At 42.8% G+C, this 70,501-nt stretch overlaps 3 protein-coding genes, 1 long non-coding RNA gene and 1 other non-coding gene across 8 annotated transcripts; 2 read left to right on the top strand and 3 right to left on the bottom strand.

Annotated features, from left to right (window-relative positions):
• The first annotated feature begins 9,861 nt into the window (after window positions 1–9,861).
• Window positions 9,862–20,644, top strand: MAK16 (MAK16 homolog). Of its 2 annotated transcripts, XM_090258903.1 has the most exons (10): window positions 9,862–9,923; window positions 12,144–12,193; window positions 12,284–12,393; window positions 12,496–12,560; window positions 12,749–12,900; window positions 13,581–13,635; window positions 16,450–16,524; window positions 17,220–17,333; window positions 18,008–18,073; window positions 18,217–20,644. In XM_090258903.1, exons 1-10 carry the CDS (start codon window positions 9,909–9,911, stop codon window positions 18,409–18,411), a joined length of 897 nt encoding a protein of 298 aa, XP_090115029.1. In that variant the 5' UTR covers window positions 9,862–9,908; the 3' UTR covers window positions 18,412–20,644. The 2 variants fall into 2 exon arrangements, with proteins under 2 accessions (XP_090115029.1, XP_090115031.1); XM_090258905.1 differs by lacking the exon at window positions 12,144–12,193 and having other exon boundaries at window positions 9,866–9,923.
• On the bottom strand, window positions 18,064–26,769 carry TTI2 (TELO2 interacting protein 2). Its single transcript, XM_090258906.1, has 7 exons — window positions 25,766–26,769; window positions 23,987–24,173; window positions 23,146–23,238; window positions 21,623–21,810; window positions 21,408–21,551; window positions 19,843–20,005; window positions 18,064–18,979 (listed from the first exon to the last, which is right to left on the bottom strand). Exons 1-7 carry the CDS (start codon window positions 26,410–26,412, stop codon window positions 18,878–18,880), a joined length of 1,524 nt encoding a protein of 507 aa, XP_090115032.1. The 5' UTR covers window positions 26,413–26,769; the 3' UTR covers window positions 18,064–18,877.
• Window positions 26,770–27,117: 348 nt separating this feature from the next.
• On the top strand, window positions 27,118–27,221 carry LOC149996487 (small nucleolar RNA U13). The gene has a single exon (XR_016507554.1). It is a non-coding gene; the product is annotated as a small nucleolar RNA U13 (small nucleolar RNA).
• Window positions 27,222–49,328: 22,107 nt separating this feature from the next.
• Window positions 49,329–62,444, bottom strand: RNF122 (ring finger protein 122). 3 transcript variants are annotated; one of them, XM_090258088.1, is made up of 7 exons: window positions 62,026–62,444; window positions 56,660–56,816; window positions 52,559–52,604; window positions 52,233–52,274; window positions 51,419–51,503; window positions 50,877–50,961; window positions 49,329–50,392 (listed from the first exon to the last, which is right to left on the bottom strand). In XM_090258088.1, the coding sequence occupies exons 1-7, from the start codon at window positions 62,048–62,050 to the stop codon at window positions 50,278–50,280; spliced, it is 555 nt and encodes a 184-aa protein (XP_090114214.1). In that variant the 5' UTR covers window positions 62,051–62,444; the 3' UTR covers window positions 49,329–50,277. The 3 variants fall into 3 exon arrangements, with proteins under 3 accessions (XP_090114214.1, XP_090114212.1, XP_090114213.1); XM_090258086.1 differs by lacking the exon at window positions 51,419–51,503 and having other exon boundaries at window positions 50,877–50,959; XM_090258087.1 differs by lacking the exon at window positions 51,419–51,503 and having other exon boundaries at window positions 50,877–50,956.
• Window positions 62,445–63,835: 1,391 nt separating this feature from the next.
• LOC149996485 (uncharacterized) lies at window positions 63,836–66,801 on the bottom strand. Its single transcript, XR_016507515.1, has 3 exons — window positions 66,759–66,801; window positions 64,385–64,522; window positions 63,836–64,154 (listed from the first exon to the last, which is right to left on the bottom strand). It is a non-coding gene; the product is annotated as an uncharacterized LOC149996485 (long non-coding RNA).
• Window positions 66,802–70,501: the final 3,700 nt, after the last annotated feature.

Raw genomic sequence — 70,501 nt, 5'->3', positions numbered from 1 at the left:
GGTTACCCTGTAACAATTTTCCTACCTGGTAGATCTAAATTAAAATCTCTTATCTGGGACTTCCGGCCTAGATGGAGGCCTAGACAGACACGCTGCATCTCCCTCCACAACCAAGAAGGAATACAACTACCTCAAAACTAGAGACAACCAGAAGTTTCAGAAAACTGAGCTGCATGGAAGTCCAACAAACAAAGATATAAAGAAGAAATACTCATCCAGACAGGCAGGAGGGGCAGAGCCAGGGTGGAGAGGATGTGGTGCAGTAGCGGCAGCAGCATCATCGACAGCGGCAACTGGTCGGAAAGTACAGTCACACATTTTAAAAAGTGGGGAGGGACACCTGGGGAGCGCTCCCAGCACCAGACCAGACCCCGCAGCTCATGGTCCCAGCACCAGAGAAAATAAAGCCTCATTGCTTCTAACTGTGAAAACAAGTGGGGGTCGGGGAAGAGGAAGAAACTGCTGGTCTCTCAGCAGAGTCTGCTTGTTTAAAGGGCCCCCACAGTCCTAGAACATCCACAGACCCACCCACTCTGGGAACAACAGCCAGGGCAACAGCTAGAGAGGCACCAGTCCCATACAAAGTGGGAGAAGTGCCTGGAACAGGGGTGAGTGCTGAGCAAGTGGCATTGTACCCTCTCAGACCCCTCCCCCATGTACAGAGCCACAACTTGGTGAATCAGGTCACCCTGTACTGACGAATACCTAAGGCTCCGCCCCTTACAACATAACAGATGTGACAGCTCTACCTAAGACACAGAGGCAAACAAACACAGGATCCTGACAAAATGAGGAGACAGAGAAGTATGGCCCAAAAGGGGGAATGGATCAAGGTTCCAGTGGGAGAACTAAGTTACGAGGAGATAGCCAACCTAACAAATGAGGAGATAGCCAACCTAAGAGACACAGACTTCAAAACACTGGTGATAAAGATGCTCACAGGCTTGACAGATATGCTTAAGTATGGCAGACGCATAAGTGAAGAAGTGAAGGCTATGCTAAATGAAATGAAGGAAAATCCACACAAAACCAATGGTGAAGGGAAGAAAACCGGGATTCAAATCAATGATTTGGAACATAAGGAAGAAAAAAACAGTCAACCAGTACAGAACAAGGAAATGAGTTGAAAAACATGAGGAGAGGTTTAGGAATGTCTGGGACAACTTTAAACATGCCAACATCTGAACTAGAGGGGTGCCAGAAGGAGAAGAGAAAGAGCAAGAAATTGAAAACTTATGTGGGAAAATAATAAAGGAAAACTCCCCAAATTTGGCAAAGGAAATAGACATATAGTCCAGGAAGCACAGCGAGTCCCAAACAAGTTAGACCCGAAGAGGACCACAACAAGACATATAATAATTGAAATGCCAAAGGTTAACGATAAAGAGAGAATCTTAAAAGCAGCAAGAGAAAAGCAGAGAATTACCAACAAAGGGGTGCCTATAAGACTCTCAGCTGATTTCTCAGAGGAAATTTTGCAGGCAAGAAGGGACTGGCAAGAAGTATTCAAGGTGATGAAAAACAAGGACTTACAACCAAGATTACTCTATCCAGCAAAGCTATCATTTAGAATGGAAGGGCAGATGAAGTGCTTTCCAGAAAAGGCAAAGCTAAAGGAGCTCATCATCACCAAACTATTATTATATGAAATGTCAAAGGGACTACTTAAGAAAAAGAAGATCAAAATTATGAACATTAAAATGACAACAAACTCACAACTATCAACAACTGAATCTAAAAAATAAAAACAAAATCCAACTAAGCAAACCGGAATAGGAACAGAAACATAGGTATGGGGATCATTTGAAGGGTTATCAGCTGGGAGGGGAGAGGGAGAGAAATAGGGAAATGGTTCAGGGATTACGAAGCATTATTGGTTGCTACAAAATAGACAGGGGGAGGTTAAGAATAATATAGGAAAGGGTAAAGCCAAAGAACTTATATGCACGACCCATGGACAAGAACTAAGGGGGGTGGGATTGCTGGAAGGAAGGGGGATACTGGGAAAAGGGGGGCAAAGAGGAGAAAATTGGGACTACTGTAACAACATAATCAATAAAATATACTTAAAAAAAATCTCTCATCTGCTTTGATCATTTATATAGCCATGGATGAGGAACTGGTTAAATCGGCAGCCGTCAGTCTTGAGAGACGATGGTGTAGCTTCTTAAGAGTCTATCTGCACCGCCGAGAATGGCTGTGCAGTCCGACTCGGGAGTGACACGGTATCTGTCTCCTCCCGTGTTGAATCGACATCTTGCGATGACGCTGGAGTGTCCTCTCCAGTGAAGCTGAAGCTACAGAGCCTGGGCAGGGTGATATGGAGGGTCTGCTGTTGCCCATGCAGCAGACCCCCCCTCTCTTCGCAGCTGAAGGGCCCAAGGGAAAGACGGAGTCAATACAGCTTGGCTTCAGGTGCGCCGCAGGAGTTGCCGGTGTTGACTACAACGTCAAACCGCCTTAGGGACTCCGGCTCCGGATTTTCTGGTTAAATAACACTGACAAAATATGGCAAAGAGTTTACATGCCTAAAGACAAAGTGCTAAACCAGATGACTGTCTGAGGTTTCACCCTGAATGTAAGCTCCCTGACCCCATAAATAGTGTCCAGAAGCAAAACTCTCCACAGAAGAAAGACTGATCAAGTAAAGAGACACAAATCAAAACAACCTGTGTCAACATATGCTAAGATTTCTGGAAATATAAAACAAGAAATATTTCTATATAACAAGTATAGGATTACTTGATCTTTATTCTCCTTTTTTTAATAATTCAACATTATCCCTTGAGAACTCAAACTTTATTCTCAAAGAAATAAATGTCTGAAAAACATTGTAAATAATAAGTTAGTTGTTGTTGTTGTTTTTAATTTTTGAAAACCCATGTTCAGGAACTATACCAAATGTTTATTGTAGAATGCTGGTAAATGAATTAGGTATTACATTTCTTACTGAAATCAACTCTTTACATTTCAAATTTAGAAAGTGTTTAAATATGTGTTGAAAATGTCTGCATAATGAACAATATTTATACATACATCAATAACATTATATTGTTTGTCCAAATGGTTTTTTTTATTTCTTAAATTTAACCGTAATTTGAATTTTCAAAAATGTTGGTTGTAACACAAAACTCGAAAATGTACTTCTTGTTTTAAGTTGATGAATAAAAGACAAGCCGTAATAACAGTAGCTGAGATTGTGTGTTTAATTAGAGATTGTGCGTTTAATTCACTATTAGACACCACTGTCTAGCAGGAAGCAGCCAATGAAGAGTGACTACAGCAATTTCTAGCATGAACTGGAACTACTGACCCTTGGATGCTATGGCCTCTGGCTTGCAAACAGAAGGGGAAAGTTCTGAAACTGAGGCCAGAGTGTTGTCCAGATGAGTGTGCAATGCCTGGGTTGCTTAATCAATGCAGCTGGCCAGGCCCAGACCGAAAGCCCTCCATCTGAGAGACCACAATGGACCACTGAGGAACACTGCCCTAGTTGTAGTGTGACATCACCAGCAAGCCCAGGATTGGCCATGAGCTACAGGGGTGTCTCATCTTGAGAGAAGGAAGACTCAGGGCAGGTGAAGCATCCAGGGCTCAGAGTTTGAGGGGGCATTGACTCCAAGTCACCTAAGTGCTGGGCACACCTGCAGAACTGAGAGTAGCTGCTGCTGCGCTAGGCCCGCCTCACTCTAGGCTCGTCCTGCAGAGCTCCGCTGCCAAGTACCTCCATTTATCCTCTCTGTAAAAAGGGGTGGATGATAATGGTAACAGCTTCTAGAAAACCCCGAATGCAAAGGAAGACATTGAGAAGTTGGATATGATTAAAAGTAGAGTCTGTTCCTCAAAAGCACTATGAGGAGAATGAAAAGCAATCCACCAAGTAGCAGAAGATATGTGCAACAGATTTATCTAACAAAGAATTCATACCCAGAATATATCAAGAAGTTCTACAATGCAATGAAGAAAGAACCCAAGAAAAAGCGGGAAGGAAGGGGCCAAAGACTTACATAGCATTTTACCAAGAAGGGATCTGAAGACCCAATAAGTATCTGAAAAGATGATTAATTTCTTTAGTCACCAGGGAAATGCAAATTAACAAGACAAGGATATACTACTAAGCACTCACCAAAATGGCGACAATTTTTAAAACTTACAATACAAAGCAAAGGCAAAGCCATGGAGCAGAAGGAACTCTTTCTGTTGGAGGAAGTATAATTGTTGCAGCTACTTTGGAAAGCTGTTGATCAGTATCTAATAGAGCTGAATAGATACATACTTTATGACCCACCAACCCCACTCCTAGGCATATGTCTAATAAGCATACATGCATATATATATCAAAATACAGGTATACCAGACCAAAATACAAATTTAAGAGAATAGACATCATAGAAAATATGATCTCAGACCACAAAGGAATTAAATTAAATCAATAACAGAAATATCCCAAAATATTTGAGAATTTTTTAGACTATTTGGAGATTAAGCAATGTACCTCTAAATGACAAATGGGTCAGAGAATTCTCAAAAGATATTTTAAAATATTTTGAATGAAATAAAAATGAAACTACAACCTATCAAGATTTGTGGGATGCAGTAAAACAGTGATTAGAGAGAAAATTATAGCACTGAATATTAGAAAAGGAGACAGATCTAACATCAATAATCCAAGCTTCCACTATAGGAAACTAGAGAAAGAGGACCAAATTAAATCTAAAGTAATCAGAATAGAAGAAATAATAAAAATTGGAGCAGAAATCAATAAAAATGAACACAGGGAATTAAAGAATATTAATGAAACCAAAAGCTGGTTCTTTGAAAAAAAAAAAAGTCAATGAAATTTATAAACCCTGAGCTAGGCTAACTTAAAAGTGAGAAGACACAAATTACTAATATCAGAAATAAAAGAGGGGCCATCACTACTGATCCCAGAAGAATAAAAGAATAATAAAAGTCAAGAGAATGAGTCTACAAGCCCCAGACTGGGACAAAATACTTGCAAAAAAGAAAAAAAAATCTGATAAAGGCCTATTATCCAACTCTTAAAACACAACAATAAGAAAGCAAACAACCCGAGACTTCCGGCCAAGATGGAGGCTTAGACGGACACGCTAGGTCTCCCTCTACAACTATAGAGGAATACAACTACTTCAAAACAAAGGATAACTAGAAATTCCAGAAAATAAAACTACACGGAAGTCCAACATATGAAGATATAAACCAGCGGTGCCATTTGGGCAGGTAAGAGTTAAAGAGGGCAGCGCTGTTTGCGGTCGCACCCGGAGCGGCGGGCGGCGAGGAATCTCGGCTGCGCAAGCCCCTGGAGGTGCGCGACCCCGGCGAGGAGTCCCGGCGGCCAAGCCCCTGGCGGTGCGCGACTCCGGCGCTGGGGAGAGCGGCCGCCGCATCGCCTTGAACAGTGAGGCCCAGGGGGGCGGGAGGACAGATCCCGGTCTCCTAGCTGAATAACTGTGTGAATCCATCTTGGACCCCCGCCCCCAAAGAAAGCACCACAGGGCTGCGAAATAGGTCGCGGACAGGCAGGCGCCGGCCGGTCGCTGATTTGTGACGCCAAACGGCGCCCGCCGGTCGCTGGGTCATTACGAGTACACAGACACTGCCCCGCCTACAGCCGGCCCAAGAAAACAAAACGCATCTGTCAAAATGAGGCAGGCAACTGTAGAAATACCGGTAACACAACTCACCAGGCAGCAGATAGAGAACCTGACAGATGAACAGATAAGAAACCTGTCAGAGGCTCAGTTCTGGGCCATTGTTATCAGGTGGCTTACAGAATTCACAAAAGAGCAGGAAAAAGATATGAAAGAAGCGAAAAACTTTCATAACGAAAGGAACAAAACCGCACACGAGACAGAAGGAAAGGAAATAAAATCCAGAGTTCATTTCAACAAACTGGAATATGGAGAAGGAACAAGCAGTCAACCAATGCAGCGAGAAGAAATGGGAAGCAACAATGAAAGGATCAGAAACCTCTGGGACAGCTATAAAAGGCCCAACATAAGAATCATTGGTTTGCCAGAGAATGAGGAAGATGAACTAGAACTTGAAAAATTGAGTGAAAATATAATAAAGGAGAACTTCCCAGACTTGGGGAAGGGAATAGACCTGCAGGTCCAGGAAGCAAGGAGAGTTCCCAAGAGACTGGACCCAGGGAGAACCACTCCAAGACACATTATAATCAAAATGTCAAAAATTAAAGATAAGGAGAGAATCTTAAAAGCAGCAAGAGAGAAGAAAAGAATTATGTACAAAGGGGTCCCAATTAGACTATCAGCTGACTTCTCAAGGGAAACCCTACAGGCAAGAAGAGACTGGCAAGAAATATTCAAAGTAATGAAAATCCAAAACCTACAACCATGAATACTCTATCCAGCGAAATTGTCATTCAGAATAGAAGGACAGAGAAAGTGTTTCCAGGACAAAATAAAACTGAAAGAGTTCATTAGATCCAAACCACTGTTATATGAGATGTTAAAGGGACTGGTTTAAAAAAAAACAGAAGCTAGGGAGATGAAACAAAGGCAAACTAAATAGGCAATGAGAGTGGAAGAGGAACTGTGGGTACGGGAAGCATATTGGGGGGAGGTCAACAGGGAGGGGGAATGGGGAAAGGGAGGGAGATGATATAGGAATTGGGGATCAAGGTAGGAGGGAATGGAATAGACGGAGAGAGGTTGGGAGGAACTGTATGCACAACTAATGGACATAATCTAAAAGGGGGGGACAACTGGAGGGAGGGGGGCCACCGGGTGGAGGGGAGCAGAGGGAAGGGAAATTGGCACAAATGTAATAATTTAATCAATAAAACACATTAAATCTGAAAAAAAAAAAAAAAAAAAAAAGAAAGCAAACAACCCAATTAAAAAAAAAAAAAAAAACAAGCAAAATACCTGAACAGACACTTCACCAAAGATATACAAATGGCAAATAAGTACATGAAAAGATGCAAATTAAAACAACCCTGAGAGGCCACTACACACCTATTAGGCCAAAATACATAACAAGACATAACAAGAGAACCCCAAAGGCTAATGAGGATGTGGAATAACTGAGGCTCTTGTTCATTGCTGGTGAGGATGCAAAATGTTCAGTTTGGGAAGACATTTTGACAGTTTCTGGGTTTCCTTCAGAAGGAATGCTCCATGTAGAGATGTATATCTGGCTGATTGCATGTATGAAGACAGAAGGAAAAAATAATACTTTCTCAGACACTAGAATTTTTTTATCAGAAACTGGATGGCTACTTATTGTGGATATTGTAAAATCATTAAGCACAAGGTCAGACAGGACCTGATAACTCCTAAGTGTCCCCCAACTGATAATCTATGATTCAACAAAGGGGCTTAGTTAGAAACAGAAACCTAAACTGTATAATTAGTGGTTCCGCAAATTATATGCATACACTGATTACAGAAATAGTGCTAATTTTCCTTCTGCCTCTGTACCTAGTCCCTTTGCAATGTGACTTTGAAGCTCCCCATTAGGAAGTGGAGTTTAGTTCCCTTCCCCTGAATCCAGGCTGGCTTTGTGACCTGCTTTGGCTACTTATAAACATATAAAACGTAACTCATGAATTTGTGTATCTGGGTAAAACAATTTCTAGGCAGAATGCTAAAAGTGTCAGTTTGCATCTTTTAGCTCATATTAGAAGGGACCATCAGAAAGAAATCAGTTAAAGAGGGAAAGAAAGACCACTTTATATGCAGAAATTAGGGGGAATAAAAATTTAGCAGATTGGAAAATAAAACTGGTTCTCATCTCCAGTCTCCCCAACCAGTCAAAGATCCTCAAGGTGAGGTTGGAAGATCTTTAGGTAAGACCACTAAAAGTGTTAACATATTGCCTAGTAAATCTTTTTAGCCAGACAAAAATGCCAGTAATAATCATAAAGATGTCTTTCTATAGCAAGCAACATGATACACTGAAAGTAGCCATGATTAAGGCTGAAGAGAGATTTTTCTGAAAACAATTATGTTTTTGTCCAATGGAGTGAACTTAGATTCCGCATAGAAAGATCACAAAAGTTTTAAAATTGTACACGGTGAAAGTCCTCCCAACTTAAACTAGAAAGGACTAAAATTTTTCTAATTGCAAAAATGCTTCTGGGTCCCCAAGCTTCTTTGAAGGAATGAAGCAAATGGAATATTACTCAGCCATAAAAGATAATGAAGTCCTGCCATCTGTGACATGGATGGAGCTTGGGGGCATGATGCTAAGTAAAATAAGTCATACAGAGAGAGACAGATACCATATGATCTCACTTATATGTGGAATCTAAAAAACAAACAACAACAAGAAAAATAAACAATGAACTCAAGATACAGAGAAGAGACTGGGGGGGGGGGAGGCAAGCACAAAATGGATAAAGGGTCAAAAGGTCCAAATTTCTAGTTATAGAATAAATAAATCGTGGAAATGTAATGTGCAGCATGGTGACTGTTAATATTGTATTGCATATTTCAAAGTTGCTAAGAGTAAATCTTAAAAGTTCTCATCACAAGAAAAGTAATAAATAACTATATATGGCAGCGGATGTTAGCTAGACTTATTGTGGTGAACCTTCTCTACTAATGCAAATATCAACTCATGCTGTATGCCTGAAGCTAATATAAAGTTGTATGTTAAGTATACCTCGGTTTAAAAAAAGATTAGTGACAGGACTCGCCTGTTGATGGTGAGCAGGGAAAGTTATTATCCCAAATCAGACTGAAAAAAAATGCACCACTTGCCCTCCTTGAAACAGTTCAGGGTGTGTGGTGTGGTGCAGCTGGTGCGCATTGTCCGGCTTTCTATTTCTTCCTCGTTGTTTTAAATTGATTTCACTAACATAGAAAGGCTTGTGTATGCACGACTGTAGGTCTCAAAACCAGCCTTGTCTAGGGCCTTCGGCTAGTGAGAACAATCACAATTTTTCATGAATCGATGTAAACTATGTATGTAACCTACCTCTAGTCCTCACATACCCCCATTATTCAAACGAAAGTTTGATGATGAAGTGACTTGCCCAAAAATCTTTAGTAAACGGCAGTTTTTCGTTTTGTTTTTTAAATAAGCTGGCTCCAAAAGCCAGTGCTAAAACAATGCTTTGAAATAGGGTGGTTCTAATTCAGTTTACTCCTGCATGCAGCCAAATTACACTATTTATGATATATTGAATTGTTTTATGTGGTATGCAAAGTAAGGACTCATTCTTATTCTGAGATTGTGCCTTTTGGAAAACAGTATGAGCTTGAAAAAGGTTCCCCCCCCCCCCCCGTCAATATAAAAAGCTAGGGGGAAAAGTTATTCCTTCAAAAATGTTTGAAATATTATCTAATCCATCAATTTCAAAAATCAGGATCCAACGCCGCTCCAAACAAGTGTCCGCGGAGGGAGGGAGGGAGGGGTAAGCGCGGGAGCGAGGGTCTCTGGTTAAAAAGGACCATAGTTTGAGATCCACTTGGACGAAAGATCAAAAACAACGCAGCCGTGACCGTGGGCACTAGGGCGGCCCGCGCCGTTGCCCAGCGCAGTGTCGGCTGACAGAGGGCCTGGTGGGCTGGGCGGTCATAAGCCGGGCGCTGGACAAGGGAGAGGCGGACGCTGCCGGCCTCCGCGATCTGGAGGCTGCCGGCCGCTGCGCGGGGTTGCGCGGCGCCCTCAGCCGCGTTTACAGTTTCTGGGGGAGCCCACGGTAAGAATCACGCTCCGCGAGCGGGCATTATGGGTCCTGACCAACCGGGGACGCAAAGGCGCGCGCGCAAGTTCGGCCGCTAGGCGACACTGTGGGCAAGGCTGCGGAATCGGAGCTGTCGCGGGACCGAAGACCAAGCCTCCGGAAGTGACTCGTCGGAAGCAGCCGCTGCTTCCGGGACCTGGCCGGGTTCGGGCGCTGAGCTGCCGGCACCATGCAGTCCGATGATGTGAGTCTCCCGTTGCTCTGCTGCCCGGGGTTGACGCGGGTTGTCTCGCCCTTTAGGCGACTCAGAGCCGCAAACAGCCGTTTGCCTCTTGTGGCTCCGGAAGCAAGGCTTCCGGAACCCCGATTTTCGTGCGCGGGGCTCTCACGTGTCTGCCCTGGGCCTCCAGCCCGCCGCCCCAGCGGGATTGAGGAGCTAGAACACAGCCACCTCAGTCCACAGGGTCTGTCATCCAGTCCTTGGTGTCAGGCTACGACGGCCTGACTTGGAGCTGGGCGACGGGCTGAGCGGCGATACGGCCAAGTTTACACGTGAAATCGGAAGGGTTCTTTTCATCCACCTGCACGTTACTTTCGATCTGCGTTCCCTGTGCTTAGGTTTTTCTCTACATTTGCCCCACTGTGTGCCCAAGTCAAGATTTGGGAAGCGTCCTGGATTCACTCGTGTAGTAATCTGTAGGAGAAATATCTAAGTGCTTACCGTGTACTGGGCATTGTGATAATTACTAGAGATTTGGTTGTTACTAAGCCAGCCAAAGGACCTCTGCTTTCCAAAGCACTCTGGTGGGAGTGACAGATGGTGAGCCAGTGGACAAATAAAAATGGTTGCACTGTAAAACAGTACTACGAAAGAAAGACCAGGGGTGATGGAGTAGCGAGCATTTGGGAGAGACCACTTCGGATAGATCAGGGACGGTTCTCTGAATAGAAGATAACCAAGCTGAGACATGAAGGATGAGAATGCACGCGCTGAGGAGCTGAGGGAAAAGCAATCCCCGCAGGAGGAACAGTCAAGTACAGAGATCTGGAGGCCAGAGAGAAGGAATACATTCAAGGACACTGATCACATAGAGTCCTGTTAAGTGTTTTAGGGGTTTTCATGGGAAATGACATATGGTTTACCTTTGTGGGAAGTTCTCTAGTTGTGCGAAAGGTGTTTGAAGGAAAGAAAGAACGAAAGCAAGGAGACTAGGAGATCATGAAAATAGCTTCAGCCAAGGTGGTCATGGATAGGAAAGGAAATGGATAAATCTAAGATGGTTTATCATTTTAATTTACGACTTGGTGTCGGGTTAAATGGAAAAGATAAGGGACAAGTCAAGGACTTGGATTTGAACAAATAGTTCAATGGCAGTTTCGTTCTGGAGCTGGGGAAGACGGGAGGAGAGCAGTGTTCTGTTGAGAGGTGTGGGACTGAGAACTCTGTTTGGACATGCTCGTGTGTCTTAGCCTTTTAGACAACCAAGTGGAGGCGCCAAGTGGGCAGCTGGGTGTATGTACAAGTCTGGTGCTCAGGGGAGAAGTTTGACTGGAAAGGAAATTTAGAGATCATCAGTTTAGAAGTGATATTAGAGCCACCAGCCATATTGAGCTCCCCTTCCAGTGTCACTTCCTCTGACCTGTGTCCTAACGCCCCCTGCCAGACACACCCTATGAAATTGCAGAATTGTTGTTCCATTCTTCTGCAGTAATGCTTTTCCCTTTAACTGCTGTAAAGCCTTGCCCAGTTCCCCCAGGCAGCTCAGCAGGAGGCTCCAGTGCTCTTCCACACCTCTGTGTGCACAGACTGCTGCTCTGGGATGCTTTGTGTGTTTTTCTCCCTGCTGAGACAGTGGACACGCTTAAGGACTGTGCCTCCTTCATTCATCAAGTACTCGAGGGCCTCCTGTGTGTCGGGACTCAGGAAAAGCGTCAGTGCCTTACATAAATGAAGTACGCAATAAATGATGAATGAATAAAGAATGCGTTAGTGGAGGAAGCATCGATGACTTCCCTTGCCCTCAATGAGATAAAATTATGGTGCGTGTGTCCAAAAGTCTAGTACTGTGCATCCTTCTACAATGGACAGTGAACATTTCAAGTAGGAAGGGAAAGTTACAAAATACATAATATCTCATTTTGTTGAAGACATAGATATAGGTGTACTAGTTCTTGGAATGTACACGTGTATAGAAAAACTTGAAAATATTTACAAAATACTAATGAAAATATTTCTGGGTAATAGGGTTATGGTTATTCCTAACTTGTATTAACATTTTCTGTAAGAATCTGCCATTTGTGTAAAGAAAAGAAGCCAGACTATTTTGCAAAGTACTTTTTCTTCCTTGTCTGTAAGACTCCTTTCCTCAGTGAAGCAGGGCCCTGCCCTGGGGCATGGTGCCTTGGAGGCATAGGCCATCTGGTGGGTCTGAGCAATGAACCGGGTTTGTACTTTGCTTTGCAGGTTATCTGGGACACACTAGGAAACAGACAATTTTGTTCCTTCAAAATAAGGTGAGTCTAGATTTGCGTCTTGGGCAAAGGTTCCTTTACTTGCCCTGTTGGTAACCCATCTTAAAATGCTTGCTGTTTCTCCCATTCTAGAACCAAGACACAGGGCTTTTGCAGAAATGAATACAGCCTGACTGGACTGTGTAACCGGTCTTCCTGTCCCCTGGCAAACAGTCAGTATGCCACTATCAAGGAAGAGAAAGGTAACTCCCCAGTTTTATAGTCTATGAGAACTACTCAGCAGCTTTTAAAAGGATGTTCTTCAGTCTCTAAATAATATTAAAGGTATCTACTTTACCCCGCAGGACAGTGCTACTTGTATATGAAGGTTATAGAAAGAGCAGCTTTTCCTAGGCGCCTCTGGGAACGGGTAAGACTTGGGACGTAAAATTACAATAACCATTGATCGAGAGCAAAAGTGCCACCTTTTCCTCTCTTCCTGGACTGTGTCTAGATTAAACCTTTGACACCATCCTCATTGGGTTCCATGGGTGTTGTTAACAGTAAAGACCTAATCCTTTACCCTGGCCCTTCAAGCTTCCTTTTTCTGTTTGATAGGTCCGTCTTCATAAAAACTATGAGAAAGCACTGGAGCAAATAGATGAAAACCTGATTTACTGGCCCCGTTTCATTCGGCACAAGTGTAAGCAGAGATTCACCAAGATCACCCAGTACCTGATTAGAATTCGCAAACTTACCCTGAAGCGACAGTAAGTGTTCGGATCATTTGTTTATTTCTAAATTGTTTTCTCATGGATCATGTTACAAAACTGAGCGATGCGTTCTATAAAATTCAACTTTGGGTATCCTTTTGTGATATGCTAAGAAGAAATTTTACCTCAGGTTGAAGGCATGCCCTTTGATTTTGCAGGATTTTAAAATCAGTATAGTACAACTTGATTATTCCCTCCCTGTCTGAAAATCAGCTTCAGAAAATTTTGTTTGTAACTCCGCAAGGGAATCTTAAAATTAGGGATTTTAAAATGATCTAAAAAATGTGAATAAACAGGAATGTAAGGACTTGACTTTGAGTTCAGTGAACATTAATTTTTAAAAGTAACGTGAAATCCATACGTTATTGAATTGTGACCTGCAGAGCATACTAACGATGTCAGTCTTCTACAGAAATGCCCTTCTCTTAGTTCACTGAAGCATTGTTAGCATAGAGAATGTGCTCAGAAGTCTCAATGCCTAAATAAAACAAACACAGCCACATTAAAATACATGTAAAAATGTCTAATTTTTTTTTTCCAATATTACATTTATCTAGAAAACTTGCTGAATTGAGCTGACCCCTACAAAATGAATTCCAATCCGTTTTCCCTTCCCCCTTTTTTTTTAAAAAGAACATATACTTGGGTTTTCTGATAATGTGCTTTGTTTCCCATAGGAGGAAACTTGTTCCTTTGAGTAAAAAAGTGGAGCGGAGGGAAAAGAGAAGAGAGGTAACTTACTGTTCTGATGTTCATAGCGTTTTTCTTTACATTGAGGTTGGGGCTGTGTAGGTCGGGCTTATGAAGAAGATTTAGTTGCCATTGTCTGTGACCTGCTCAGACCCTGGATAATGGTTCACTAATGGATAACAATATTAGTTGCATAAGATAGCTGGTATTCCATATTTTAAGATTATGACTTTGAGGGCAGGTTGAAATGTGGGTGCTTTGGGGACATATGTAATGGAGAACAAACAGAATACCTTAAATAGAGATCCACAACTCCTTGTCTGAAATTCTTGAGGTCAGATGTGTCAGAATTCAGAACTTTGGTATGTTGTGCATCTTACATCTTACCCCAGCAGGGTTTCAGCATTCTACCCAAATACACTAGTAGTTTGGCAGTGAAAGATAAAGAGTATTCATTCACACTAGATGGCATTTTTAAAGTCTTTTAAAGTAGACTCATGTTTGGGTCACGTTAGGCCGCTAAATTTAGGTGGGGTTTTGTTTTGTTTTGTTTTTGAAATTGTTAGTAAGGAATTGATTGGGATTATTTGTTTCTTTGAAGTAATCTAGGCAGCTTTATTATCAGAGTAATGAATAGCGATGTTAATGGTGTGCTCTCCGTGGCAAATCTAGCCCGGAAACTCCAGCCTTTGTCCCAGAGGGCAGCCAGCCTCTTCCCCTCACTGGGACTTCACTCAAGCTGAGTTTCCTATGCTTTCAAGACCCAGGAAGTAGCTTTCCCTGGCAAGTTCAAATATTCATTCATTCTAGGTATCTGGTTTGCTCACCTCCCTGCCAGCAAAAACATTTACCTGATCATTTGTGATATCCTGTCAAGAAATAACTTTAATAATCTTGGTGCTTTTGTTTCCATTAACTACAGAGTTCTGTATCTCAAATCACTGGTCCTCAAACTTTTTAATCACTCACCCCATCAATAGAATTTTGAATATATACTCCCCAGTATATCACTTACAAGTGTTATACACATACACTTTCACTTACAGATATCAGTAATTGTCTTTGCTGGTCTGGTTCTTAGCTGAGTGTTAATTTGTCTTTAAGGGCTCTCGTCATTGATAGGTGTGTCGGGGTACTTAGAGAAGTGCGTTGTGGATTGTTTGCATTAAGTACTTGCCTTTTACTTTTCATTCTCCACCGCCAGTTGTTAAACAGGTGTTCTTCTTTCAGAAGAAATTAACAGTTTCTATTTCTACCACATAATTTTAAACCCTCTGGAAAATGTGGATTTGGAAGATTTTTAAATGGGTTGGAAAATTATATCTTCAAATTTTTAAAGTGTGTGACTGAAATTTTTATAGAAGATGTTTTCAGCACTCAAATTTAGATGTAATCCTTTTCTATTTAAGATGTTCTATCCACAGAACACTTTTCTTTTAAAATCACAGGTAAAATATTCCCTTTCTCTTTTAAGAACAGATGAGTGTATTTTTATTTTTTTAATTTATTTTATTAGTGTATTTACTTTAAAACTCCTGCCACATTCCATACTACTGACAGCCATCTTTAAGTTCTACAGTGTTTTTTTTTTAAGTTATAGATTTTAGAGGGACATTGATTTGTTCTTCCACTTATTTATGCATTTATTAGTTGATTCTTGTATGGGCCCCGACCAGGGATTGAACCCACAACCCTGGTGTATCGGGATGAGCTCTAATTGAGCTCCCTGGCCAGGGCTCTACAACTTTTTTCCAAGTCCCAAACCATTAAATAATCAGCATACCTTTATAACTACTCCCTATCTTACTGCAAACAATTCATCTATAAATCCACTGAACTAATCAGAATAAAGGAGTGAGATCACCACTTTCAAACTCTCTGTGCAGTATTTTCCCCTCGGAGTATCTCGTTCACTGTATTTGACACACAACTATTGCTTTAAGGCACCAATGTCAGTATGCATAAAAAGTAACACTTTTGAATACTTTCTTCCTACACCTCAGTGACTCACTCTTGAGATGTGAGCACCCACTTTAGAGAATAGTGTAGAACATCACAGTAAACTTTTAACTGATCCATGTGCCCATCTTCCTTCGTTTTATCACACTGTTCGTTCTAACATAGCTTCAGTATGTAACACTTCGAAATCTTCTATGATTTTACTATCAAATTAATACACGATCAGGCTAGAAAGGTAGGTTGAAGTTATATTTTTGTTTCAATTGTGGGTGGTACAGGCTGATGCCATGTATCATTTCCTATGAGAGATCATTGAAGGAAGAGATTTTTAAAAATTAGTTTTGTATCACATGGGATCTAACATGGTTTTAGAAAACATAAATGAGTGAAGCTCTGTGTTCCGTTTTTTAAGTCTGCTTCAGGTTGCTAATTTTAGACACTTAAATATATGTAACCTACATCCTTTGTATATCTATCAAAAGCTTTGTTAGAATTTAATTTAGAGTGTTATTTATAAAAGCTCTAGGAGTTTTTTTAATTGAAAGGTTCCCAAGAAGATTTGAGTGGTAAAGAAGAAATATATCTGGTTGGAGAGGCAGAAGCCCCCGTAATGCCCTGACTGGTGTGGCTCAGTGGGTTGGGTGTTGTCCTGCAAACCAAAAGGTCACCGGTTCGATGCCAAGTGAAGGGTTAAGAGACAACCAATTGATGTTTCTCTCCTCTTTGTCCCTCTCTTCCCCCTCTAAAAATAAATAAAACCTTCATTTTTTAAAAAAAGGAGCCCTGTAATAGCAGGTGGGAGAAGTGATTACATCTTCTTTCTGATAAAAGCTTGATAGTTTCTTCTTTTACAGGCTCAAAAATGAGTACTAATGGGCTTTGCTCTTTGTCTTACAGGAAAAAGCATTAATAGCTGCTCAGCTGGACAATGCCATTGAAAAGGAATTGCTGGAAAGACTTAAACAAGATACGGTGAGAAAGCTAGACCTTGGGGTACAACTTTTATTATTTAGGTGGTACTAGGAAATGTGGAAAGTGGAAAATGGGTTTTATTTTTGAACATGCTAGATGTTCACCTTGATTTCATTCCTGGAATAAATAACATGTAGGTCCTGGCTTCTTCCCTGAAGTTCATTGATGCAAGCACATGAAGTGCTTTGGTTGTCTTTGAGAGTCCATTTAGTAGGAGAGCTCTTCCCCTTTTGCCATTATTCCCAACTCCTTTTCCCAAACACGATTCCAGGGCTCTGTATAAAAGCCAGTTTTGATCCTCCTGCCTATTATCCTCCTTTTTTAAGGTTCTTCAAAATTAACTTTTTTTCTCTTTTTAAAATTTAATGTCAGAAACAACAATAAAATTTCTTTTTCCTTATTATTTCCTCCTTTGTCAGGAAAATTACACTTGTTCTAATTCATGGGTTTTATAGACCACTAAGTTTTAAATAATCTGCTTCCGTCCTTCATAGAATTTACCAGTTTGATTATTTTAATGTTCAAGTGGGCTTTTTAAAGACAGTGCCAGCTCTAGGCTTGAAAACAACATAGAAATACTCCTCATCAGACTAAGTATTCTCATTTCACTGAGGGAGAAAATAACATGCTTGTTGTGCAGTGGACTTTAAGGGTGAGATGCACATATAGTGAAAGCCAATCTGTTTGTCCTTCAGTATGGCGACATCTACAACTTCCCCATTCATGCCTTCGACAAGGCCCTGCAACAGCAGGAGGCAGAGAGCGACTCTTCAGATGCTGAGGAAAAAGATGATGAAGATGATGAGGAAGTAAGCGCTGTTTGTATTTTTGCTTTGTGAAGCAGTAATCTATAGCACTAGATTTATTATAATTAAGAGATAGGATGTCGTTTTCAGTCCCCTGACCAAAAGTAGTCATTGATCATATTTTTCTCTCATGAGATTAATTCTGATTCAGTGGTGGCTGTGGTGTTTTCCAGTTAACAGCTGTGCATTGACAATTTTAATCTTATTGATGGGCATGGTAACATTTTTTTCCTGCAAGATGACAAATGAAGAATCCTCATCAGCTGATAGAATATACCATGAAGGAACCTACAGAAATTTACAAGGATTTAATCTTACTATTAATATAGGAGAGGTACTTGAGTGATAGTATTTTTAGGAAAAGGGCAGATTTAGCAAGTAGCTGTTTAATCACACAGTTACTCACACAGGTACAGAGGCATACTTTTCCTATCAGTAAACTATTTTTTGATTATTTGAAATTAATAATTTTAGTTGAATGTATAAAGAATTGTTTGTAAATCTTACATGCTGATTTCAGAAGTATAAGCTTGGAAATAAATAGATTTTGGTTGCCTAGTAAGTAGATTCTGATTCTGGTTATGTTATTTATGCATGTATTTATCAAAGAATAAACTAGATGTTTAAGCTGAATTTTCATGATGTGTTTTACACCTAACACTTATGTTTTGTTTTAGGGTGTGGGACAGCGCGAGTTTGTGGAAGACAATGAGGTGGATGAGAGTGACCTAAGTGATTTTGAGGTGAGATTTACGGGGATAAGAAAGGAGGCTTTCCAGACACACAGAGGTAGATCAGTTCTCCAGTCTGTTCCAAATTGAGATGACAACGGAGTTTGGGGAATGAATCTAGAGTCTTCTCTTAATTTTCTCCCTCCCCATGTTAGGAAATGGATCAACTGGATGACAGCGGTGATGAAGATCAGGATGATAAACCCTCCAGTGAGGAAGAAGAAAAGGCCCTTGACACCAAACACAAAGGCAAAACACCCCTGAAAGGACCTTGGAGGAGGAAACGTGCATATGTGGAGATAGAGTACGAGCAGGAGATGGAGCCCGCGGCCAAGGCCAAAACCACGTGATTGCCATTCAGCCATTTATCACAGGACTGAACATTTTAACTTTATCCTCATCACCTACATACCTCCAGCTTTTACTCTTTATGTTGTATTCAACACAATATTTGTGTTTTTGATATTTATGCCACTTCCATGGGGCAAGAAATTTGGGAGAGAGTGGAGGAAAAGTTGTAAACAGATTATTTTTATAGCCTTGGCATGTGTTGTGGTGATACCTTGAATCCAGGTTTAACAGATGAATTTGTGGCTGTAAGTATTTCAAAATTTTAAATACCCATGCCCCCCCCAAACTTTAATTCAGAAATGTCCAGACTTCAATTTTTCTTGTGCTTTCCAAACTTCTATTGGCATTTAAAAAAAAGAAAGAAAAAGATCTAAATTATAATGTCCAGTATAAAAATACCTTTTTCCTTAAATAATTCCATTTGTATAAAAAGAAAATCTCCTCTTCAGGAAAGTAGTACGAATCTTAAGTTCCGCTGTGCGGAGCACCTTCCGAAATCTGCACTTTCCTGATACAGTTCACCACCTTGCTGTCTTCACAGCTTTGGAGAATTTTGGCCAGGAGACCCTGAAACATGAAACCAAACAGATTTTGATTTTTTGTTATTTTGTTCTTTTTCACCTTGGTTCTTCTTTCTTGGTACCATGCTCAAAGAAGGAAAGAACGATGACACTAGGGGACAGTTCACAGAACAGGTGTAACTAAACACTGCTTGGAAGTGTCCTGCTGGTGCATGAAGAGGCAGCTCAGTAGCAGCCAAGGAGAATTAGATTGGATCTAGGGCTTGAAAACTGCCTGAGATCAAAGAGCCAAGATGAAGTTTAATCTGAATAAACTAATAAAACAACAAACCACTATCTAAGTATTTCAGGGTAAGAATTTTTCATGCTGCCTTACATCTTTTCAATTGAAGATTTCTAAATGGGGTAAGAAGTGAGGCAATAGTTTATTAAATACATATAAATACACACAGCTATTATATGCTGTGGCTTTGAAAGTTAACTTTTGTGGAACATGAAACCAAAGAAAATTCCCATGTGGATAAATAAGAATACTGAAAAACATAGTTGCCCCTGAAAAATGGGAAACATTTCTGGGACCTGAATTACTCTACCTATATTATCATTTCTTGGAAGCTTATAACCCATTATTTCTTTAATTCAATGACAGGCACAGAACTTAAATTTTACAAACTCTTGATCATGATCCTTTTGTTCATTCTCTGTCCTAGCCCCAGAGTGGTTCAGAACGGTTCTGAATACCTTTGCTCAAACTGATGAAGGTTAGAGGGCTCCAGAGGTGGAGACCTGACTCCTCCACATTCATTTACAGACTTGGTCAGGCACATGAGTAGTAAATTATAATCAACTGTAAGAGTTACTCAAGGATAATGAAGCCTAACTGAAGCCTAGCAGCAGACTGTCCCTTACTTTCACTTGTCCCTGAGAGCAGTGGTCCAGGAGAATCAGGCAGTCTGTGGCTTCCTCTAACAAGGCACACTTCACAGGCTCGGGTGTAAGGCTTCGATCCCTTGCGACATCACATATCAGTTTCAGGAGAGCCTTCAATAAGACCACAAGTCTACAGGAAACTCTGGAATCAAGAAGAAAAATTATGTTCACATTCAAAATCAGGGTGTTAAACTGGAGACTTCAAAGACCATCTAGTGTAAAGCCTCCATTTCATAAGTGAAGGAACTGAGGTCAAATGTGTTGGACCACAGAACTGGAAGCAGAACTAGAGACCAGACTCCAGATTTCTTACCTTCAAGCCGCATTTTTTTCCTCCAGCATACTGCCCATATACACACACTGGCCTGCCTAAGGAAGAAACCTTGTTTCCCTCCAGAAGCCTGTTTCCACTCTATAAGGAAACAGCCCCTTCTGAAAGGGGAGACCTGGGATTTCCTCTGTACTGTTGGCCAGAGAACAGGTGCTGGCTGATAATCGTTTAACTTTCAAGCAGTCCCAGGCTGGGGAGTCAAAAATAACATGAGGGAAATGTGCTCGGCTTCTGGGACTTGTGTCAATTTGCATTTTCTGTCATTTAATTCCAGATCCTAGCTTACCAACAGTTAAGCCCAACCTATTACCAGCCTTTCTAAAAGGTTCTTGATAAAACAGGAAAAGTTCTGGAAATGGGTAGTGGTGATGGTTGCACAAAATCGGGAATGTAAAACTGTACATTTTAAAACAGAAATTTTTTTTACCACAATAAAAACTAAAAAGCCTTCATGGAAGCTGGAAAGTAATTTTAACCTGCAGTGCGAAAATATGCATAATAAACCATAGTTCTGGACAGAAATATAACTGGGAAAAGTCTGCATCGCCTACCTTGATCCAAACAATATTAAACGGTTTCCTACAATCTGTACCGCTTAGCCTGCCATCTGTCACCGTCCAGTATGCAACCTGCTGCTTCCCAAGCCCTGACACCCCCCCCCCCCGCACCCCCAGTGCGCCACATTCATTTCTAACCTTTCTAACCCGTCCATTTGCTTGCCAAGCTCTTCTTGGAATCTTGGGCTTTGCTTTTTAAAGGCCTGACAGTATTAATTTGATTCAGTTTCCTTTATCCATCTGTTCTACTTCAGTCCACTCATCCTTCAGCACTGGAATGCTTTCTAAGCAATCATACCCTAAGTTAGTATTCTGATCACTGTTCCACCATGTGGTATGAAGTGCTCTGTCTCAACCAGGTTTAAAAAACATTAGGAGGAACAAAGTCAGGCATGTCTTTATTACATAAAGCACTTCTAAATGACTTTAAAATTTAATATGCATTATTAATCTAGTGATACACACCTGAAACAATGTATTTTATCTTTCAAGTGCCATTTTTTTAGTCCCAAATTCAATAGGTGTGTAAAATTGGGAAGTATTCAAATGCATGGCATGGCCTTAATACTTTGTATTGCATGTACATCTGGGCACGTTCTGAAGAGAAAGTCTAGAGTGCTGCCCCTCTTACCACACTTATCTGCTGGCTGTTATACCTTGGCCACGTATACTGCATGAGAAGTTTTAGGGTTTCCAATATCTTCAGTCTAGCCTCCTCCTCCGGTCCATCATAAACCTCCAGGTAACCAAGGATGACTCGCTCCAGCCTCTTCCAGTGCCGGACACTTAGGATCCCCAACCTACAAACAAAGAGAAAATGTGACACAGATCAAGCCAAGGAGCTGGCCAGCCCAGCAGCCCAGGCACTCGCCTCTTCACAAAAGCAGGCAGGTTCCTCGCATAGGTCCTGCGTAAGAGAATGCGGTGCTCTGGCTCCATGTGGGTCAGGATCAGCTGCAGCACCTCCTCACAGTGTGTGGTGGGTTGGGTGGCATCTCCCTTCCACTGCAGGGCTTTCTCCACAACCGGAAATAAGTCCAACAGACACAGCAGCACGGCCTAGGAGAAAGGAATGGAAAGTACAGTGGTACATTCACAACACTCACTGAGGTTTCTAGCAACTGGGTTCATCTTTTCTTGGGGTTCATGTCAGAATTCTAAAACAGTAAGAGCATATTACTTTATGTTTTCTAACTTTCTTTTTCTTTTTACATTATCTCCGTCTGACAGTCTCACATAAGTTAATAAGAGCCTTCTCCTCGCTGTGCTTTGCTGAGCTATAAAATGGGAAGAAAGGCAGAGCTGGCACTTTTACCCAAATGTTAGGAGTCTGAGCCTGTTGTCGCTAAATTACTAAAGCCAAGTGATACTTTGTACTTACAATAAAACTGCTCCTAGAGAGAACCTAAAGTGGTCCTCATTTATGTCCAATTGAACCACCCTATCTGAAGTGTCAGTGTGTCTAGGCAATCCCTTCTAGCTCTCCTGCGCTCTAGTTTTCCGGTAGGTTTTTTGATAGTGTTTATTTCTTCTTAAACACCATCTCAAGAGTCCTAACCTTTCAGACTGTTAGTAACTGGATTCTCAATGCCTTAAATAATATTTTAGAAAGGTGGCAAGGTGAAGGGTTAAGGATGGGTAGTTGTAAAATAGGAAACATGGTTATTTCTACCTCTAATTTTATATAACTTGCTTTTTCTGTCTTGAAAATATTGTTCCCCCTCCTAAGAAACTCTTTATCCTTCATAAGTAAATACCACCTCCTCTGGATTCCCCCTAAAACCGCCCATCACTACCAAACCTGGTTAATGGCCTATTGCTGGATACCCACTGCACCTTATACAAACTTCTTTTAATAGATTTATCACTCTGTACTGTAGACATATGTATGAATATCCATATATTTACATAAATATCTCCCAAAGGGTCTCATAAAGCCTGAAACCCTGTCTGATTCATTCACTCTTGGAACCTACAATGGTTACTGGCACACAGTAGGTACTCAATCTGTATTGGATGAAAGAATAATGACACATATCCAGCATACAAGGTCTTGAGTGTGTGTGTTGATAATGCAACAGAGAAGGACACTTAAATGAATAAAAATAGAACTTTTTCCAACATAAAGCTGCCCCCAAGTGATATGTAACTGACCCAGATGAAGACAAAAACACTGGCTTTTCTGTGGCTCCTCAAGTATGTGGATGCTTGCTTGGTATTGAGGTATCTTCACTAATCATCGCCACCTCCATTTTCAGCTTGGCAACGGCTTTTAGTTATCATCCTCACTTTCCAAGAGAAGACAATGTCTCAACTCTTCTTATTTACGTTATGCCACCTTCTACTCAAATTTGAAGAGTCAGACTCACAGTGACCAACAAGTCTTACAATTACCTGAATGAGGTGGTGCTCTGGTGTGTACAGGTGGTTGACGAGGGCATGGTACAGGACCTGGGCCCTGTTATACTGCAGCAAATCAGCAGCAGGCTGCAATCAGACAAATTACCCAATTAAAAGAAAAGCCAATGTTGGCAAAATGTTGATAATTTTAAAAACTGAATTATGGGTGTATGAGATTCATTATACCCCTCTCTACTTCTGTGAGTGTGTATATATATATATATATATCTTAAAATTTTATTTATTTTGAGAGAGAAAAGAAGGGAAGGAGAAAGAGGGGGAGGAACATCCATATATGGTTGCCTCTTACACACTCCCAACTGGAGACCTGGCCCACAACCCAAGCATGTTCCCTGACTGGGAATCAAACCGGTGACCATTTGGTTCACAGACCGGCATTCAATCCACTGAGCCACACGAGCCAGGTCTACTTCTGAGTATATTTTAAAAGCACCGTGATACACAGTTAAGAAAGAAACAAGCAAACTTCCTCAAATAACAGATAGCATATTTGGGTATAATTCCTCTCAGTTTGATTTTTTTGCTCCTTGAACATCAACTGTTAATTATTCAAAGTCTGGCTATTCATGTGGACAATGGCCTATGTTTTATTTATATATAAAATTTATGACATATAACTTCTAACTTGGCAGACAGAATGAATATAAAGAGAAAAAATATAAATAAGTAAATTTAGTTACATAACAGCATTAATAAAAGCCAGTTAATAAAACAAATAAACAGGCAATTATAAAACAGTAATATCATGAATGGGGTACAGCCACATGACTCAGTCTGTCCTATCGATATAGAAGCTAGAGCAGAGGTTGCTTACCACATTAAGCACAATGTGATGGAGGCAGTGTGCACCCAGGACTTTGTTCTCAGTCTGATAGTCATCTGAGATAAGCAATGACGGGGGAAGTATCCTTTCTAGATGCTGGTTCAGCCAGGGTCGAGTGACCTGTTGCAGAGTCCATGAGAAAACGTGTTTGGTGGCGGGGTTATTCTTCAAAGAATCCCTAAACAGGAATGTGAAACCAAATTAAGTACAGTGACATGTGTTAACTTGCAAGGAAAATTAAGCTAAGCACAGTATTTCTTTGTCTTTAAAAAAAACACATCCCACATAGGGTAACTCCTGATGTTATAACATTTTAAGATTTGGGTCAAAACAACTTACAGAACTTACACTAAATACATTTAACATTCCCCCAGAGCTCTGGGTCCAAAGCTTATCCAATGAGAAGTGGTCATTCATATCCACGGCAATGTAAAGGGTCTGTGGTGATGGTGGAGGTGGTTACAGTGAAGATAGATTGAGAAGGCAGAGATGAGTAATAGAAATGTCTTCAGATTATAATAATAATTAGTATTATCGGGGAATAAATGAATCAATATTTGAACAGTATTTGTAGCTTATGGGTTTATATACCTTATTCTACTAATCTTCAAAATACCTGTAATAGGTAATATTATCTTTATATTACAAATAATGAAACTGAGGTTCAGAAAGATTATCTGGCCTAGTCCTACTCAGAAGTCATAAAAGGAGGCACCATCAGCCTCAAAACTAAGCCTTAAAATTCCAAGTTCCTAGGAAAATGACAGTTATGTGCACATTTTAAAAAAATATATATATTACTACAGTGTTATGGATACCCTTGCAGGACATTTGGTCCTGTCAAATACACCCATGGAGACAATCAGTCCACACCAAGAGGTCCTTGAAATCTGGTCCTGTCCCAAACATCCGTAAGCATATTTGATCCCACCAAATGGCCCTTGACATATGGTCCTGTCAACAATGTCCACTCTTAGGAAATGTCCCTGGGTTGAAAGAGCCCATGACATTTATTTATACTCCCAGTTTACAGAATTAATACATAAAATGTTACCCTGTTTTATTGGTCCAATAACTGGGTTATGACTGGATTGCCAATAGTAACCCTTCTCAACTGGACAGTCTTGCTGGTCATGACACATGGGGTTAGGCAGATGGGTCGCCATGGACTAAATGTCTTTGTGGAGGCTTTGGACAGGACCAAATTTCATGGACCTTTTGGCTGAGTCCAATGTCCCCATGGTCGTTTCAGACAACAAATGCTCCTAATCACAAATACCAACACACAAAGTAGCAAGTAGAAACTCACAAAGAACACTTTATGTAATAATAATCTGAAGCTTTTATTTTCATCCCAAGCACTGCTACCATATCAAATAGCTATCCCTATCTACTGGCGATGAGTTTCAAGATCCCTAAGTTTAAGTACAAACTATTAGTTAAAATCCTCTCCAAACTCCCATCCCCACCTTACCTAAGAAAGTTAAGTCTAAATAAATGAAATGAGGCAGAACTTCCAATTTCCAGGGCAGTCGTCATGAGGACTGGAAAGAGCACTAGAAAATGTGGCCTGCAGACCCGAGTGCTACTGTCAGATTTCCCACTATCTAGTTATGTCGTTCACAGCAAGTCACAACCTTTCTGGGCCTTAAAGAGATCTGCTGTTCCAACACTTGAATCTTAACTGCTGAAGAAACCAAGGTTCCCTTGAGCTCTAGCATTCTAAAACAAGCTGAAGCTCCATTCACAGGCCCTGTGAGGGTTACTCACTTATTCAAATCGGGCCTGAGAAGCCCCATTATCACTGTAAATCTCCCTTTCTCATCTTCCTTTTCTCCGCGGAGGAATCCTGCCGCAGAACCGCACTCAGTAACTCGAAGCAACGAGACGAGCACCTCTCCAGCAACCTCCCGAGATGCTGGCCTGGTCCATGGTTGCTCCAGGCTGTGCGTGATGGCAAAAATATAAATGGGTCCTGCCAAGTGACGTAGGGTTGTCTTCCACGCAAGGCAAACCAAGGAATTCTTCGCAGACTCGACTTTCTTCAAGAGTTGAATGAACAGTAACCCAACTGCGGCCGCCTTCTCGGCCACTGCAGAGAAACCATCCCCTCTAGCTTCCTGCTCCGTGGTTGGGGCTGCATACTTCTCCAGGGCTTTTGCCACCTTCCCCAGCACCTCAAACATGCCACCGAGCGATGTGCCAGTCCCCTCAAATAATGTGTCACTCTCTGTGGCTTCAAGGAGAGCACTGAGGTCTTGAAGAGCTGCATTTCTGGCGTTGCTCCGTCGGGGGTCCTGGTCGGTAAGACGGTGCAAAATCTGGGAGAAGGCCTGTCCCAGCGCGGAAGAAGGCCCCTCTCCAGGCAAGGAAGAGCCCTCCCGCGACGGGGACTCCCCAGAGTGATCAGGCTCCATTCCTGACTCCTCCCGCAAGTAAAGGCGGGAGGGGGTGCGCTAAGGAGGGCAGGAAAGATCACCGGAAGCTGCAGTTCTCGCAAACAGGAGTAAAGCCAAGCCAAACGGGACACATCTAGGCGGAAGGAGGGAGAGTCTAACCAGCAGGAGTGAAGTGTGCGTAAAGGAAAAGACGCAGGAGAGGCAAAGGGTCCTCCGTGGGAGTAGTAACAGAATCTCAGACTCCCAACAGTGAAGTAGAGAAATTACTCTTGCCTTCCTAAAAACTCAAAAAAAAAAAAAAGTTTAAGGAACGAACCCTAAAACCTGATACGAAACGGCTCCGGGTACCTGCAGCCCCTCCTCCACATTCTGAGCCTATCAGGATACGGACCTAGTAACGTCATTGCCGCAAAGCACAAGGATAGCTTCCGCCAATACTGAGTCAAGTCTTCGCCCTTTCACGACCTACTGTCGTAAAGCAATAAATATTTTATTAAAGGGTGGTGCTATAGCAAAAATTTGCATAAATAGTCTGCTCTCTAATTTTGCTTCTGTTTTTCGCTTACTAGGTAGAGACAAGAGAAAAATATCAGAATATTGGTGACATTTTTTAAAATTCAAGATTTTGTGTGTGAATACTGAATATTTATGGACTACATATGTCACCCTTTCTAAAAAGTTAGTGGGTCGTATTCGAGATTCGTTAACCAGTGACATGCGCTGATCCTTTTGTAGTTCATAAGTGTGATGATTGGGTCTTCACGCTCCTGCGTGACATGTGCCTCCCACAAACCTTGTTACGATCTTGGCACATTACCCATCTGACGTGAACTCAGAGGGTCCACCTCAATTTGGGTTTCTTAGCAGTTTCTCGGGTTCTTTATTTCTGACAACTCCTAGTAATTCTGTCTGAATACTACCCCGAGCTGTCGTCCCTGGATCAGCTGTGAGCTGAGACTTCCTGATTTTGGTGTCTAGTATTAGGCGGAAGTTAACTCTTTCCTGTGCAATTAGTTCTCTGAGGTGAAAGGCCCTTGGTTTTTTTAAGGACTAGTATCACGGTCGCGTCCCAAGGTAGGAGCGCGTCTGACGCTCGCGCAGGGCTGTTCCCCCGGAATGGAGGCGGGAGGCCGGGGCTGAGAGAAGTCTGTTCCGCCGCAGCTGCGCCGGGGGCAGGCGCCGCGTGCTCGCGGGCAGCTGCGCGCGGTGCCGGGTCTGGGCGGCAGGCGGCGCCTGGAGCCAGGCGGAGAGCTAGGGAGCAACGTTGCCCTGCAGCGTGTCTCCGGTTTGGCTTTGAATGGGGAAGGGAGCCATGACTCCTCGCGACTCCTTTGTCCTGGTGGGTCTCACGGTGCGTCGGCATGGCTTGTCCTCCTGCCTTGGGTTCTCTGAGGGTGGTATTGTGTCCAGTTGTCCTTGTGTTCCCCGGGAGACGGTCACAGTACCTGGCCAACTTTGGAAGTTTGTGATTTTATATAGCTTCCTATTTGACACTACATAGGAGGAGCCTGGGATAGCAAAGGAGCCAAGGCGTAGGCAGGAGCGCAGAGACCAAGGGAGAGAGGCGTCAGACTCTGGGAGGGGTCGGAGAGCCGGCCCCGTAGCTATTGAAAGGGACCCCTGCAGGGCGCAGAGGGTGAGCCAACGCTTAGACATGGGGCTGGGCTGGCGGGCAGGCTGAGCCAACGCCACGCACCCAGCAGGTCGCTTCCTGGCTTTGGGATTCTTCCAGCCTCCGAGCTCCCGAGAATCCAGAGAAAGCCCCGGCGGGATGTGAGTGTGTAGGGAGGGAGATGTCACGAATAAGTCCTCCCCAGAGAGTGGTTACGGCACCGAGACGCTTACCGTACTGCAGTCCCGCCTTGCAGAGGGCATTGCTTGCAAGTATCCTACTGTGATTCCTTCTTCGCTCCCTCCCTCCCTCCCTGTGTGACCTCTCATTGCTTTAATTTCTTTAACTGTGAAATGTGGGTAATAAAAGTTCCTACTTCTTAGGCTTGCTATGAGAAATAAAGAAGTTGAATATATGTGTAAACTGCTTAGAGCACACTCTGGTCAGTGGTTTTATACAGGTGTTAGCCCTTGTTGTTAAAGCACAGCTTCTGTATTAACTTAGCTCTTTTCTTTTCGGGAGATTTTTGTGGTTTGGACCCTTCTCTTCCTCTCTCCTCTGGCGTTGCCTTTTTTGACCAATTGGGGGCACTCATGATTTTCTAAGCAATTTCAGATTAAAAATCATTTTCTCCCAAGCAGATTCTCCCATACTAAGGTCGGTGTGCCAGCAAGATGCCAGTCCACAGAGAGTTATTGTATCCCTCCCGTGTCTTTTCTGTTCCACGGCTCTCCCTTATGAGCAAAGTACTTGTATTGCACTGGTCTCCCCCTCTACACTCAGTTTCCTGAGGTCAGAGACCATGTATTTATCCTCAGTGCCTGGCACAATTTATAAGTCATGCAATAAATGTTTGTTGAACCCCTCGTGTCCATACACAGGGGGTTGACTGAATAAACCACGGTACATCCACACAATGCAGTTCTGTGCAGCTGTACAAAGGAATGAAGACCATCTCTGTAGAAGGCCATGGAACTCGAGTACATATTAAGTGAAAAAAAGCAGGGCTGGCACCATGTATATTGTTGACTTTCTTCTTAGAAAGATGTATGCATTTACTTACATTTTAAAGAAGAAGCGATGGAAGTATAAGTTACAAACTACTAGAAATGGTTAACTTCATATACTGTGTTTTATAGTTTATCTTTGGAATCATGTGTATGTTTTACATAATTTTAAAAGAAAATAACAAAGCATTTTCTAAAAGAAAAAAAGCCATTAAGCAAAGTATATATGGAGTTACTCCTATAACCTCATGGAACAATAAGAAGCTGACTTTACCTCATTATTTTCACTATATATCCTTACTGTGACATATCCTAAGGACAAAAAAAAAGAAAGAAAGAATGGCAAAGGTACCAAACTGCATTTAGGTATAATATTTGTTAGTAATAATACTGGTATTGTTAGTTAGATGTTATTGCATATTTTACATATATGTATATAAAATAGCAAATAAATATCTCAATATTGTTAGAAACCAAGATCTTCAATAAAAGATGAAAGAGATACAAGTATAAAAAAAGAGGTACAAGTATCAACTCAGTAAAGTTAGGTATAAATTCTGTAATAGAAAATCTGAAGTGGCAAAAAGCAAGGACAATCCAATGGCTATGTGTTCAAATTCATAATCTAAATGCCATTAACCACTCAGAGGAACCAGGACTTCTTTAGGAAATGATTGATTTCAGAACTAAGGCAAGGATTGAGTGTACCGTAATTTTAATATGCCAGAAAACAAGGTAGCTATCAAATACTACTGAGGTTATGTCAAAAGAACCCAAGATCAAAGATGAAGGGGCACCATTTGGCCAACAATGGAACAATTTGGGTTTAAAAAACAGAATAATAATTAATTGATAGAAATATATCAAATATATACAGATCCATGAATTCATTCATACTGATACTTAAAAAGAAAAATCCCTCATCATTCAGCTAATTAACCAACTCTTTATTTACAAAATTGGCAAATTAGAAGGAAAAATCAAGCATTTATTCTGCTATATATTTTAGGGTGCCCAGATAGTTTGTAAGGATAACAAATGCACCAGAACTGGTGGAATTAGAAAGTCACTATTCACAACTCCTAATTAAGCACTGAGAATAGGCAACAATCATCTATGGCTCTGTTAAAATTATGGGATAGAATGTTGATGGAAAACTTTATGCTGCCTGGATCAAGCTAACAAAATCTGAACCCACTGATTATCTTAACATCACTAAAAGTGACGCAGCCAGATACCATGTGCCTCCTGATGAAATACAATAGGAAGTATATATAATCTATGAAATATTCTTGCACAAATTTGAACCTAAATCTAATCAAACATTTAAATCTAATTACCAGATGGGAAGAAATACGAAGTACAAAGAAACAAATTAAACAATACCAAAATAGTATAATCAGCCAAGATAAGAATGTGGGAAATTCTACAAATTACCAAGTTTCTTCAGTAAATAACTAGCATGGAAGAATTGGAGCAGAGGAAGAACTGATATAGAATAAAAGTATTTTAAGACACTTCAAGTGCAATGTTGGACCTTGTTTTCAATAGATAAACTGTAAAAATATATATTTAAGTCAATTGGGGAAATTTGAATATAGATTCATAACTAGGGTGTTTATATAATTTGTCATCTACACAGGACATATTGAAGTTAAAGGAGACACTATGAATAGTTATGCAGGTGCAGAGGTGTAAATTGGGTCTGTCCCAGGTAAACTTGATTACTCTGGTATTACACAACTTTGTGGAATTATTGTTAATGTTGTAATGTTTATGGCTTTTTACATTATATTAGTTTAAAGTGTACAACATAATGATACAATGTATGTATACACTGCAAAATGATTGCCACAGTAAGTCTGGTTGATATCTACCACCACACAGTTACAATGTTTTTTCTTGTATATGACCTTTTAAGATCTCTCTTAGCAACTTTTAAATATACAATACAGTGTTATTAACTATATATTCACCATGCTGTACATTATATTCCCATGACATAGTTGTTTTGTAACTGGGCATTTGCATCTTTTTACTACCTTCACCCATTTTGCCTGCCCCCCACCCCTTACCTCTGGTAACCACCAATCTGTTCTCTGTATCTATGAACTTGGGTTTAAAAAAATTTTTTAAGCTGTTTTTTAGAAAAACAACTATCATTTTAGTCTCAGAATCTTTTACATTCTTTGAATTTACTGACTCATACTTCACAAGGATGGCTAGAATCAAGAACACTGAAAATAAATGTTGGCAGGGATGTGGAGAAATTGGAATGCTTATACATTGGTGATTCAAATGTAAAATGGTGCAGCTGCTGTGAAAAACAGTGTGACAGTTTCTCAAAAAGTTAAACATAGAGTTAAACATATGACCCAGCAATTCTATTTCTAGGGATATAGCCAAGAGAACTAAATGCATGTATTCATACAAAAACTTGGACACAAATGTTCACAGCAGCATTATTTATAATAGTCCAAAGTGGAAATAACATAGAAGTCTATCAACTGATGAATGGATAACCCAAATGGGGTATATAGGTACAGCAGACTACTACTTATCCATAAAAAGGAATGAGGTTTTCATATATGTTACAATATAGATGATCTTTAAAGACATTATGTTAAATGAAATAAACCAGACACAAAAGATCCCACTTATATGAAAAGTCCAAAATAGACAAATCAGTAGAGTCAGAAAGTAGATTAGTGGGTGTCAGGGCAGAGGGTAAAGGAGAATTGGGAGTGATAGCTAATGGGTACAGGCTTTCCATTAGGGCAATAAGAATATTCTGGTCCTAGCTGGTGGTGATGGTCACCCACCTTGTAAATATACTAAAACCTACTGGATTATATACTTTAAAATGAGAATCCTATAATATGTGAATTAAATCTCAACTTAAAAAATGGTTTAAGAAAGTACTGAGGACCTCAAAGAGCTTTGCTTCGTGTGAGATATTTTCTATATTAGAAATTAAAACCAACAAACTTTAAAAATATTTATTTATTTGTTTGTTTATTTTTTATTTATTTGTAGAGAGAGGGAAAAGGAGAAAGAGAGGGAGAGAAACATCACTGTGTGTTTGCCTTTCACTCGCGCCCCCAACTGGGGACCTGACATGCAACCTAGTCATGTGCCCTGACTGGGAATCGAACCAGTGACACAGCTTGCAGGCCGACACTCAATCCAATGAGCCACAGCAGCCAGGGCAAAACCAACAAACTTATAAAATATCCATTTAATTCTTTTAAAAAATAGCAACGATAAACCTATTACATGTTAAGTACTTATTTTTATGAAAAATAACTATATTTCCCCGCCCCCCCCAAACAGAAAAGAGTAGCATTGTTTTACACTTTTGTAAACAAATTTGTAAAATTTTGCAAGTCCTTCATACCTGGTTTAGTAGGAGACAGCTAGATTCTCAGATCTGCTGTAGCATTCAGTCTGTGTTGGAAAACTCCACTGTATATTCATAAGACCATAAGAGTGAAAAAGGCAAGCAACATATTACTATTATAAAAAATAGTTTTGACCTGGCAGATCTCCTAATAGGGTCCTGGAAACCCTCAGGGGTCTCCAGCTCACACTTTGAGAACTGTTAGTAGAATGACACAAATATCAGCAATTGACATAATATCTGGGACTCACTTTAATATACTCTATGGGAGAGGTGATAGGAAGGAGTGATTGTGAAATGGATGAAAAAGATTGTTGACTGTTGACAATGTTGAATCCGAGTAGTGCATCGTGGTCGTTCTTCACAGTATTACTCTGTTTTAGTTTAAGTCTGAAACTTTCCATAATAACAAATTCTTATTATTGCTCTTATTTTTAATCAATGCTGGTTTAACTGAGCAAAAGACCTTGAGACAATAGGAAGGAAAACCACATTAGGAGGTGGATATATAGTGATGCAAAGATGAATTTGATATCTTTTCTGCTTTCAACAGGTTTTCATCTGCTGGGGGACACAATGATAGCCAGTTGTGGGAAAGAATTATAATTAAGGCATCTGAGACCTAATCTGTCCCTTTAATAAGTGCCAGGCAATCTGTTCACAGCCACCCTTGCAGGCTGATGTCCTTATCTCCACACTGCAGATGAGGAAACTGAAGTGTGAAAAGTTGAGTAATTTGCCCAAGTTCTCACAGCGGAGAGTGTAAAGCTGCAACTTAAAGCTAGGTCCCTTTGACTCCCCAAACCATTACTCTTCACATCTTCGCCCTTCTGTTCTAATCTCTCCAGGTACACGGCCCCATATTGTCACTCAATGCATACCTCGTGAATGCCCCCCTCCACAGAGGCCCAGGCAGTGACCTGGGGGAGTCCACAGTCTTTAGGAGAACTCATAATAATGTTGACTGGTTGGTCTTTTCACTACACTGTCCCCTCATTCAATCTACACAATTTAAATTCAGAGAGGAAGCATTTTATCCATGTTCATCTTTTTCTCCTTGACTTTCTCTTTCTCTTTCTTTCTTTTTTTTTTACTCCTCACTGGAGGATATGTTTATTGATTTGAGAGAGAGAGAGAAACATCAATGTAAGAGAAACATTGATCAGTTGCCTTCTCTACACTCTCTGATAGGATTGAACCCACAACATAGGTAGGTACCCTGACAGGGAATCAAACCTGCATCTTCTTGGTGTACAGGACAGTGCTTCAACCAACTGAGCCACCTGGACATGGCATCTTCCTCCAGTTTTTGGAAAGCAATCTGACGACATCTCCTAAAAGAATAAATTTAGTGGCAACTGTACTCCTGAGAATTTATAAAATTACAAATAACCATATCAAAGAATATAGGTTCAAGACTACCAGAATAAATAAGGTTCACTGTGCTACAGTTCATCAGGCAAAAACCTAAACAAGGTGAAGATTCGTCAATGGCACATCCACACTGGGGACTTCTCCAGCCATTTATTAAAAGAAGTGCAGCTAAATCAAAGAATCAGGAGGGGTTTTCATAAGGTGCTGTTCCATAGTGAATGTGAAATGCGTGAGATGCTATGATCCTCTGTTTATAAAACAGTGCTTTAAAAATAAATGCCTGTATGTGTAAATACATACATATATAGATCTAAGAATACTTAAGAGAAAATATGGGAGGTTGTCCCACGTTCTTGCCAGAGGCCACCTTGTGTGCTAATGTGGGGATAAGGAGGACAAAAGGAAGAGGGAGAAGCCAAGCAAAACCAAAAAAATGGGAAGAAAAAAATGGCCATCCCTTTTTACAAAGCATATATGCGACTGTATATATGTACCTATATAAAATTATGTACCAGTGTGGTTACATATAATGAGATTAAATTATAAAGTGTTTCCTTTAAGGAGAAATGGAAGAATGCAATAAATTCCAGAGATTTTTGTGGCTGAACATTTAGCAATGCCTCTCAGTTTTCCAAAGACCATATGATTAACCATTTGGGTTGAAAACCTCTTTATAGGGAGAAGCAAACGTGAGAGAAAGTAAAAAAGAAATTTTACTATCCTTCATCCTAATGAGAGTAACAACTGATGAGATTACAGCATGACAGTATGCCAACTAGTCTTTCAAGGTTCATAAGGTCTAACTGTGGTTAATAATGGGATTTTGTAACACACTGTAATATAATTACTGCTTGCAACAGAGCTACTTTTCTGATTATGGGCCAAATGGAAAAATGATAATACAATATTTACAACCCTTGCAAGCCTGTGGAGAATGAGGCAACCACTATATTCATTTACATATGAAGCAACAACATTTTAAACATTTATTATGAACACTGGTTTGGGCTAAAGAGAATATAAATTATTTTGAAGATTCACATTTTAATAAGATGTGTAGAACCAGCACCAAATGGTCCTTAATGAGCCAGAATCATTTGACACAGTGTAAAGAGAGCTATAAACAAAAGAATCTCACAAATGTGCAATAGCCTTCAAATTTTTTAAGAAGTCGTAGCAATGTTGAAAATTTGGCTGACTCAGCTTTCACTGTGGTATTAAGTCTACTGTATTGCCAATATAACTTTCTCCCTCCTAAAAGTCTAACTTTGCTCAGTTTCCTTTTCATGTCTGTGCCCTCGGTTTAATTTACCAGAAGTGTTTTGTGTTAAGGTATCATATGACCTAAGTACATCTCACTCAAGGACTGTTCCTTCCACAAGGGGTGTGGATCCCGCTGGTGTTTTCCCGTGAGGACCTCATCCTAATGGCATCCCCCCTCCATGGTCTCTGCTCAATTATTCCCATTAGTGCTCCCAAATGCTCACTCTATCCCATCATTAAAATGTTCTTTCTCATGCCAGATTCCCTCTCAGCAACCACTCTATTTCTCTGCTCAGTAAAGTCTCTTAAAAAACAAAACAGCAAACCCGCATATGTTGCCCTCAGTTCCCCGCCTCTCGTTCACTTAGTCCTTTTTCTTATTATGGAAAGTTTGCACCTGGTTCTAGCTCATAAGTTTTTAAAACTTTATAACAGCCCGCCTTTCTTTTTATAAATGCGATGGGAGAAACAAGGCCATTTGTGCTGTCAAAGGACTGTAACTCTGGGTTTGGCAAATTGCTTCTTCTTGCTGTCATTAAATTTGTTTCTTTATCTCCCCCATTTCCTGTAAATAGCTAGTGAGATGTAGAGGCGGGACTACACTCAGGATCCTTCTTGCTTGAGGGCGGGGCTGTGTACTTCTGACCATGTCACGGGGGCCACTGAATGTCCCACGTTATTGATAAGAGAGATTTTTTCGGATATAAAATTACCCGTCAATTTTTCCCCTGGTGACTTAGCAGCCATAGATGATCATTGCTTAATTCTTGTAGTTCATTAAAGATTACGAAATGGTGATTTTGTAATTCTGTTATTTTCCATCGCATGTTTTACCTGGGGCTTTGCTTTAAATAGAAACTTTCCTGGTTATTTGATCACCCTGAAATACAGTGTGTACAGGAAAAGCGGAATAAGCGCTTGATCCTTCCCCTTTACCAGTTTTTAGAATAATGAGTCTAGTGTCCTGGCGGCCTTCAATGAATACCTATTTTGCTGTTGTTCTTAGAGCTCAAAAAATTTTATAGTTTTGATCAGTTTTATCTTACTGTCATTATACTTTTAATACTCAAACTGTCCTACCTTTTGTGAGAGAGAATCTTAAAAAATGTTTTATATACTTTAGTTTTTAGAGCAGTTTTAGATGCACAGCAAAATTTAGTGGAAAGTACAAGGGGTTCCCACATATTCCGTGCCCCCCCCCTCAACCACGTAGCCCAATGGGAGTCTTTTCATTTTGGCTCCTATGTCTTTTTGACATGACTCAGTAGTCTTGGAATTCTTCCTTGCTTTCTAGGATGACAAGATTGAATCAACCATTTTTCCAAAGAGCACTGGTTCCTTCTAAGGGAAAATCCTATTTAAAGGCTGAAGTCCAAACAGTGGGATGCCATTGCTCCTAGGTTTTTATTAATTTTAGGCTTTCAGGCTTAACAGACACATCTAGGGGAAAGAAAAAAAAAAGTTTTTTAGAAAGAGAAAATAAATCAAAAATTCGTGTTGATATTTGTAATTTAAATGGAAGATTCCAGGCTTCTACTTTTTAAATATGAGACATATATCTCTTCCTTTTCACTGAAAATATTATATCCTAATAATATTAACGTTATTAGTTATAGTAGTCCCTCTCTATATCGCGGTTCACTTACCGCGGCTGCACTGTATTGCAGTATTTCTAAAAATATTATATTTAATTATTTATCACGAATTTTTTGCTATTTCATGGATTTTGCAGTACTGTATACATATGTTGTTAAAGTTATGTAGACTTAAGAGTGTAGAATATGTTTAAGAACATAAGTTGTGTTTATAAAAGTGTGGAAAAGGTTAATAAGGGAGTGGGAAAGGTTAATAAGGGACTGGGAATGGTTTGTAAGTGTGGAGGAAGGGTTTATAAAGCCTTAAAATATATATAAATACTAAAATAAATGTAAGGTTCCTACTTTGAGGATTTTCACCTATCGTGGGAGGGTCTAGAATGTAATACCCACAATAAGTAAGGGAATACTGTGTTGTCCTAAATATACACATAAAGATATTAAAATAGCAACAATTTAAGATTTATTTGCTGTGGTTTTTGTCTTTAGAATATATCTGGGAGTTACAATCAAATTCTATGTATCAAGTCACTTAAAAAAAATCATGGCTATGTGACCAACTTGATGACAGTTAGATGATTCACTTATTTTTCTTTTCAGTGTTTTAGGAATGACTTCTTTCTTCTCATTCACTTTTCAACACATTCAACTCTGGCTCCACTTTACCAATCAGCAAAACTGCTCTTTTTCAGGCCACCATTAGCTCCTCACTGCGAAACTCAGTGGACATGTTCATATCCCTCTTATTTGATCTTTAATGACCATCTAACTCTTGACCTTTCTCTCCCTAAAACCTTCTTCTCTTACTTGTGGTGAGCTCACCCCTCCTGGTTGTCCTTTCAGCTGTCACTCCTCGTCCTTCCCCACATCCTCTGCTTTCTCCTGGTCCTGAAAGGTTGTAGTTCCTCAGGACTTGTCAAGGATCATTTTTCATTGTCAGCCTTCCCTCCGGAGGTGATCTCACACTTCCCACTGCCTTCGATACCACCTATAGGTTCAGCCCTTGCTGTGGGCCTCCCACCCACACCCCAAATTCCTATCTAATATCTTCCTATGTATGTCCTATGAGTAAACTTTATATTTCTGGACTATAATTTGAATCTTCAAAAAGCTTCTGAAGCTCTTCTTTCTATAATTTCATTCTTATCAAATAACCATTCTTACCAAATTCCATCTACCAAATCATTTAGCCAGAAATCCGTCATTTTTGCTGTTCCCTTCTTCCCCACATGGAACCTATTAACAAGTCCTATTGGATTGCTCTCTCCAAAATATCTTGAGTTCATCAATTTTTCTTTGCTGCCACTATTACCATTTCAGTCTAAGTCCTCTTCACCCAAACCAATCCAAATAGCCTTCAAATTGGCTTCTTGCTTCCCTTCTCCATTAAAAACTTAACTCATATGTCACTTCCCCGCTTAAATCCCATTATCGTAAATTAAAACTCCTTACTGTGGCTACTAGGCTCAACATTATCTACCCCTTGGTCCAGGGTCCCTTCAACCCCATCTTGTCCCTCTCCCATTAAGCTCAAGCCAAACTGGATTTACTTCCTAGCAATCCAAGCTCTATTTTGCCTCCAAGTTCCCACATACACTCTTTTGTCTGGTCTTTCCACAACTCTTGTCATTCAGGTCTCAGCATAAATGCCTTTTGCTTAGAAAGGCCTTTCCTACCTCTATCTTCTTGTCCCCCAAGTTTAATTTAGGTAGGTACTGCGTACTTTTTCCTGGTTGGTACATGAATATGTTGTTTGTGTCTCTCTATCCCATTAGACCACAACTATCTTGGAAATAGGGACCATTTTGGTTTTTGTTTATTGGTGCAGTGGCTGGCATGTAGCAGGCACTCAATACATTTTGGCTATTGAAAATATGAAAAGTTAGAACTGTGTATTGATTTTCCTCAATATTTGACATTAAGTACAGTTTTCCATATGAGGCTTCTGTACAAATGGCACATTCAGTGGATATCAGCTATGCCAAATGACGTAAAGCAAATCAAATTATGCGTGTGGCAGCTGTGGCAATGTATGTTTAATAAAGGATGCTGTATTAATAGGACAATTAGGAGACGTACACAAGCTTTACTTATAGACTTTTCATTAAGCCCTCTTATTTAGGGGGAGGGACTAAATCTCTATGACTTGAGAAACAAAAATGGCTTATATTTTAATATCATTTTGAATCTTTTAAAAAAATTCTTTTTAAAGTATATTTTATTGTTTATGCTGTTACAGTTGTCCCAATTTTTACCACTTTGTCCCCTCCACCCAGTACCACCCTTTCCTCCAACAATTCCCCCTCCCTTATTTAGTTCATGTCCATGGGTCATGCATATACGTTCTTTGGCTTCTTCATTTCCTTCACTGTTCTTAACATCCCCCTATTTTGTACCTACCAATTATACTTCTTAATCTCTGTCCCTTTCCCCTCATTCTCCCCTTCCCCCTCTCCTCTGATAACCCTCCAAGTGACCTCCATATCTATGATTCCATTCCTGTTCTAGTAGTTTTATTGGTTTGTTTTTGTTTTTTAGATTCAGTTGTTGATAGGTGTCAGTTTGTGGTCATTTTTGTGTTCATAGTATTGATATATTTTTTTCTTAAATAAGACCCTTTAATATTTCATATAAAAAGGAGTTGGTGATGATGAACTCCTTTAGCTTTACTTTATCTGGAAAGCATTTTATCTGCCCTTCAATTCTAAATGAGAGCTTTGCTGAAGAGAGTAGTATTGGTTGTAGATCCCAGCTTTTCATCACTTGAATACTTCTTGCCAGTCCCCTCTTGCCTGCAAAGTTTCCTTTGAGAAATCAACTGATAGTCTTTTGGGAGCTCCTTTGTAGGTAACTCTCTGCTCTTCTCTTGCTGCTTTTAAGATTCTCTCTTTATCTTTAACCTTGGGTATTGTGTGTCTTGGTGTGATCCTCTTTGAGTACAACTTATTTGGGATGCTCTATGCTTCCTGGATTTGTTTGTCTATTTCCTTCACCAAATTAAGGAAGTTTTCTTTCATTATTTTTTCAAATAAGTTTTCAATTTCTTGCTCTTCCTTTACTCCTTCTGGCATCCTTATGATTTGGATGTTGGCACTTTTGGAAATGTCCAGAGTATTCTTATTCTCTCCTCTTTTTTTTGAATTCTGTGTCTTCATTCTGTACTAGTTGACTGTTTATTTCTTCCTAATGTTCCAAATCATTTATTTTAATCCCAGCTTCTTCCCCCTCACTGTTTGTTCCCTGTGGATTTTTTTTTTTTTTTATTTCACTTAGGGTAGCCTTCATTTCTTTTCTTATGCTTTTGCCATACTCAGTGAGTTCTCTGAGTATCCATATCACTAGTTTTTTGAACTGTGCATCTGAAAGGTTGGCCATCTCTGTTTTGTTTAGTTCTTTTTCCAGGGTTTTGTTCTGTTCTTTCATTTGGGCCATATTTATTTGCCTCAGTTTGGTAGCCTCCCTGTGTTTGTTTCTGTGTATTAGGTAGAACTGCTTTGACTCCGGTCTTGGTGCACCTGTTACATTATAGGGGGTGGAACATTAGGTAATTACAAGGGCAGGGCAACCTACTTCACCACTTTGTGGCTATGTATGTGAAGGAGGGTTTAGAGAGGGGATAATGCCACTGCCTGGCTGCTGGAGGCTTCCTCAGCACTTACCCTGTTTCCAGTCACTTCACCCACTTCCTGTACATGCCTGGTGCCCCTCTTGCTGTTGTCCTGGTGTTGGTTCCCAGAGTGGGCGAGTTTGCATACATTCTAGGACGCAGCAGGACCTTTAAACAGACTGTCTTGAGAAACAAGCAGTTTCTTCCAACGCACTAACTTCCAGTGGATTTTACAGCCAGAAGTTATGAAGTTTTATTTTCCCAGTGCTGGAACTTTGGGCTGTGTGGTCCAGCCTGGGGCTGGGATTGCTTGATCCACCACACATGATTGTGGGACCATTCATTCCATTGACTGCCACCTTGCCACCACCACACTGCCTTGCCACTGCCACACCATGTCTTTTCCACCCTGGTTCCCCGTCTCTGCCCCTCCTACCTGTCTGGATGAACATGGCTTCTTTAAATCTTTGGTTGTCGGACTTCCATACAGTTCAATTTTATGGCAGTTCTAGGTGTTTTTTTGTTTTGAAGTTAATTGTGATCCTTCTTATGGTTGTGCAAGGAGGCAAAGCATGTCTACCCATGCCTCCATCTTGACCAGAAGTGCCAAAAACATTCTTTTATGTATTGATAATTTTTTAAATCACACTCTGAGGCAGTCACTAAATCTCCACTTTACAGAGGAGAAAAGAGAGAAATAGATTAAGGAACAAGGCCAGAGTCTCTTAGCTAATTAGAGGCAGAGATGAGCTTCAATTCTTTGAATTCCAATGTTAGTTTTGTTTATTCCACTGTACAAATTAACCTCAAAATGAGGAGCAGAAGAGAAAGTATCCACAATTTCCTCAAATACAGCCACAGTTCATCACTGACTTGCTAGTCAAACTTTTTCAAATATTGAGCTCTTCCCCTTTTAAAAACTAATAACTATGAACAAAAATCAATCAAAACTGCTCTTTCTTCATCTGTGCTAGTTTTATGCATTTTTCTTTTTAAGCCAGACTTGAAAAAAATTACTTCAATTGTATTTTATAGGAATGTCTCACTTTAAGTAAAACTGATTTTTTTAATCAATTGAAAAGTGAAAAAGTCCTTAGATCTCATTTAAAGACTCAACATACAATTCTTTTAAATAATGAAGTCTGCCTGGCACATTTAAGGCAATTACACAATTCAACGTTCACAATTGCCAGAATGCATAAAGCTGGGATGTCTGTAATGCAGTGCCTGTTTCTCAATCTGAATATAAGTTTTTAATCTAACAAAGCTGTAATGGATTTCCTAGAAAACTGTCTTTGCTATACCCACAACACCAAATAAAGGAAGAATCTGCTTCTTTGCAAAATAATTAAGTTGAGGACATTGCATTCTAACCACAAAGAAATGCAGGTTTCCTTCTGTAGGCATTTTTTCTTTCAAAAGGGTTGCTTAAAGTGGTTCTTAAAAGAAAATTCTAGCTTTCTAAATTTAGAGTGTGAAAGAAGTCCCAAATGAGACTATTCTGTGGCTAATTGTGCAAGACATGTTAGTATGTGCAGCAAAGATAGATTGTCCTACACTTGGTACCTCTCTCTCTCTCACTCTTCCTCTCTCGCCCCACCTTGACACACAACATATAATGTAGCAAGGTGAAAAGTGACTGGAGGCCGTGAAGGGCCCTTTGGCACCATCACTACATTTTAAGTGTGAAATGATTTCATGTCTGACTTATTTCTAAAAGCACCCTGAAGTCAGAGCTACCTTTCAAAATTTGTCAGCAAGGTATCAGAAAAAGCTTATCTTCATCTTCAAGACAGATTTCTTGTCATTCTCGGTTCACTTGCAAAACAGGATGTTAGCTGTAAAATTTCATGTAAGAAGTGTACTGTTATCTGAAGCTTTGAGACGCATTGAAAATTACATTGATTAAAGTTAGATGTATAGATGGGGGAAAAGATAAATATAGCAAAATGTTCACTGTAGAATGCAGGTGGTTCACTCTACAACTCTTCAACCTGGAAAGAATAAAGGTGGTACTTCCAGTCAAGATGGCGGCATAGGCAGACATGGCTTGCCTCTTCTCACAACCTCATCAAAATTACAGCTAAAATATAGAACAACTGTCACTCAGAACCATCAGAAATTTAGTTGAATGGAAGTCTGACAACTACAGAATTAAAGAAACCACACCCACCCAGACTGGGAGGATGGGTGCAGATGCAGAATGGGCTGGCCCCACACCTACATGTGGTTGATAAAAACTCAGGAGGGATATCTCAGGAGTGAGGAGTCCCATCCCAGGGTTCCAGTAACAGGAAGATAAGTCCCACAACTTCTGGATGCAAAAACCAGCAATGATTGAGTCAGTGGAAGAAACTTCTGGAGCCCCATGCAGTTCCTTTTAAAGAACCCACACATGGACTCACCTATTCAGACTCACTGCCTCTGAGCTCCAACACCAGGGTAGCAGCTTGAAAGGCACCAGTGGGATATAGTGAGAAACTGGAGTGCCTGCTATCAAGGTGACCAGAGGCCATACTCCCTTTTCTAAACCCTCTGCCCACAGAGCCAGCAAGCAGGTGCCATATCTGAGACGCCATCAAGCTCGCTAACACTGTTTAACCTGCCTTGGAGATCCCCAAAGACTCTGCCCAACCCAATTTACAGGCCCACCCAAGCTGCTTTTCCACATGAATGGCTGGTCTTGAGTCATGATTCACAACTTCCTAAATCCTCTCAAACAAGCAATAGCTGGCCCCAGACACAGCACTAGCTGCAGCCAGCCTAGATTCAGTTTGGCTTCACCTGGGAATCTCCAAGCCAGTGCAAGTAGCAGCCATCTCAGATTGCTTTGTAGCTCAGGCAGGGTGGCCCCAGGCAAAACATAGGTGAGGGCTGACCTTGATTGGCACTACCCAGAAAGCCTCCGGGCCAGCACACTGATCCTCCACAGAGGGCAGAGGTTGGTGGTAAGTGGTCACAGCCAGTCCTTGCAGCTGACTGGCCTGGGAAAATCCCTCCAACCAAGGCTCAACTATAAGAGGAGGGTGTACTCAGCCCACACAGAGGGTACACCTTGAGTACCCAGCTTGGGTGATAGGGGAGGCTGTGCCAATGGATCCCTACAGGACACCTACTACATTAGGCCACACTACGAAGACAGAGTTAAAGCAGCTCTACCTAATACATCGAAATAAACACAGGGAATTTGCCAAAATGAGGAGACAAAGAAACATGGCCAAATGAAAGAACAGGTCAAAACTCCAGAAAAAGATTAAGCAAAATGGAGATAAGCAATCCTTCAGATGCAGAGTTCAAAACATTGGTTGAAAGATGCTCAAGGAACTTATTGAGGACCTCAACAGCATAGAAAAGATGCAGTCAGAAGCAAAGGATGCACTAATTGAAGTAAAGAACAGTTTACAGGGAAAAAACAGTAGAGTGGATGAAGCCAAGAATCGAATCAATGATCTGGAATGCAAGGAAGCAAAAAACAACCTATCAGAACAAGAAGGAGAAAAAACAACCCCTCAAAATGAGGATAGTATAAGCAGCCTCTGGCACAATTTCAAGTGGCCCAACATTTACATCATAGGGATGCCAGAAGGAAGAGAGAAAGAATAATGAAAGAAAACCTCCCTAATTTAGTGAAGAAAATTGACATGCAAGTCCAGGAAGCACAGAGAGTCCCAAACAAGATGGGTATAAAGAAGCCCACTCCAAGACACATTATAATTAAAATGCCAAGGTTACAGAGAGAATCTTAAAAGCAGCAAGAGTAAAGGAAGTTAGTCATGTATAGGGGAGTTCACATAAGACTATCAGCTAATTTCTCAAAAGAAACTTTGCCAGCTAGAAGAGATTGGCAAGAAATATTCACAGTCATGAAAAGCCAGGACCTACATCCAAGATTGCTCTACCCAGCAAAGATATTCTTTAGAATTGAAGGGCAGATGAAGAGCTTCCCAGACAAGAAAAACTAAAGGAGTTCTCATCACCAAAGCATTATTGTATGAAATTTAAAGGGGCTTATTTAAGAAAAAGAAGATCAAAACTATGAACAATAAAATGGCAATAAATACATTTCTATCAACAATTGAATCTAAAAAACAAATAGAACAATGACAGCCCTGGCTGATCTGGCTCAGTGGATTGAGCACTGGCCTGCGAATCACAAGGTCACCGGTTTGATTCCTGGTCAGGGCACATGCCTGGCTTGTGGGCCAGGTCCCCAGCTGGGGCATGTGAGAGGCTACCAATCAATGTATCTCTTTCACATTGATATTTCTCTTCTTCTCTTTCTCCCTCCCTTCTACTCTTTCTAAAAGTAAATAAATAAAACCTAAAAAAAAGAACAGAGGCAGAATCATGGATACAGAGAACATTTTGATGGTTGTCAGAAGGAAGGGGGATGTGGAGGAATAGGGAAAGAGGTGAGGGGATTAAGATGTACATTTAGGTAGTTACAGAATAGCCATGCAGATAAAAAATAGAGTAGGAAATGGAGCAGCCAAAGAACTTATTTGCATGACCTAGGGACATGAACAACGGTGTGGGATTGCCTGAGGGAGTGAGAGTGCTAGAGGGAGAAGGGGGAAAATCAGGACCACTGTAATAGCATAGTCAATAAAATACAATTAAAAAAAAAAAGATGGCAGGTCCCAAAGTTAGTGGGGACCTACAACTTAGCTCCCAGATAGCATTCTCAGATGGTGTCAGTAGAGACAACTGTGTGGGATCTGGACAACCTGGGCCCTTGACACCTAACTGAGCTTTTCACACACCAGACTGGGTAGGATGATAGTTGCGGCGTCTTTGGGGGCTCAAAGAACAGGAGCTCAGCAGTTAAATAAAGTATACAGAAGGATAGGGGGAGAGGGTTGATCTGTGTGACTCGGAGACTCCTGAATTATTCTGAGAGGGAAGCAAGCACTACAGATGGGGAGTTGGTGGCTCAAGGAACAAGGAAATTTAAAGGGAAAAACAACAACACATTTCTGGAATGTCTTGAGTTTGTAATGGAGATTCATGCTTACAACGTAATATTGAAGACCACCACTATGTTGTTTTCCCCGCTGTCTTGATTATTTAGATATAAACTACTCCAGAGACATTTTATAGTTTTTTTTTTTTTTTTTTCTACAGATGTAAAATCTGAGTAAAATAATCTGACAGATATTAGGTCAACACTGAAGAAGGCAGAGGATGACTCTGACTAGGTATAATCATGCCATTGTATTTTGAATTTCTTTGGATTTTTTTCTGACTGAAGTCCAACTTGCTGTCTACTATGCTTCAAGATCAATTTCTCCCACACTGAAGTAAATCCGGTTTTTCCTACTTTTGGGTTAGGATATATTGGCCTTGCTCACATTGCATTGTGTATTTAATGTATCAAAGTCACCGTGTATTCTACTCCTGTCTTTGAGAAATCAACCCCCTACTCACTTAGAAACTCAGAGCTGGTCCTTGGGGAGTTCACTGCATTGTTTGGACATAAACCCTTAGTAATTGGGGCATCTCTTGAACCATTCATGACAATCACAACCCATCAGGAAGGTTCTGTAATAGTCTTGGTAGTAATATTAGCGAATAGGCTGGGATGAAGAAAAAGAGGGTAAAGAAATTAAGGGAAAAAAATGAGAAAGGCAGGATGAATAAGAAAAATGAGCTGTGGCACAGCGCTGGTGGGGAGGTGATGAAGACTCTGAAAGTACTCAGGATCCTTTTAACCATATCCCTGTGCCTCCTGGTGCTGTCACTTTCCCCTTCATCTAGAGTAGTTTGTTGTTGAGACTGTCACACGGACAGAATCAGAGGCCATGCCAAGGCACAAGGTGACATTGGTCATGTCCTGTCTATACAGTATGCTAGTTTATCAGAAAAGGAAGTGAATGGGCATGATTTTTTGGCAAACAAGTTTCATTTGTTTTCATGAATGGCACCATTGGTCATCAACACGTCCTTGTTTCCAATTTGATGGCATCTGTTGCTCTGAATGTGTGCACATGGTTTTAACTGAAGAGTCACCTGTGAATGAGTAATATGGTCAAGGTCATCTGGGATATTATGACACCCAGCCAGAAGAGGGTGGTAGAATAGAGGGCAGAGAGGTTGTGTTTCGGTTAGGGGGTAAATCATGGCAAAATTGGGGAGGCATAACAGGCCCTAGTGAGAATGGGACAAGCCCTGGTGAGAAATGGGTGACATCAAGTTGGAACGGGAAAATAGATGGGAGAGGAAGGGGATGGGAGGGCACAATTCTTCAAGGCACCCATTGTCCCACTATATCAAAGTCAGTGATTTTCAAATTCAGCTTTGAGTTTTTCACCTTCACTTCAGTTACCAACTTTGTCAATAGCTGATCCACATAAGTTTCTTTAAAAGGAGTCATCTACTATGGAGTTAAAACAAAAAACCTATGGGCATAGATAATACCAAGCATAAAAATCATTTGACAATAACCCAGGGTTTTTGTCTTCCATGACTGCATCAGCCCAAGAGTTCAATCTGCCTCCAAAGCTATTGTGGGTCAGTGAAGCCAACATTGAACTTCTATCTGTACAATCTGGGTTTGAGTCTTGATCCTGATGCTTATCTGTGTAATTATGAATAAACCATTTATTTGCTTTGTCAACACTCTTTTCCTGATCTCACACTCAAGAGAGGTAGCCCTGGCTGCTGTGGCTCAGTGGGTTGAGTGCCAGCCTGTGAACCAAAGGGTCACCAGTTCAACTCCCAGTCAGGGCACATGCCTGGGTTGCAGGCCAGGTCCCCAGTTGGTGGTGTGTGAGAGGCAACCACACATTGATATTTCTCTCCCTCTCATTCTCCCTTCCTTCCCCTCTTTCTGAAGATAAATAAAATCTTCAAGAAGAAAACTCAGAGGGATATTTACAGAAAGGAAAGCAAATGGTATTTTATGAAAGAAGTTGGTGGCTAAGTGCCTATTATCTTTTGGTTGATTGGTGTTTGCCATAGATCATTGGAATCCTGGTGTATAGGATTATCACCCAGCTTTCTTCAGTTTTATTTTCCCTTTGAAACACGTTTACAGTACAAATTCTTTTTCAGTAATGGGAATAGTACTAGGTATACTGTAGTTGCCCAGGAATATATTGTGCAGAGAAAAGCATTGACTTAGCTCCCAAATGGTGCCTAGATCTTTTAAAAGCCTGATCTAAAGAAACTTCAGGATTCTGTCTACCAAGTCCCAGGTGTCTGGCAGCACACAGGACTGCCTGTCTCACCCCAGCCGCTCCTCCCAGCTTCACACTGAATTGCTTGCATTCTCTGGCACACAACAGGCCGGTTAATCCTGGAGTCCTTTGTCTGTGTCACTCACTCAAACCTCAGCTCAGGTGTCATCTCCCTGCAGACACCCCTGTCATTTCCACACCAGCTGAGCTAAGGATCGCTCTGCCACAGGTAGCTTGCTTACCCGAAATAGTGTGCTCACACCCTTTCCCAAGGTAAGGATTATCTTGTCTCCAAGTGCCTGGCTCAGTGCCTGGCCCTGCTCTAGGAACACTGACCTGAGTAACAAGTCCACACTAATGCTGATGAATTTGGGACTTGTGACTACTTAACTTGTGGTTGGCTGCTGACAGTTCACATCTGAGCAGGCAAAAGAAAAAGAAAAGAAAAGAAAAAAAAAAGCTAGTTTTTCCTTCTGTGTGCTCTGATGTATCACTCTGCCCAGCTGGAGTGAATCACAGAAAGTAAAATACAAGGCATTTTACCCCGTCGTCCTGACTCCAGGACAATGCTATTCAAAGTTGTAGATGTGTTGGTGCCAACATTTCAATGACAACACGTCAACACCGAGGAGTTTCCTTGAGAGGAAGGAGCACATGGATGTTGAAGCCAGGCTGCAGACAGCAGGTTTCCCCACCTCGGCAGCAGCTAGAGGGAGGGCTGTTTTCCTTAGGAAATGCATTTCCCTCCCCACACTAGAGCAAGCTGGCAGACCTAGAGGAAGTGGTGCCCAGGGAAGACCTGGCCACAGAGGGTTGGCAGCAGCTGGCAGGGGGTGTAGAGGCTACAAGTAGGGCTTATCCCTGAAAGTATGAAGGTGGCAAAAATCGGCACATCCTCAGGGAAAGGACCCCTCGACACAGGTGCCCCAGCTGCAGCACGTTGTTTCTGTCCAGCGTGAGCACCAACCGTGCCAAGGGCCTCCGTGGCACAACTGCAGGGGTGAGGGCATCACCTTCCTTTTGGGCCTGGCTCCTTTGGGTGCATAAGTGCCCCACCTGTGCAGAGCCCCCTGGGACAACTGCTGGTACTGTTCTCTTCCATGGCACAGGGGACAACCACAGCCACTTGTTCCTGGCATGCTCAACCCATTTTGCATATCCTTATTGATTCAGCATGCCCTTGGGACTTTGACAAAGTTGGAAGATGTGGAGACCAAGATCTCAGTGTACACAGGATCACAAAATGCCAAGTCCCACCTCTACATGTGGCACAGGAGGGTAGGATGGGGCAGCGATTGTCAACTAATAGGGAAGAAAAAGAAATCAAGCCCCTACGGTACCAACCTAGGTCTTTTTACTTGTGTTAAGGGCACTGATGCTTGAATTACAGGTAGAATTCTATTGTCAGTAGACAGAATGCTGTGGCAGCTCCCATCAACTTTCTTTAAAAATGTTCTGGCTCTGGCCAGTGTGGTTTGGTTGGTTGGAGTGTCCCAGGTTCCGTTTCCAGTCAGGGCACATACGGGTCAGGGCACATGCAAGAGGCAGTCATTCAGTGTTTCTCATATGGGTGTCTCTCTCCCTCCTTTCCCCTCTCTCTATAATCAATGAGCATGCCCTTGGGTGAGGATTAAAAAAAAAAAAAAAAAAATCTAGAAATCCAGCGAATGAGCCTGGCTTAGTCAGGTATTGAATGAAGTACATTGACATTGGCCCTAACCTATGTTTGCACAGGCGATACACTCTTACCAAGTTTTCTTCTTAAGGATTAGGAAACTTTGTGCTTGTGTGCTTCATTTGAATGTGGGGCAGTGAGAAGAGGCAGTTACAGAACTTTGTTCTGTGCTGGTGGAAAAGAGCCAACAGACAGGCCACAACCACAGGCAAAAGGTTAGAGAAACTTGTTATTAAATTTAATTTTCTTTAAATACATACCTCTCCCACCTTCACCCAGTGGGGAGGAACGGAAAACCCCACCCCCTCCATTCACTATATAAATCCCGAGATGGTGAGGATGAAGTATAAAAATACTATTTACAAAGGGGAAGAAGGTGTCCTGCTACCTTAACCTTCAGACACCCCCATCCCCAGGCCCCTTTTGCTCCTTTAGAAAAAGTCCCTGGAAATCCATGAGTGTAGAATAAGCCCTTCCTGTGGAGGGGCATTCAGACCCCAACAGAAAACAGGAAGCTCTGAGATTGACTGAGGAGAGAGGGAATGGATAGCACCTCAGACCCTAGCAGGGGGAGGGGACTAGCCCTCTATTACCCTGTAGCCCACAGGCTGGCCAGCCAGCATTTGCTTCCACGGTCCCCCGTAAACATTGACTTGGCTTTTGTATGTCCCTGCTCTTCCTAGTTTCCTACAGAGCCTCCCTGACTTCCACTGGAGACGCTTGTTTCCTTGATCTTTCCTTCCTTCCTTCCATTTTACGCTTCCTATGGAAGGAGTGGGGGGAGGGGCGGACAGAACCCATCCCATCCCTTCTTCTAGGGCTTTGTGGGCCATTCAACCTCTATTCCTACTGTGTGCTCCCAAGTTCTTGGCCAGATAGGGTGGATTTCTTTCCCCAGAGCAGGGACAAGGCAAGTAAATCATCCAGTACCAGGACACATTGGTCTCGAAGGGCGATGCTTTCAGCACTGAGTAGCAGGGAAGAAGACTTCAGGAGGCGGGAATGTGGGGCAAATCTGGTCTCACCCTGCTGGTGCGAGACCAGCCCTGTACGACCTCCCCTTCAGGGAAGCATGACCATTACCCCCAACGGTCTTGTTCAATGCAACTATGCAGAGGGACGAGGCATCCATGAGGCAAGTGGTCTTCTCCAGGCTTGACGGAAGGCAGCACTCACACCAGCTCATCCAATAGGATCCCAATGCTCTGAGTGGCCTCTGAGGGACCGGCGATGGGCTTGTTACACATAGGACAGACGCAGCGCACCTCCAACCACTTCACCAGACACCTGTGGGCAGAAGAAGACCTGAGATACCCCAACCTGCCTCTGGCGGGCTGTTCATAGAGCCCAGCTGCTGCTCAGAACCAGACCGTCCCTGTCCCTGTCCCACTCTAACTCCTCCAGCTTGCCTGCTGTCCAGACAGGACGTAGGACATTGCTGACAAGGGGTAGACGGGAGGGGGAGGGAATGGAGGTTCTAGAAGATGCTTCCTGCTTATGGCTTTTAAAAGGCACCTCTGGCCCTGGCTGGTGCGGTTCAGTGGATTGAGTGCCGACCTGTGAGCTTAAAAGGTCACCAGTCTGATTCCTAGTTGGGGCACATGCCTGGGTTGTGGGCCGGGTTCGCAGTTAGGGGCGTGGGAGAGGCAACTAATTGATGTATCTCTCGCACATCAATGTTTCTCTCCCTTTCTTTCTCCCTCTCTCTAAAAAGAAATAAATAAAAAATAAAAGGCACCTCTGGACACACATCTGCCCTGTGGATACTTACTTCCGATGAAAAGCATGTTGGCACGGGAGCACACCTAACTCGTCCTTCCCCTTGAAGTCTTCCAGACAGACTGCACAGGTCTGCTGTGGAAAGAACGGGGGCAGTGTGAGCAGAGACTGGGCAAGAGCCCCAGTCACCCATCCTGAACACACACGCTCTCCACCCCATCCAAGAAAACTTAAGTTCCAGCAGTTTCCTTATCATCTGGAGACACGTTAGCCACATTTCATAAAAATATGACAGTGTGGTAGCCATTAACCACATGCGACTATTTAAATGAACCAAAACAAGATGAAATATAAAATTCAGTTCCTCAGTACTGGCCACATTTCCAGTGCTCAGTGGCCAGTGTGGCTAGTGGCTCCCACGTTGGACAGAGCAGACGTAGAATATTTCAACCACCACAGACGTTTCCTTTGTGCTGTGCTGCTCTAGAAGAAAGGTTTTTAATTCATTCTAGCCTAGTATATTTGACAAGGGGACACGTGCCAGTAACCAGAGGTAAGGATGACGGGATGGTACTTGTGGTGAGTTACATTCTGTCTTTAAGTCTAGCCTTAGGTGCATGTATATTAACCCCCTCAATCTCAACTGAATCCCTCTTCTAGAGGAGGGCTTGGGAAACATCTGAACTTCCAGTGACGTAATAACATATATCAAAAATAGAAACAAAATGCAGCCATTCCTAAATAGTCTTGTGTCTGGTGATATCTGTGATCCTGCCTGCTCCAGACAACCACAAACACACTGTGCAGGAGTGTCTGTGGTCACGGAAGGAAGCCTTAGGAAACACGTTAGGTAACCTTAAAGGCACAGGTGGGAAAAAAACAGTAATGGCCTATTCCTAGAGTCAGTTTGAGGGGAACCCAAGGAATGGGTGGGAGGTGGCAGGGTAAAGCGATGGCAGGGGACAGAGAAGAACCACAGGGATACATACACTAGTCAGAGCCATCGTCTGCTAGGACAGAGTGTGTATATACAAGGGTAAAATGACCTTCTTTTCTTTAGGGAAAAACCAGGACTTGGGATGTGAACATGGGAACGTTAGTTGGAATGTGGCACAGAGTGATATGACCATCCTCATCTTAAGGATCATGCCTAGCAGGATTCCTGGGGCCGCATGTCACCAGTTAGCCAAACCCTTCTGCAGCCCTTTTGTTTTCTGCCTGTGCTGGTTCCAGACATGATAAATTCCATATATTGATTACATGCTGGGGTGAGTGACTTTCATTTGGCACAAGTGGATATCAAGGCAGGAACTTAAAGACCCTTGAAAGGGTCCAGGCTGAAAGCTGGAGCAGGTGCTGTCTGCTTTAGTCACTGGGGCCCTCCCACATGCTGTCCTGGGACACTCACCCCATATAATTGTAACTTCTTGGCATCGCCTTTAAGCACCACCTGGGAAGAAAAGAGGAGGCATGGTGTCAGAAGAAACCAACTACAGGGGCCATGTGGCATCAGCTAATGAAGGCAGTGTCCGGGTCTGCACAGGATCACCCCCCTCCCCTTCCCTTCCTCTCATAAAGACGAAGGGCTCTGGGCACTGCCGGGGAAGGAGTTAGCCCCAGAGAGGGCCAGAGGGGAGGCTGAGGTGGATTCCAGGCCAGAACAGCTAAAGCTTCTTCTCCTTTTCTGTCTCTAGCAGGACAGAGGACGTCTCGGGGAACAATGTGGTGCTTTACCTCCTTATATCCGTATCTTTCACTCTGTGCCTGGTTCCGCAGTTTGCTGAGGGAAAAGAATTGGAGAAAAGCAGTCACTATGCCTGGCACAAACAGAGCCATTCAAAGCAGGAAAGACGGGCTGCCTGCCTGGCACTCTTTCGGGGGGTGGAGAGGGGTGCTCCCCCCAGAAGTGGCTCATCCTAGAGAAGCCATGGGGTACAGTCGGGACCTATGCAGGTCACCCAGAGTGAATTAAGGACTCAGGCTCAACAGCCTCAAAACTTACTGCCAGGTCCCGCGGACTGGGGCACTTTCTGGCAGAACACCCTGATTAAGTCCTTCCCTCTCCCTGTCGGTTCCCAGAAGGTAAATTCCTACAGGCTCCAACACTATATAGATCAGCACCTGGTGACTGACTATGCAGAAGAACTTAGATATTCTTCAAATGGTTATTTCCATTAAGCCAGGGCAGCAGGATAAATAAGTGCCTGACCCGGAGAACACAAGTATTCTGGAACCAGAGCACACTCTTCGCTCACAGTGCCAGGAAAACACAGGCAAGCCCTTCTTTGTTTTCTCCTTTTCATCTCGAGCTGGTGGCCTGCACGCAGCCTAACTCTCAACAGCCAAAACCTGGCATGTTGTGACTAAAGGCAACAGCAGTCGTTACGGAGAACTTGCTGTGCACCGATCCGTGCACTAATAGGTTCATATACATGCTCATCGAGTCCAAACAGCTTCAGGAGGTGCTTTCCTTTTTACAAAAGAGGAAATAATGAAATCCAGACACGTCAAGTGACTAGCCCTAACTTCAGAGCTAGCTGGCGTAGTTTCCGGATTTGAATCCAAGTCTGTCTGATCACACAGCCAGAGCTCTTGAACACAAACTGCAGCCTGTTTCACCACCTGGGTGCACACACCATAGGCAGGGGGCCTGGCCAGGCCACACGTGCCTAGAGCCTCTTAGGAATTCCAGTCCAAGTGGCTCCCGCCATGGGGCTGAGGCTGGGGGCAGCACATCGTGCCCCCTTTGTCTCCCCTCTTTGAAGGCTTTCTGGCGAGTGGAGGGTTGGGCTAAAGGCTTACCAGGGCTCCCACCGTCCTCTCCTTCACTCTGTGTTTTCATATATTCACATGTACCTGTCTCGCTTCCCTGTGAGAGGGGCAGGAAGGATACACCCAAAGCTCACATGAACTGTTGTTACCTGATGACACTGAGTTAAGCGGGGGAAGGAAGACGTGCTTAGTCAGTGTGTTTATAGCCACCTTCTGAGGGACATACTGTCACCCTTACCAGCTACATGCAGAGTAAATGAGGAATCGGCGAGGAGCCTGCTTCTTAGCCCAGAGAATGAGGGGATGCCATATATTCTGTGAGCCTCAGCTGCCACGTGGCCAGTATTACGCAGCGTGTGCAGTGCTGAACCGAAGGATGCCTATGGTCCCCTCCTTTCCCACCCTGTTCCCCTTGGTCTGCTGGCTCCCTTAATGGTCTTGTCCAAGGAAACTCCAGAAGCCTGACTCTAAGAGCCCAGGATGCTCAGAACATTGAGGGGCTTCAGAGCTGCACCTCGTCCTTGCATGCAGACTTATGGATCAGGAAGGTGCAGATTGTGATGAAATGGGGTCCAAAAGGTTGCAAGGGAAACAAAGACCCTGGGCCATCCCAGCAAGGAATACAGTGCCAACAACTTTGAACAGGTGGCCTTCTCAGCTGTTGGGTGAGCGAAGTCGCTAAAAATACCCTGATTTCAATGACACCACTTCTAGTCACTGCGAGTGGGCTCTCCCATTGCGTCTTTTCCCTTCTGGAACAAACAATGCAGCCAGGGCCTGAAAATAATTGTTCCTTTCCTGCCTATTTGTACTTCCCTGGCCCCTCCATCCTGTGTAGGGCAGAAGTCAGCCCTTTGGGGGATGGAGGAGAATGAGCGAGGGGGAGCCAGGAGTGGAGGCTGGCCTTGGCCAATGAGCTCAGCAGGTTGCGAGCAGGGGGTCATGGGCCTATTTTGGCTAAGGAGGAAACCAAGAAGCAGGGAGAGGAAGTGGCTTCTGTGCTTATGTGTCTTTCTATATATAGACACCCACAGGCTGCCACATGCCAGTGAGCCTCTGGAACCATGAAAGTGCAGGGCCAACCAGCTCTGGGCAGGCTGCAGAGCAGACAGCGGGGTGGCGAAGGGGCAGATGACTGTAGAATGGACAGGTGGTGCCGAGTGGCCCCGCAGCGGGAAAAGCTTTTGGTGTCATGTGGTTCTGCTGTTCTGCTCTTTCAGTGAGCCAAGCAAAAATTAATCAGCCATACCCAGCTCCCCAGCATGTCCTTCAGCAGGAACCCAATCTCTAGCTGTAAAGAGGTGGCCACAGATACCACAGCTGCCCCTCTACTTCCCATTCAAGGAATAAGAATCAGACATATGGAGGCAAACATACGGAATCTAAGACTGCAGCTAACTGTCACCAGCCTAGCTCACCTCTATAAATATATATGACCTTAGACAAATTCTTAACTGCCTGAGCATGAGCTCCTTCACATACAAAGTGGGCTAATACCTAAACTGGAGGGACGTTCTGCTGACTAAGTGAACTAAATATTTTACAAAATGTTACCCATGATGCCTGGCACAACCTGTTAGTGGCAGAATTAGAAAATGAGCCCTGGTCACCCAGAGTGATTTTCTAGGATTTCTTCACATGACCACCTTTGTAGCTTGGCATGTATGAGCCTGTGTGTGTGTGTGTGTGAACTAAAAATAGAGTTGGCTTTATAGACTCCTCCCAACATCACACACAGATTTTTGGTATTTGAAATGTTTCCATCTTCAATCTCTGAGAACTGCATAAGCTGCCTGATATGAGGAGATGCGGGTGGTTGATGGTCAGGAAGACAAAAGAATGTGAGGAACAAAACTTGGGCTTGAAGAAAGGTGAGGTGGTGGGGAGATATCAGAAACCTACCGGCACCCACACTTAACAGATGCAAATTTTAGACTCAATTGTACAGGAAAAAAATAAGTCTTTTTACAGAAGCCAGTGGCTTAAGTGGCAAATTCTAGCCCTAGGGGTTTTTTAAGTTTTAAGAAAGAACTGAAAGGGGTGGGGAGATCCCCACACACACCAGGACCTGAGGGTACTTCCTCTTCTTAGAGGGAGATCTTCCAGCCTTAAAAATACCAAGGAGGGCTTTCTCTAGCCTCCTTCCAGGTGAAGGGCATCTCAGTAGGTACCCAGAAAGCCTTTCCTCCACCTTAACTTAATCTTCTTACATGATCTGATCAGATACCAGCCTAGACTCCAGCTGAGGTCTCCTCAGGCATTTGGTAAGGGGTCTGGGGCGGGGGAGACAGGTTAGTTACCACATGGCTCTAAGGACCACTAGCATGTTCTGCTGGCCAGAGGTGCTCAGCACTCCCCAATGTACAATGAAGAGTTGTTAATACCACAGTGTGCTCTTGTCAGAAATGCTACTTTTTAATTTCTAGTCTAAATTTCAGTTATGCCCCCAAACTTTTGGTGGGAAACAGCCACCAGTTCCCATGTCTTATCAACAAGAGAAGAAACAGTTCCTGGAGAAGTTCCAGTCCTTTCCTGGGTCCCTACTCAGTAAGTGAGGTTTTTAGTTTTTTTCACACTCAAAGAGCTTCCAAGGCAGAATAAACAAGCAGCTCTCCAGACATCAGCTTGCTAATATTAGCATCTGGTGGGTTGACAACAGGATTTCCCAGGGGGCAGAGGTACATGCCACTGGTATAACGCATGCCTACTTATCCCCAGCTACCCAGACAGTGTCGGTGGGAAATAGAGAGACAGTTAAAGGACCATCACTGACATTACTTGGTCAGACAGCAATTCTAGGCAATCGTAGCACAACTAGCCAAGAGGCAGGATGCAGCGCAACCCACAGTGACCTTATACGCTCTGGGATGACAACTTGATAGGCAGATATAAATAGAAACATCAGGCCTCAGGGGCCCAGTAAAGGACTGGCTAAGCCCTGTCTACAAAGCAGAGGCACCAGCTGGGGGCTAGTGACTGTTATGGGAGCTATACTCCACCCATCCCACCCCTGGCCTCCTCCTTCCTGACTCCCCATTCCAGGTTAGCCAGTGAGCCACTCACCTGATGAAATAGCAGCAGAAGATGAGGCTGAGCATGAAGACAAAGATGCCTGTGCCAAAAATGACCATGTAGATGTTGAGAGGAAGGTCTTGGAAACTGATGGGTGGCATTGAGCAGGACTTGTTAGTACTAACCAGTCCCAGGCCGCAGAAACACCCTGCAGAGAAAGGGGAGGAAAATAATGTTATAGTTGGAAATGTACCACTGGTCCTGTGTGTCAGCAAGGATGGAGAGAGCACTGGTAGGCTCTGGGCTCTAAACCTCTGATTCAGGGGCTCACATTTATATCCTAGCTCTAATACTTATGAGCTATGTGATTGTAGGTAAATTAACCAATCTGTGAAATGGACTACTAAACACAGGACTTAAAACAGCATCCCTGCCCTGCCTGGTGTGGCTCAGTGGATTGAGTGCCAGCCTGTGAACTAGAGGGTCACCAGTTCTATTCCTAGTCAGGGCACATGCCTAGGTTGCAGGCCAGGTCCCCAGTTGGGGGGCACGTGAAAGGCAAACACACGTTGATGTTTGTTTGTCTCTCTCTCCCTCCCTCCTTTCCCTTATCTCTAAAAATAAATAAAGAAAATCTTAAAAAACAAAACAGCATCCCCATGTAGGAAATCAAGACTTCAGGCAACAAGCAGGAAATGGAAATCCTTCCCTCAGGTAGAGCCCAGAGGGTGCAGTAGCAAAATGAAGAACCTTAGCCCTGATTGATGTCGCTTGGTTGGTTGGGTGTCATCCAGCAAAGTGAGGGGTCACCAGTTCAATTCCAGGGTGGGGCACATGCCTGGGTTGTGGACTGGTTCCCGATTGGGGCCAGTGCAAGAGGCAACCGATTAATGTTTCTCTCCCTCCCTTCCCCTCTCTCAAAAAATAAAGAAATACAATCTTAAAAAAAAAAAAAAAAGAAGAAGAAGAAAGAAAGAAAATAAAAAGAAGACCCTTAGGTGAGAAAATGTTAATTTGGGTTCTGACTCCATCTCTCCCTAGCTGTGTGACCTATATAGAGTTACTTCTCTAAGCTTCACTCTGTCCTATGAAAACAAGAAAAATACAGAGAGGACCAAAAATATATTAAGAAACATGCTTTGTAAATTGCAAAGTGGAATTGCAAAGGTCATTTGTCATTATTAAGCCACCTGCTCCAGGACACAAGCAGCAATAGGACCAGAATAGAAATTATTCATTCCAAGGCTGGGCCAGCGTTCCAGAAAGTGGGGGTGGAGATTTGCAGCTTACTTCTATTGGCCTCCATTCCCCTTTCTACTCAAAGCCTCACTGTACAGTCTCCTAATAGCGATGATAGTCCCTGGAGCTTGTTTGGAAAGCAGACTATCAGGCCCACCCCAAAAGAAATGAATCAGAATCTACACATTAACAAGGTCCTCAGAGGTTTCTATGCATTCGGCATGGGAAGCACTGGCTAGCCACTAGATGCATGCCCTTTTCTCATATGACTTTAGGGGTAAATCCTGATTGGTCCACCAATCATGCAGGGTTTGGCGTTGACGTAGGTGTGTGATCAGGTTCTCGCCATTGAAACAAAGAGCATGTCTGCTGGAAAAGGAAAGCTTTTTCTCTTTTTTTTTGTCATGCCAGCTCAAAACACCTGTACTGGTGGCAGCCAAGTTATAGCTGGAAAGAGAGCAGCAGTGCAATATAAAACTTGTGGCAGAGGGAACAGGGAGAGAGGGAAGAGTATGTCAGTTGAGTTGCTAATCCTGGAGCTACTATCTTAAGACTGCTGGTTCTGACAATTAGTAAATTTTTTCCTTATGGAAAAAAAACGACAGGACATAAGCGGATAAGCCAGTTTAGTGTTTACTACTGCTTGCAGGCAGAAGTACCATAGTGATCCAAAAAGTGAGCATAAAATTCTTCTGTTTCAGAAAGTGGTGAGACAAGAAAACTAGAATTTTCCATATACCTGCTACATCCCAAGCACATTTCATGACACCAGCTTAATCTTAAAAGATTCAATCACTAGACTGTCTGTAGTCCAACAGTTAACAAAGCCTGGCTCTGAAGGCCTCAGTACTCAAGCCCTCACCATGGGTTTTAAGAGTGTTCCTGACCTCTTGGTTAGGAGCCAGAGCCATTAATAGACTTCAGCATTCTACATATAATTACCCATGCTACCACAACACAGCAGAAGTCTGGCTTGAAAGATGAAGTCGCCTTTGACATCATAACTTCTCATACCTCTTCATTCCCTAGAGTGATCTAGTGTCCATACAACGAGCTTCCCTCCAAACCTCTTTCATATTCTGTGCCCAGTTCTATTGCCAAGTCCCTATTCCCACCAGAATTTAGGCCCAATTCCATTCCAAGTCCCTATTCCAGACACTTAATGGATGTCTAGCCCCTCCTCTAAGTTAGCCCACATATGTCTGTCATAGCATCCTACTCGGTTTCTATCATGTATTTCCCAAACTCATGACGGGCCGCAAGTCCTCCTAAACACGTCAGCACTGAGTACCCTCTCAATCTCCCCAGCCAATGTCCTCCAGCACCACCCCATGTGAGCCAGTGTCCTATTTCTTGCCCAACTTTGTACTCATGCCTCCACACCTTTGTTTCATTCACCTTTCCCTGCCTGAAACTCCCTTCCTTTCCGAAGTGCACCAAGCCCGGCCTTTGTAATATTCCAGTGACCCCTCTCTTCCCAGAATTCTATGCACTCACAGCTCTATTACATGTTGTGGCTCTTGCATGCTCAGTAATTGTCTGACATTGCCCAGTTGTTCCTTGCACCAACTTAGCTCAGACATACAGTAAGCATTGATATGACGCTGAAGAAAAAAAATCAAGGAAGAATGACTAGATGGTTTTACCTGCTAGGAAGACAGACACAGAGGTTTTCACCATGCCAAGGGAAGCACCACAACAGAGGTGCAACTACAAACCTAAGATCAGAGATGAGAGAATCCTAACAACCGGAATGCTCCTAGGCCTGAGAACAGCAGTTTGGATACTCTCCAGTGCCTAGCCTAGTGTTTGGCTTGTTCTCAACAACTAGTTAACAGATAAAAAGGCCCAGTTTTCTCAAAACCTGGCACCCCTGGCAAAAGCTCATACTCCAAAGTAAGTAGACTGACATTTGGGAAAATTGCCCAGAAAGTGCCCTCAGCTAATGGATGACCAGTCAATCAACAAGCATTGTTGAGAGCCTGATATATGCACTGACCTACACATTGCGGGGAAACAAAATGTAAAAGAAGTAATTCTTGTCCTGAAAGAGGTTTCGATTAAGCTGAAAACAATGAAATAATTAGCTACTAAACTCTGCTATGTCCCAAAGGAAACCCTTGCTTCTAGACTCCAGTAGGGTTAGAAAGTTTTCAATACCCCTCCACCCTCCACTCAAATACTTCCTCGCCATGGACCAGAGGAAATCAGATTTTCATGAAGACATCAGGAGCATCTCCACACACCCCACCAGCAATATTTGATGCTGTATGAGGGTCTAACTCTCAATCCGCACTGGTTCTCCATGTATTTTTTTGTGGGTTGGATCCTGGTATCTTTAGGGTCTCAAGGAACCTCATTTGGTTTCCTATTTGGGAACCTGCAGAGGGGTGACAGTAGCTACTGTAGAGGATATTTGTATGCACTCTGCAGGCACTTGGGCCAAAGCAGTCTTCCCACCAGTTTATCTTTGATCACCTTATCTTGTCTGATAATCCAGGACTGAGTCACTGAGTTTAGGACTCTGATAGAGGTGCAGATGAGAAGAGCTTCACAGCAAAGAGATGATCCATTTGCTTGATTTACAATTAAAAAGGAACGGAAAATATATGGTGGTGGGAAAGTTTTTCCTCTAAAAGTTAGAAGGACAGAATTCCAACCCTAGGGAAAAGGGGCTCCGGAGATTTTACACAAAAAGGTGGGAAGAGGGATTGCTTCCTCGCTAAAGTCAAAGGACAGGATCCCTCAGTCACTTTTAAGAAGTGAACTGATAAAGCAGCACATCCTCTGCTGGTCTAAAAATCTCTTGGTGAAAGGGCTGCCCAGAAGAAAGGCCAGTGTAACCCACAGCCTGTGGGTTCTCCTGAAGTCTCTGTTCCATTGTCTCAGCCAGCCTACGACAGCTCTGACATCAGATTTCTTCTGCATCTGTGGGCTGGGAGCGGGAATGACGTCAACAGAAGGGCTGGCCAAGAAAGACCAGTGAATCTGGGAAATGCTTCTCCTTCTCAGCCAGCAGGAATTTTTCCCAGATGCTGGGATGCCCTGTCCTTCCTCACCCCCACCTTCCGCCCCCTCTCCCGCAATGCCATCTTGGTTCATTTTCAGGAAATTAGATACTACTAGCAAGGAAGAGGGGGGCGGGGATCACTCTTACACATGCTGCCCAAACGCTGCCTTAAAACACAAGCCTCTTGAAATAATTAATCCAAGGCCTGGCAGAAGTCTATTCTCAAGAATGAATTTTTCCTAACTAACCTGCTTGTCACACTCAGAGTTAAGGCTAGCTGTTCTCCGACTCCAACTCTACAAGTTAGGGCTGTGCAGTCAAGACTCTGGGGCCACTGGAGAATATCAGCATCCAACGTGTTGAAGTGACCGCTCAGAAAGGTCCTCAGTTAAGTAGTTTGGGTGAGGCATCAGATCCAAGCCCAACCTGTTATCACCTGAACCTCGAAAAAGCCTCATGTGAGATAAATTTAGCATTGCCTGGGCCACGGTGGAGGGAGGGGTGGTTGAGTCTGGAGGTGTGCCTCCACCATTGAGGCTCCGGAGCTAGTGTCACAGTTGGGCCTTGGGACCAGAAAGCACAGCTCCCTCCAGGCTAGCCTGCACCCAAGAGTAGCCGAGCGCCGAGATACCTGCAAGGATCTTGAATCCCGCGTCGTCCACAGGCACAAAGCCCCATAGGAGCCAGTGCGAAGCCAACAAAGACACAGGAAGCCACCTCCGTGCCCGTCCTGCACGCTGCATTGTATGCATATTTAACATAGCCTGCAAAGTTTCAGGCCGGGAACTTGAGCTCCCTCTAGGAGATCCCAGCCCGAGCGCGGATTTAATTCTCCTCCGATAACCACAACAAAGAAGAGTTAGAGCGCACAAAGGCAGGGGAAGGGGCAGAAGAGCGAGGCCGCCACACAAAGGCCGCGAACCCCCCGGCTCTCATGCTCCCCTGCCCACCCTTCCCGGCCCTCGAGCTAAATCTGGAATTTTTTTCTTTTTTTCAAATTCCGCGCTGTGCAGCACAGAGTTGGGCGCCAGGACGCCTTCTCGCCCGCCCCATTTCAAGAGAAACTTGGCTCGAGAGAGAGAACGACGAGCCTCTCTGTCTGATCTTAAGCCGTGCGCCCCCTCCTCGTTCCCGGCGAGCCCAGTGCCCTCGCGCCCCGGGGACTCACCGTTACACCACTGGAATGGGTGCATCAATGAACCCGCGGCTGGCTTCCTAGAGCGAACGAACGCAGGCGGCGGGAGAGGCAGGCAGGTGGGCGCACCGGCTCGCTGGTCCGCAGGAGGGGCCGGTGCACTCCGCAGCAGCCGCCTTTCTCGAGAAGTCGAACTCCCTCCGGGGTGAGGGGCTTCCGTGAGGCCGGTTTTGGAGCAACAAAGAGGAAAGAGGAGAAAACAAACAGAGAGTCCCCCGAATCAAAGCACCGCCGAGGGAACGCAGGGAGAGCCCCGAGGCTGGGGGAGGTTTTGGGGCGCCACAGAGCAGGGTGGGGGTACTCTGTCGGCAAAGGTTCTCGGCCCGCAGGGGAGAGAAAAGCCTTAGCCGGAGACAGCTCAGGTCGCACAACTCCACGAAGGAAAAGGGGCCGAGACTCCAAAACTGACACAGGTTGTGCACACCCCCTCCCTTATATGCCCCCGGGAAACCCCGCCCCCAGCCCGTCACCGCCTCCGGCCAATGGGAGTCTTCCTCCTGGCCCTGGTATTATTTACAAGCCCGCCCCCACCCTTCCAAGGCGGAGCATCTTTCCAAGGTAGGGCACCTACCCTCTTACCTTCCCAGTCCTGGGAAAACTTCGGCCTTGAAGCGGGGTGCGCTCCTCAGTGAGTTGGCCCAAGTTGTAGGAACCAACCACCTCCGCCAGGGACCGGGAAGAAGCCGAACAATTAGTGCCACATTGTTTTCCGCCTCCAGATCTATTACGGTTTCTACAGCTCTTTGAGAAAACAGTTCTGGGGAGTGGTTGCATTTCTGCCGCGTGGGCAAGGATTCTGTTATGAGTAGCGCACTAGCACGGTCCTTCGTTCACTGTAAAAGGGGGGGGGGGGACTGGAGCAAGAAGGTAAAGATGAGTTACAGAAGTGAGATCTGGGAAGGACTTTAGTTGTCATCTCACTTTTTTGGCCAGCCCCCCATTTTACCAAGGAAATAAGGCTTGAAGCTTAAGCTTAATGTTGTCCATGTAAGAAACGTCCAAACCTGTAGAGAATTTTTCTAGGAGTTAATCTGAGACAAAATTGAGGACAGTTGCCAGGAAGCAAGATCTAAAATACTCAGAGAAGAACAGGGTTTTTTTTTTTTTTTTTTTTTGCAGTCTCTTTTGTGCATTTGAAATTAAGGAGGGGACAAAAGGGAGGTTACATGAAGGTGGGAGAAGACAAGGTGGGGATCAGATTACAGGATAGTTAAAATTATGTGCTCTCTTGAGGGTAGTTATGTCTTAGAAGGAGGAGTCTGAAAGAGGCATTTCAAATAAATAACTGCACAGAAACAATGGATAGGACTTGCTTAAAGCAAAGATAAACCGTTTACTAAAACATTATATGCCTGGGGCCTGACTACCCGCTATGACCTGCCTAGTTGGGAACTTATGATTTATCACAGCATCCCTTTTTTCATCCACAATGTAGACTTTAATGGCTCCACATCCTAAGTAGCAGGATCAAGCCCAGGAATCCACGTTGGCAATGCATTTAGGGCAATATCTTCAGCATCTAGGCCCGTGAAGGTGTGGAATGAATAGTACTTGAATAAAAGACTGAATCTCTTAATTCCCTGTCTAATATGCTTTCTTTCACTTGACATTGCATCATTTCCTTCTTTCTTTAAAAAAAATATTTTTATTATTTATGCTATTACAGTTGTCCTGAAACTGGAAAAGCCGGTGTTTGTACTACCTGTCATCTACCAGACCCAAGAAGCGGAGACAGGGATTGGATCTTTATGGGCACTTTATTCAGATGGTCAGTGATCTGAGAAGACAGCTGGTTTTACCCTAACAGACAGTCTTACATTCCATTATAAACCGGCCCTTTTTATAAGGAGAAGAAAAGTGTAGGTAAGGGGTTTGGAATTCAGGGAAAAGGTTAATTGGATGAAAGCTTCAGCATTCTTTCATCTGGGCCCTGGGTAGTGGTCTTTGTGTCCTGGGTGTTGGTCTTTGTGTCCTGGGGGTGGTCACCTCACCCTGCAGTACAATGGCTCAGATACCATCTTGATTGCTTGCAGTCCTCCTGAGGCACAGAGGTGGAGCTGCTTATGGTCTCCTGGAGTGAAGGTGGGTCATACCTCTGGTTCCTGAAACAATAGCTTTTAACATACATTGGTTACTAAGCTTATTAGCTGTTTCCTGAAACTAAAATTTTCCAACATTTGAGTCACATCATTCCCAACGTTCCCCATTTGCTCACCTCTACCCAGCCCACCTCCCCTTCCCACAGTCAATCTCCACCCCACTGTCCATGTTCATGGGTCACGCATATATGTTCTTTGACTAATCCCTTCACTTTCTTACAACCAGTCCCTACCTGCAGCATTTGCTTCTTTTTCTTTTTGTCTTTTTTCTGTCTTTCATTTATTCAGAATGTGTTTACATTTTCTCTGTGCCACACTATTGCATCAGGGACCCACCGATGTCAACAAGGTTTCTCCTGTCCTGGGAGTTCCTGGAGAGTGTAAGGAGACAGTAAATAAGCAAGCAAACAAATAAGAATGACTTAATCTAGCCTTCCTATTAAACTTACTCTGTTAGTTGAAGGTGATAAATACTTTCTGTATCTCTTGGGAATTTGTAACACTCAAAAAAGATTTGCATACCCGTGCTTTGTCATATAAATAAATGCATGGTGTTTTAAGGTATCAATGACTTGGCCAAGATCACATAGCTGTCTGCAACAAATGTTTAGCACTTAATTACGTAATTTTCTTAAAACAATTGTTTTGTTTTATGAGCTAGTTTAGAAGGGTATCATGTACAGATCTACTGCATTTCATCCCCGAATTGCACAGTTGTGAAAGTTTTTTAAGTGTCAGGACATAGAGGTAGCCAGGATGCAAACCTGGTTAGACAACAGGATATGTTAATCAACCTGGTCTGGACAACAAAAGGATATGTTAATCAACCTGGTCAGAACAACAACAATATGCAAATGATCTGCTGAATATGCTAATATGACAAACAGCATCATTGAAATGCGTGGTTGGCAAGTTTAAAAAGTCCATGTGGGACTCCTACAAGCCCATGTGGAGGACCAGGAATTCACATCCCCTTACTCCCCATCCCCCTTGCTCCTACGGGCCCTTGAGTCAGTCCAGGAGTTGCCTCTCCCCTCCACCCATATGCCCTTTTCCCCTCAATAAACCCGTTACCTGCTCCCACAGTGGTCTCCAGGTGGTTTCTCAGAGCAAGGATGCTCTGACTCTATGTCTTAGACTTGAAGGCCCACAGGAATCACTGTTATATTAGAGATGTTATATATGCAGGCTCCCAGGCCTGGAGCTCAGAGATTTTGATTCAATAGTTAAAGAGTGGACCCCACAGATATTTGATTAACATCCCTTATCCCCCCAAATTTTCCTGCAGTTATGCTGAGAAAAATAATGCTCTGATCTTACTCTCAAATTCATCCTCTCTGCTGGCCCTGGAGTTACCTTTCTAAACTGTAAATCTAATTATTTATTTCTCATGCATAATAACTTTTATTGGTCCCTGGTGTTTAGAGGATAAAGTCAAACTCTAGAGTATGGCATTCAAGTCCTTTCAGTCTGGCTCTGCCTATTTCCTGACTCCAAATGCACTCCCCTCTCCAGCACACTTTTCGTCAGCCACGAAGCTTTTGTTGTTGCTCCTTGAACACAGTATATTCTTTCTTGGTTGATTTTGTACATGGGATGGCTTGTGTTTGGAATGCACTTTTTCTTTCTGTGCCTGACGTTTTGTAAGATTCAGCTAAAAATTCATCTCTTTCGTGACCTACCATTCTCATTTTTTCCTTGTCTGCATTTCTGTCAACAATTTACATGTAGAATGTAGTATGTTATAGAAATTTGATCCCTTCATAAGCCTTCCTTGTGATAGATTTTTCAAGTGCATGAATCATTTTTGTGGTGGTTCCAGTGTCTGGGTCAATAAATATTTTTGGAATGGATGTATGTATGTGCGTGCATGTATGAATTGCCATGTTCTAGGTACAGTGTAGAGGATTAAAAAATGTCATTATTACTTATCCAATCATTTTTTAAATATTCATTGACTGAGAAGAAAGGAGTGTATATAGGTGAGACTAACTGCATTAAAGAGTTCCTGCTAGGTGCCCCTAGGAGGGAGAGATTTGAAGGGAAAATTGATGTGAAGTGAGGAATGCCCCCACCCCCAGCCCCAACCTAGATGAAAGAGGTGGAAGATAAATGTAGGAACATGGGGAGTTCTTATGGAGACCGAGGTGGTCAAGCAGGACAGTGAGTATCTCAGGTGACACCTACATGGGGAGCGTCATGAGACTGTTCTACAATTCATGTTTTAAGCCTGACATTTTAAGCTTTCAGTAAGGTCTTCTGAGGCATTTAAGAACTCTAGTCTTGAAAAACTGATGCATACCTTCCCAATCTGCCACTCTCATCTCTCATGGCCATTGTGGTCAAGAGGCAGTGCTTCAGCTGATGGCTTAGACTGGGACAGGTAGGTTGAAGGAAATGCTTTGATCTTGGCATTTTTGAAGAGGTTGGTTTAGTCCCAGCGTTTTCCTAGGCTGAAGAATCCTATCAAAAACAAGTTGAGCCCTGACCTGTGTTGCTCAGTTGTGCATCATCCCCGCAAAGCAAAGTGTTGCCTATTTGATTCCCAGTCAAGGCACATGCCTGGATTGTGGGTTTGGTCCTGGTCGGTCAATGTTTCTCTCTCACCTGGATATTTCTCTCCCTCTCTTTCTCCCTCCTTTCCTCTTTCTCTAAAAATAAATAAATAAAATGTTAAAAAAAAAAAAGAGTTGATTTCTCACATCGTGTCAATACCATTTAGATAATTCACTCCCCCCACCCTCCACAACCAGGTGTTGCTTCATAGGCCTAGCTTCTTAAGACTCAGGAAGACGCATCTGGTTATTTTATGAGGAAGAAATGGAAACAGTAAAGAAGATGATGATTTATATATTCAAAGCCGCTTAAGACATTTGAAAGAGAACTGTGTTTCTAAATCTTCCATGAAAAGAGGGAAAGGTAATACTCCTAAGAAAAGGTTCTAAGAAGTCAGGGAATTTCTTCTTTTCCACTGCCCCACCCCCACATTCTCTTCTACAGCCCCCAGTTGTCTTCATTTTAAGGCCTGTAAGCTCCAAAGAAAGGCTTTGGGGAGAGATAGCTAATTCTGTGGACAAGGATGGGACCTTTACTAAGAGGCTCTCTCTTCCGTGGCCTTCAGATCCAGCCCTAAAATACAGAAGTGCATGCTAACCATCGTCATTTGGAAATAGTGATAATTAAATGCAAAAAAACACATTGTACTTCAAAACGAGACAGATTGTCAACAACATTTTCCCAAATATCTTTATTTTTTAAGAAAACAGTTTTCATGGGAGGAACACACCATTCTTTGAAGGCGTTTAGGGTTGTGTATGGTATATTTGAGCAAATAAGGCCCTTTATTCATTTCATTCTTAAAGGTTGTGGTCTTCCTCTGTCCAGATACCTTGGAGCTCTCAGTACCAGAATGCTTTTAGGGGGCTGATGCAACTCTGGCCCAAAGGTATTCATAATCTACCCAGCAACGCCTGTAGATCCTGGTCTTTTGTCCTCCAAGAAAGTGAAGTAGCAATTTCCCCACCTCTTTCCCCAGCTTCCGACCCATATGGGAAGTCCAATAGGAGAAAGAGACCTCAGTGAGACTGAGGAGGCTCATCTTCCTCTCTCTCTTTTCTCTCTCTCTCTCTCTCTCTCTCTCTCTCTCTCTCTCTCTCTCTCTCTCTCTCTCTCCTGAGTCGTCAGTTCTGGAATGAGGCCTGGGATTTTTCCCAAGTTTCTCAAGCATGCCCTGATGCTCTTCCTACGTACCAGTGGAGGTTGGAAGGAAACAGAAGCCACAGGGTTCAAGCTAACCTGATTTCCCAGGAGTTCTGCATAGACCTGCTAGGTCTTTGGGTTTCTGGAATTAAGTCAAAATTCAAAGCTGGAGCTAAACCATCTCATGTGTGAGAGTGGAGATTCAGGAATAAACTGAAGAGCCTGGCTAGTGCAGCTCAGTTGGTTAGCATCATCCCACAAAGCGAAAGGTCACCAGTTCGATTCTGGGTCCGCGCACATACCTAGGTTGCAGTTTCAGTCTGCAGTTGGGGTGCATGCGAGAGGCAACTGATCAATGTTTCTCTTACACATCGATGTTTTTCTCCCTCTTTTTCTCCCTCCTTTCCCCTCTCTCTAAGAATAAGTAAATAAAATCTTTTTAAAAATAAAAGAATAAAGCAGAGGAGTGGCAAGAACCACCTTTTATTGACCCCTCATGGCACGCCAACACCTGTGTCAGTGCTCACACATTTTCATTTACTCCCCACCACAGCCCTCAGAGGATTATTATTTTCTTAAGTCCAAGGCCGTTAAGTCTTACTAAAGTCATGTAACTCAAGTGTTGGTGAAGGAATTCCAACCAAACTCCGTCTCTCTCCACAAAATATGCTCTTTCCCTGATGCTAGTGCAGTGATTGAGAATAAAGCCTCTGGGATCTGGCATGGTATTAACTACGTGAAACCTTTTTTATTTCTGCATGAAACCAGGAGTTTCCTCTCCTGGCAATTAGAACCAGTAGATTCTACCACAGAGGGTCATACAATGAACAAAATGTTTGAAAATGTTTGGCATGTGCCTGGCACATAAAAAGTCCCCAATAAATATTTATTATTATTATTATCATCATCATCATCATCATCATCATCATCATCATCATTATCATCATCAACCTGCAGCATGAAGCTTCATGGCTCTGGGGCAGCACTGAACCAGGAGACAGGACATCTAGTGTAATAATTAGGGTATAGGCTAAGATCCTGTGGTGGGTTTAAAAATATGCTCACAAATGCTTTGATACTTCCTTTGAAAGGTAGAGCCTAGTTCCCATGCCCTTGAGATTGGGCTGGACTTGTGAACTCTCCAACTAGTAGACTGAAGTAGAGGTGACAGTGCTTGACTTTGGAGACTGGGTCATCAAAGTGCCCTGCACTTCCCTTCTTGGCTGCTCTCTCTCTCTCCAGTCAGTTGCTCTGGGGAAGCCAGCAGCCTTGTCACAAAGACTCTGGACTCTGGGGAAAAACCCCATACTGAGGAGGGGAGGTCTCTGATAGCACCCATGTGAATGAGCTTGGAAGTGGATATTCTAGCTTAACTTAAGCCTCAAATGACCACAGGCCCTGCCAACACCCCAGCTGCCACCTCACAAGAGAGCCTGACCCAAAACCACACAGTTGAGCTGCGCCTGAATTCCTGATCCCTAGAAACTCTGAGACAACAAATGTTTGTTGTTTTAAGTCACTGTGTTTTGGGGTAATTTGCTGTTTAGTGAGAGATAAATGACAGCTACTGTAACAAAGAGACATAAAAGTACAGAAACTCGGGCAATCTAGTTTATATCTACGTCATGAGTATTCCAAAGAAACGAGGTGGTTCTGTTCGAAGAAGCCATCAGCGACACAGCTTCTTTTCTCTTGCTGCTTGGCCCCGTCCTTGGATGTGTTTCTTGTTTATACAGTAGAGGCTGGGTTACCAGTTACACATGTTATGTTCCAATACTGGGGGTGGGGGGAGGGTGGGGGGAGGGTATGATAAAGTGGAAGGACAGCATTTTCTTTGTAAGAACTTGAGCATTACTTTTGTTCTCACTCCATTGGTGAGGGCAGAGTCACATGGTCACATCCATCTGCAAAGGGGGCTGGGGGATGGGGTCTCTGGCTGGAGAGTCATGAGTCCAGCTGAAGCTCAGGGCAGTTTTTATTAATAACAGGAAAAAGTGGAGAATGGAATCTGGCAGACGCCAAGCCAGCTCCCCACATCCGAGTCCTGGTGTTGGCACCTTCTCTGTGACTTCCAGTTATTCACCTCTCTCTGAGGCTCAGTTTTCTTATTTATTCAGTGAAGGATGAAATGGGTGGTGGTTTTCAATTTTTTTTTTTGTGTGTGTAGAATTTGTTTTATTAAATATTTAAAAACAAACTGCGTGTATAAAAGACATAAAAATAGAGCTGCTCTGTTTGAATCCCCAGGGGGGTTCTCTCCCTGTTCCTCTCCACATCAGTGGCCCCATGGAAAACTACTTTGAAATACTAGAGCCTCATGAAGTATGATCAGAAAACCACTGAATGGGAAGTCCTTCTGGACTCTTTCCAGTTCCAGCATTTTTGAGGTTGTGATCATTCACCTGCGTGTCCTGGGCTGGGATGGTTCACAGCCTCCTCTTGCTTGGCAGTCGGGAGCTTGTGGTACCTAGCATGTGGTACTAGTCCATTGGCATGGACTAAACAGGGTGTCCATCCTCACCTCATTTCCTTTCACCTCTTTCCTGATCTTGTGACATAGCTCTCTTTTCTCCTAATGCAAGTGAGGCCCCCCACCCCATCCCTGGACTGGGGCCAGGGTACTACTACCTGGAGCCAAGAAGCAGTATTAT

The sequence above is a fragment of the Furipterus horrens genome, unplaced genomic scaffold (genome assembly GCF_987537825.1).
Source record: "Furipterus horrens unplaced genomic scaffold, mFurHor1.1.pri manual_scaffold_12, whole genome shotgun sequence".
NCBI classification, from domain to species: domain Eukaryota; kingdom Metazoa; phylum Chordata; class Mammalia; order Chiroptera; family Furipteridae; genus Furipterus; species Furipterus horrens.
This window is presented reverse-complemented; position numbering and strand designations above follow the sequence as displayed.

Excerpts from the sequence above, each read along its gene's own strand:
- MAK16 (XM_090258903.1), top strand. Across the intron at positions 12,561-12,748 it reads CTAGGCGCCTCTGGGAACGG|GTCCGTCTTCATAAAAACTA; the intron begins GTAAGACTTGGG and ends TCTGTTTGATAG. Across the intron at positions 17,334-18,007 it reads ATGATGAAGATGATGAGGAA|GGTGTGGGACAGCGCGAGTT; the intron begins GTAAGCGCTGTT and ends GTTTTGTTTTAG.
- TTI2 (XM_090258906.1), bottom strand. The coding sequence starts at position 26,412 with ATGGAGCCTGATCACTCTGGGGAGTCCCCGTCGCGGGAGGGCTCTTCC. Across the intron at positions 23,239-23,986 it reads ATCACATTGTGCTTAATGTG|CCTGCTGCTGATTTGCTGCA; the intron begins GTAAGCAACCTC and ends GTCTGATTGCAG. Across the intron at positions 20,006-21,407 it reads ATGCAGTATACGTGGCCAAG|AGTTTCCTGTAGACTTGTGG; the intron begins GTATAACAGCCA and ends TCTTGATTCCAG.
- RNF122 (XM_090258088.1), bottom strand. The coding sequence starts at position 62,050 with ATGCACCCATTCCAGTGGTGTAACG. Across the intron at positions 56,817-62,025 it reads CCCATTCCAGTGGTGTAACG|GGTGTTTCTGCGGCCTGGGA; the intron begins GTGAGTCCCCGG and ends CTTTCTCTGCAG. Across the intron at positions 50,393-50,876 it reads CAACATGCTTTTCATCGGAA|GTGTCTGGTGAAGTGGTTGG; the intron begins GTAAGTATCCAC and ends TTCTGCCCACAG.